Source organism: Gossypium raimondii, chromosome 12 (genome assembly GCF_025698545.1).
Source record: "Gossypium raimondii isolate GPD5lz chromosome 12, ASM2569854v1, whole genome shotgun sequence".
Taxonomy (NCBI): Eukaryota; Viridiplantae; Streptophyta; class Magnoliopsida; order Malvales; family Malvaceae; genus Gossypium; species Gossypium raimondii.
The window spans coordinates 51,040,157-51,110,409 of NC_068576.1; the positions used below are offsets into that span (position 1 = coordinate 51,040,157).

General features: G+C 34.7%; 8 protein-coding genes across 21 annotated transcripts in view; 4 read left to right on the top strand and 4 right to left on the bottom strand.

The window, feature by feature from the left end:
- Window positions 1-1,375: 1,375 nt before the first annotated feature.
- On the top strand, window positions 1,376-6,932 carry LOC105785092 (pentatricopeptide repeat-containing protein At4g19440, chloroplastic). Of its 5 annotated transcripts, none has more exons than XM_052625432.1 (5): window positions 1,376-4,170; window positions 4,278-4,354; window positions 4,562-4,711; window positions 4,824-4,895; window positions 5,552-6,932. In XM_052625432.1, the coding sequence occupies exon 1, from the start codon at window positions 1,606-1,608 to the stop codon at window positions 4,144-4,146; it is 2,541 nt and encodes an 846-aa protein (XP_052481392.1). In that variant the 5' UTR covers window positions 1,376-1,605; the 3' UTR covers window positions 4,147-4,170; window positions 4,278-4,354; window positions 4,562-4,711; window positions 4,824-4,895; window positions 5,552-6,932. The 5 variants fall into 5 exon arrangements, with proteins under 5 accessions (XP_052481392.1, XP_052481391.1, XP_052481389.1 ...); XM_052625431.1 differs by having other exon boundaries at window positions 5,602-6,932; XM_052625429.1 differs by lacking the exon at window positions 5,552-6,932 and having other exon boundaries at window positions 4,824-5,329.
- LOC105764918 (coniferyl alcohol acyltransferase) lies at window positions 5,380-6,922 on the bottom strand. The gene has a single exon (XM_012583727.2). It carries the CDS (start codon window positions 6,920-6,922, stop codon window positions 5,537-5,539), a length of 1,386 nt encoding a protein of 461 aa, XP_012439181.1. The 3' UTR covers window positions 5,380-5,536.
- A 1,067-nt stretch (window positions 6,933-7,999) lies between the features above and the next one.
- On the bottom strand, window positions 8,000-16,007 carry LOC105764920 (carbon catabolite repressor protein 4 homolog 4). The gene is made up of 12 exons (XM_052625435.1): window positions 15,843-16,007; window positions 15,547-15,718; window positions 15,419-15,468; window positions 15,105-15,174; window positions 14,818-14,939; window positions 14,538-14,671; window positions 13,395-13,566; window positions 13,147-13,294; window positions 10,494-12,427; window positions 9,504-9,643; window positions 9,235-9,380; window positions 8,000-8,517 (listed from the first exon to the last, which is right to left on the bottom strand). Exons 1-9 carry the CDS (start codon window positions 15,929-15,931, stop codon window positions 12,125-12,127), a joined length of 1,260 nt encoding a protein of 419 aa, XP_052481395.1. The 5' UTR covers window positions 15,932-16,007; the 3' UTR covers window positions 8,000-8,517; window positions 9,235-9,380; window positions 9,504-9,643; window positions 10,494-12,124.
- LOC128035525 (carbon catabolite repressor protein 4 homolog 4-like) lies at window positions 8,179-10,840 on the bottom strand. Its single transcript, XM_052625308.1, has 6 exons — window positions 10,756-10,840; window positions 10,494-10,596; window positions 9,504-9,623; window positions 9,235-9,380; window positions 8,496-8,517; window positions 8,179-8,344 (listed from the first exon to the last, which is right to left on the bottom strand). The coding sequence occupies exons 1-6, from the start codon at window positions 10,838-10,840 to the stop codon at window positions 8,179-8,181; spliced, it is 642 nt and encodes a 213-aa protein (XP_052481268.1).
- A 4,510-nt stretch (window positions 16,008-20,517) lies between the features above and the next one.
- LOC105764917 (beta-amylase 8) lies at window positions 20,518-27,094 on the top strand. 4 transcript variants are annotated; one of them, XM_012583726.2, is made up of 10 exons: window positions 20,518-21,122; window positions 21,808-22,032; window positions 22,346-22,426; window positions 22,555-22,758; window positions 23,218-23,412; window positions 23,736-23,900; window positions 24,646-24,873; window positions 25,331-25,543; window positions 26,218-26,437; window positions 26,751-27,094. In XM_012583726.2, the coding sequence occupies exons 1-10, from the start codon at window positions 20,748-20,750 to the stop codon at window positions 26,780-26,782; spliced, it is 1,938 nt and encodes a 645-aa protein (XP_012439180.1). In that variant the 5' UTR covers window positions 20,518-20,747; the 3' UTR covers window positions 26,783-27,094. The 4 variants fall into 4 exon arrangements, with proteins under 4 accessions (XP_012439180.1, XP_012439178.1, XP_012439179.1 ...); XM_012583724.2 differs by having other exon boundaries at window positions 20,519-21,122; window positions 24,613-24,873; XM_012583725.2 differs by having other exon boundaries at window positions 20,520-21,122; window positions 24,613-24,873; window positions 26,754-27,094.
- LOC105764921 (alkylated DNA repair protein ALKBH8 homolog) lies at window positions 27,034-30,674 on the bottom strand. Of its 6 annotated transcripts, none has more exons than XR_001124751.2 (8): window positions 30,273-30,674; window positions 30,094-30,189; window positions 29,905-29,991; window positions 29,024-29,143; window positions 28,551-28,841; window positions 27,714-27,922; window positions 27,434-27,499; window positions 27,034-27,311 (listed from the first exon to the last, which is right to left on the bottom strand). XR_001124751.2 is itself a non-coding variant. In XM_012583733.2 (7 exons), exons 1-7 carry the CDS (start codon window positions 30,576-30,578, stop codon window positions 27,249-27,251), a joined length of 1,029 nt encoding a protein of 342 aa, XP_012439187.1. In that variant the 5' UTR covers window positions 30,579-30,672; the 3' UTR covers window positions 27,034-27,248. The 6 variants fall into 6 exon arrangements, 1 of the variants encoding a protein (XP_012439187.1); XR_001124750.2 differs by having other exon boundaries at window positions 27,615-27,922; XR_001124753.2 differs by having other exon boundaries at window positions 27,714-27,836; window positions 30,273-30,673.
- Window positions 30,675-59,800: 29,126 nt separating this feature from the next.
- On the top strand, window positions 59,801-61,434 carry LOC105764923 (protein MODIFYING WALL LIGNIN-1). The gene is made up of 3 exons (XM_012583736.2): window positions 59,801-60,369; window positions 60,452-60,657; window positions 61,044-61,434. The coding sequence occupies exons 1-3, from the start codon at window positions 60,157-60,159 to the stop codon at window positions 61,273-61,275; spliced, it is 651 nt and encodes a 216-aa protein (XP_012439190.1). The 5' UTR covers window positions 59,801-60,156; the 3' UTR covers window positions 61,276-61,434.
- Window positions 61,435-66,541: 5,107 nt separating this feature from the next.
- Window positions 66,542-70,253, top strand: part of LOC105764925 (AP-4 complex subunit epsilon) — a 7,693-nt gene continuing 3,981 nt past the window's right edge. For both annotated transcript variants that reach the window (XR_001124755.2, XM_012583737.2), the window contains exons 1-7: window positions 66,542-67,394; window positions 68,076-68,261; window positions 68,353-68,568; window positions 68,668-68,778; window positions 69,117-69,314; window positions 69,393-69,524; window positions 70,225-70,253. The exon at window positions 70,225-70,253 is cut by the window's right edge and continues 28 nt beyond it. Coding sequence is in view for 1 of the 2 variants with exons in the window: in XM_012583737.2 (XP_012439191.1) it covers window positions 66,828-67,394; window positions 68,076-68,261; window positions 68,353-68,568; window positions 68,668-68,778; window positions 69,117-69,314; window positions 69,393-69,524; window positions 70,225-70,253 (1,439 nt within the window). In the remaining variant the exon portion in view is untranslated. The remainder of the gene's footprint in view (window positions 67,395-68,075; window positions 68,262-68,352; window positions 68,569-68,667; window positions 68,779-69,116; window positions 69,315-69,392; window positions 69,525-70,224) is intronic.

Below are 70,253 nucleotides of genomic sequence, written 5' to 3' on the forward strand. Positions count from 1 at the left end.
ATTATAATTGATAATTGTGATTTCAATAAATTTTCTTAAAGAATTATATGATTCTTTTATATGTATTTTAGGTATGCTATAGACTTACTAAGCTATAAAAGCTTACTTTGTTTGTTTTACCCATTTGTTTTTATAGATTTTAGAGACGCGTTACGAGAGCTCGGGATCATCAAGATAGTCTATCACACTATCGACTACTTTTGGTATTTTGTTAAATATTTGAACTCAATCTTATGGCATGTATAGGTTTGAGTACGATGTTGATTATATTTTGATTGTAAATTATAAATAGCTATGCAAAAGTAATTAAATTTTCATATTTGTGATCAGTTTGATTTTAAAAATGGTTGTGTTTGTTCAGTAATGCCTCGTAACCCTACTTCGGCGACGGATACGGGTTAGGGGTGTTATACTCAACATGCATTTTGACTTGAAATCGAGTTTAACTTCAAGGGATGAGTTGTATATCCTGATAATTAGGAAAAAAAGTGAATACCGATTGGAAATATTTTTAACATGAATACGTATCTCACGATTCCCTACCGAAAAGAGCACCGGCCTAAAGCTAAGAGGGAATTTAGTGAAGCATGAAATTATTCATGCTTTGTAGAATTGAAAGGTGATTTGATGATAGCGGTGAAGAATGAGAAAGAAAAATACTTGGAAAGCAATTAAACCAATTTGAAGAAATAAAGAAATGGAAAGAGAATGCTCACGCCAATTTGAATGAAAAAGAATAATGGCTATTCAATTTCAAATTGAAATCAAATGTAAAATTAGGTGTGTCTTTCCTAAGAACATTAAGTCCCTATTTATATACATAGAATTTACTAATTTTAGCCTTAATTAGTCATTGGTTTTTTTCACACTTTTGATTCGGCCTCATTTCATTTATTGTGTTTTAATTTGGTCCTTTTCTGCTTGTTTTTGTCTCTTAGTGTCTCAATTGCATCCCTGACAAGATTAAAACATAAAAACACTTATTTAACAGGGATCAATTCAGAAATAAGCCGAATTAAACACAAAATGTCATGCAAATTAACATGTTATCAATATTGTAGAAATAACATAACTTAACTCATTGAATTGAATAGTTATCATTTGGTGATGATAGGAATTTTAAAATTTAAAAAGTAAAAGGACTAAAAATGATCAAATTAAAGTATAGGAACTAAATTCATAACTTTTATAAAGTACAGGGACTATTTGTAAAATTAAACCTAGTTTAAAGAAAAGAAAAGAAAGAAAACTAGGTTAAGTCCAATCCAAAAGTAATGATAATGAGGAAGGTTTGAAGTGGGCTTAGTCCAGTTGGATTGAAAAGCCCGCATTTGTAATCTCCTCCTCTGATCTTCTGTCTAAATCTCTAAACCCTGATTTCATCATTGTTGTGTTGTACCCCATTACATTTTCATTGTTTGTTTAGCTTCTTCTTTGTGTTTAGCTGCCTGCATTCTGCAAGCAACTGGGTGACCTTTTAGTTATTGCAAGCCGAGTCAATGAATGGGTGCCCTAGTAGTGTGTATAGGTAATAATAATATGTTTGTTCGTCTAAAATTGGGATGAGCGTGGCTGCTTATTATCCTCTCAAACTCGAATGACTCTATGATCCCATTTCCATATTCAGTTTCACCATTATCATTCGCCAATCTTTATCCCCAAACGTTGTTAGCAATGGATGTGAGGAGACTGGCGGCTGTCATTAAACCCATCTATATCTACACCCCAATCACACGCCCCTTGACCTGCGCGACTTCCTCGTCTCCTATTCCTTCTCCAGCTGCCCCACAAATCGATCCTCAACGGCAGCCTCCTTCTCCGCTTCCCGTGAACCAGAGTTTGCTCGATACTCTATCTTCTATTCTCTCTAAGCCTTCCCTTGATTCTTCCAAATCCAAACAGCTCCTTCCTCTTTTATCCCCTTCCGATTTTGATCGATTTTTCATCGCTCTTTCGCCTCGTGCCGATCCCAAAACCACTCTTAACTTTTTTCACCTTGCTTCCCGTTCTTTTAACTTCCGTTTTACGCTTCGATCCTACTGTATTTTGATTCTTTTGCTTCTTCTTTCAAATAATTCTTCCGCTGCTAGGTTGCTTTTGATTCGTTTGATTGATGGGAAGCTGCCACTTTTCTCTCCTAACAATCCTCCTACCGTTAATCACATTCAGATTGCTATTGCATTGGCGGATTTGAATACCTCTTTTAAGGGGGTTGCGGGGGTTGATTTGTTGCTGCATCTCTATTGCACCCAGTTCAAGAATGTGGGTTTTACTTACGCTATTGATGTCTTTTTCACACTGGCCTACAAGGGTATATTTCCTTCTACCAAGACTTGCAATTTTTTCTTGAATTCTTTACTTAAGGCTAATGAAGTGCGAAAGACGTACCAAGTATTTGAAACTTTGTCTCGTTTTGTCTCCCTTGATGTCTACTTGTGTACTACAATGATTAATGGATTTTGCAAGGGTGGGAGAATTCAGGATGCCATGGCTCTGTTCTCTAGAATGGAAAACTTGGGTATCTCTCCAAATGTAGTTACTTATAATAATATTATCCACGGATTATGCAAGAGTGGCAGACTGGATGAAGCATTTCAGATTAAGCAAAACATGACAAAACAGGGTGTTGACCCCAGCCTCATTACATATAGTGTTCTTATCAATGGTTTGATTAAATTGGATAAATTTGAGGAAGCCAATTCAGTTTTGAAGGAAATGTCTGATAAGGGCTTTGCCCCAAATGAGTTTGTATATAATACATTAATTGCTGGCTACTGCAAAATGGAAAATATTGATGAGGCACTTAGGATAAAGCATCAAATGTTATCCAATGGGATGAAGCCCAACTCTGTCACATTCAATTTGCTTATGCATGGATTTTGCAGGGTTGGCCAAATGGAGCATGCTGAGCATCTTTTAGGGGAAATGTTGTCTAGAGGGTTATTTATAAACATTGGCACATTTAGTTCTGTAATTCGATGGTTATGCTTGCAGTCTAGGTTTGATTCTGCTCTACATTTTACGAAAGAAATGTTGTTGAGAAATTTAAGGCCCAATGACGGGTTGATGACAATGTTGGTTGGCGGACTTTGCAAGGAACGAAAGCATTATGAAGCCATTGAACTTTGGTATAGGCTATTCGAAAAAGGATTTCCTGCTAACATTATAACGTCCAATGCTTTAATTCATGGTTTATGTGAAGCAGGTAAGGTACAAGAGGTTATTAGGCTTCTAAAGGAGATGTTGCAGAGGGGTTTGATATTTGATAGGGTCTCATACAATACACTCATTTTGGGATGTTGCAAAGAGGGGAAAGTGGAAGAAGCTTTTAGATTAAAGGAAGAAATGTTTAAGCGTGGAATTCAGCCTGATATTTACACTTACAATTTGCTTATACTTGGCATTTCGAATATGGGGAAAATGGAAGATGCTGTCAAGGTTTGGGATGAAAGCAAAAGCCATGGTCTGATTTCCAATGTTTATACGTATGCCATCTTGATAGATGGATTCTGTAATGTTGATCAAATTGAAGAGGGTCAAAACTTGTTGGATGAAGTGGTTACTACCAAACTGGAGCTCAACGCTGTTATTTACAACACTCTGATTAGAGCTTACTGTAAAAAAGGGAATATGAAGATGGCCTTTCAACTTTGTGATGACATGAAAAGCAAGGGCATCCTACCAACTATTGGCACATATTCTTCTCTAATACATGGAATGTGCAACATAGGTCTTCCTGACGATGCAAAGCGACTTCTTGTGGAAATGAGAGGTCTGGGCTTGTTGCCAAATGTTGTCTGTTATACAGCACTAATTGGAGGTTATTCTAAGTTAGGCCAGATGGATACAGTTGCGAGTCTTATACAAGAAATGTCTTCGTATGATATACAACCAAATAAAGTTACCTATACCATTATGATCAATGGATACTGCAAATTGGGTAAACTGAATGAGGCAGCAAAACTTCTCACAGAGATGATTAAACGTGGAATTGCCCCTGATGCCGTTACTTATAATGCCTTCATGAACGGGATATGTAAAGAAGGGAGGGTGAATGATGCTTTTAGAGTATGTGATAATATGAATAGTGAAGGATTGGCATTAGATGATATTACCTATACGACTTTGATCCATGAGTGTCCCTGAGGGCTGGTTGCAAATTTTGGCATGGTATAATATCTCACTGGATCTATGCAATTATATTATATATATGTTGTACTTTGTAAGATTGATGTTTTACTATGTTTGATTATTTATTTTGCATTATTCTTTCGCAGGAAAGTTTATTGTTGACCATGGGACAACAATGATACTTCTCTTTCTCAAATACTGTACTGGTTGCTAAACATCAGAGGTTCGTTGCTTCATCTTGTTACTTGTAATTCTAGTATTTACCCTTGCACTGAAGCTTTTTTTTTTCCAAATGGCTTTGCTTGATGTATGTGCTTTTATTTGGAGTTTATGGTGAATCGTATTGGAAAATTATTTGAGTGACTAGGGCTTATGGTTCTGAACTTTTGATGTTAAGAAAGGAACTGATTTCTCCTAAATGTTCTCACAGTTGCATGCTTGCTTCTCACGCCTAGAATGTCAGGTGCATTTGAGCTTGAGATTCCTGACTGAGCTGTTAGCCGCAACAGGCTGATGCTGCAGGATGCACATGTGTGGGGGTTGTGATGACTTTCTTGCATCATGAAGATGAATTGGGAGAGTAAGGATCTATTTGGAGTTTTAAACTATGTAGATCTGTTTTTTGTTTTACTAGTTAGTTTCCTTCACATATATTCTGAAATGTTGGCCTAAATACATTTAAAACTTTTCAGGAACTTCTCCTGGATGAATAGAAGTGCCATGTATCACAATCAAGTTCCTCACTTTTCTCTGCTAAAAACTGAGTATGTTGATGGACAAATCTTGCACCATTCATCTGTTAATTGGTAGTTGGAGAAGATTTATCAGATAGATTACTGTTTTCATTATCTGGCCAACGAGGTGGTAGAACAACCCCCCTCGCCCTTTTTCTTGGTTGAGGGAATTGGGATTTTGAGGTAGGAATAAATAAGAAACTTCAAAGCAGGCAGTCGTTAGTTCTTCCAGAAATACTAAATTAGGTGTTTGTAAGATGATTCATTCATCATGTCATGTAATGTCAAAGAAGGAAATTAGATAGAAATAAATTAATAAAAAGTCAAGAATGAGACTGTCAGATTGCTGAGATTTTTGAGCTTCAACTCGGTTTTGAAACATAAATAAATTTGGTACTGTTTTGTTATCTCATTTGTTATTTAATGTATTTAATTTTATTGATATATATTTTCTTGTGGCTTTCTCTATATTTCTTTCTCTTAGTATTTAGGGAGAAACTTTATTTTGCATCACTTCACATAAACTATGAGCATTCAAATTTGTCATTGCTTTGCAAATAACTAGACAGGTTCTTATGACTTTTATAACAATCTGGCTTTGACTTGCATATATGCTATTCGTTTGCTAATGCCCCTCTTTAATTTGTTTGGAGATGAAATCATTGTTATTATTATGATTTTTGAAGATGTGAGGCACACAGTGGTTGTAAAACTGAATCATACTCCAATGCTGCAGCAAGTTGTGGCCATAAGATAGCGGAAATGACCCATGAGCCATCACCCCTAGCACTTGGCCTCTGGTTCATGTAACCAACTCCACTGTTTTCAATTGTGGAGGAGACTGTTCCGAGCACGGGACTACCAAACCCGAAGTCCAATTCAGCAACCGGAAATCTTCGTCCGGATGAAATAACAAGGGCAGGCCCTTCCCGACCTAGGACAAATCTTGGGAGCATCAATCCAGGTTTGTGGCACTCAATCCAATCAATCAAATCCTGGAAATGAGCTTCATTAGTTACCTTGGATATAGCCCTATGAACATTGTTGGCAATTGCCGATATGGAGCCCTGCTTTATTTCTACAATGCTTGCCTCTTCAATAGCCACAGATAATACGTTACCAATGTAATTTGACATGGAGCTATGACTTAGTCTACCACGTCCATCAACTAACCAACCCATCTTGCAGTTAGCGTGGCTTTCATCAATGCTTGTTGCCATAATCTTCCAAACATAGGCAGAGAAAGCCTCGATTTTCGTTCTCTTGTTACTGTCGGCAGATGCAAGAGTTTGCAGGTGATTGATGCTCGAGGCGTCAACAAAGTAAAGGCGCTTGAGCAAGATGCCGGTTTTAGGTATGTTTCTAATATCTTCAAGCGTGCACTTGACAAAAACATGATTGAAATAAGGGTGATACGTAGGAGGGAGGCGCGGTGGAAGGCTTCTCCCGAGATCAAGATCCGGTATGCAAGAGAGAGGCATGTCACGAGCTAGTTGGGACCACGAGGAGAGAAAGTTGCCAAAAGCAGTGGCATCACCTAGAGCATGGTCGAAGGTAAAAGTAATGGACACCCCGCCACAAGTGTAATATGTTACTTGAACCTGCACAGGAAAAGGAAACTCGTCGGGGTTCAGGCACGAGACCAGTATCCCTTCAAGGGTCTGGTTTAAATTGTAGAAATCCAGGTGGATCAAAGGGATATTGGCCACTGCCTCCACTAGCAGGGCACCGTTGTTGTCACATATGATTAGAGTCTGGCTTGTTTGCGGGTCTTCTACTATTCGACCAGCAAAAGGATAGTAGTAACTCAGAGTTTTGGCGAGTGAAGTCTTGAGTGACTCAAACACATTATTACTAATATTGATCGAACCTCTGTCTGATCTGCTGTGATAATATAAGTACAAGTATGTCACTGGGAAGCGGCCGGAAAGAAGATCAAGGTTTGAAAGTGTAAGCTTATGGTGACGCTCTGGTGAGAGATATTCATTCATAGCTTTAACAATGCACTTTTTCCTCAGTATTACTGACATTTTTCTTTCTTTTGGATTCTCCTCCATCTCTCAGTAATCAACATCTAATATATATATTCACACTACTTATACTAGAAAACTTCAAGTACATATATATGCACATGGAATATGGAATGCTAATGATGGTGATGATGATGATGATATAATAAAACATATATCATTTGTCATTGCTGACAAGAAAATTGAAAGAGTCAATTTGGAGTCACTGTTATATTTGTGGGGTGATGAAATCATACAAATATATGTAGTAGTCTCTTCTTTAGACGACAAAAAGTGTCTTTTCCATGATTTTTGGATGTCAAAGGAGTCTATATGCGTGTGTGACGTTTAAAGTGGCGCTTATGGGCATCCATTAGTTACATCAGAGTCAGAGTCCATTATATTTAGTCTACTTTCACCTCGCTTTTGAATGGTCAAGTATGGCATTGGCAGACAGCATCATATCGTACCAACCAAAATCAAGTTTCTGAGTTTCAATGTAATGCTCTAATTATTGCATCATTGGGCAAAAGAAAAATCTATGAGCCGTTGGTAAATGGGTGGTGGTACTGGTTTTGGTGCTTGTCTATCAATCCCATTCTCATTTGCTGCACAAACTTCTGCAATTTGCAAATGGAGGCAAGGCAAGTGCTACTAATTCTTTACCATATTTGTCTCTTTCTTTTGATCCGATCCTCTCCTATCTGTACAAAGTTGGTATGGTAGTGTAACGTGTTCCCTCCTATTTTTAAGCATTGATCGCTCAAATTGATTAAACCATAGATGAAACAATAAAGAATTCAATATCAAATTTTCAATTTAGACCCTAGACAACTTTACCCCCAACAAATAAAAAAAAAAAGCTCAGTGATTGCCAAACTTGTTCCATTTCATATGGTGGTTGTTCATCTCATCCTTTAACCATATAGTCGAGAATTTAATTCCGCTCATGAAAATGAAACACATTTCATGGTCAGTTAAGAAAAACTTCATTCCTCCCTTAAAAATTAAAACAGGCTTTCAACCCCAATTTCCTTACCGAAGTATCATACGTTAATACCAACTTAGTACGCATTACCAATTCCATCTCTCCTTTAACGAACTTCCAAAACCAAAACCAAAACCAAAACCAAAAAATGTCTGCTTTATTATTTGTATATTATTTTACAGGCTTTAAAAATACATACACAAATCACAAAACCAGTCCCATTTATCCAAAATAGTACAGGATATCCTAAATTCCAAAGAAATGAATATGGAAAATAAGGAAAAGTGAAGTAAAGAATACAAAAAACAAAGCAAATTCAGTTTTTCTGGTAAACAGATTTTCGTTCATTTCTCAGTATGAACATTTGGTCTTTGGTAATTTCAAATTTAGCACCTATTGGCAGATGATCACTTGGGTGGCTATAGTTTGACAATGCACCAGAATCCAACTCTGGAAGTTGGAGAATGCTGACAGGCATTAGGCTGTCAGATGGGGAAAAGAAAATATAGTCAAGTGTATTAGTAAAGGTGGGGGTGTAGGTCGTAAATAGTGGTTCTCCTCTTGTCGAAGCATAAACACTGCACAAGGGAAGGGGAAGTTCTTCCAAACATCTATCCGTTGATGTAGAGTTACCAGAAATAAGATACTGAAAAACCTGAAAACATAATTAACAACATTCAGAATGTTGCAAACTGTTGAGGCTACAGAAATAACAAAAAGAAAAAGAAAAAGCTACTGGCAACTACTTAAGGCGTCCACAAAACTCAACGAGATAAATATATAGATATACAGTATGTCATCCATAATAATAATAATAATAATAATAATAATAATAATAATAATAAAACACCTCAGCTTTTGTTCACAATCAAGCAATAAGGAACATGCTTGATTATGCTCTGAAACAGGCGATCATGCCATGGAGGGAGCAAGGTTTTGGAAAGAGGATGCTTAGGGCGAGTTAAGAAAGCAAAATGAAAGCCAAATTAGAGTATGGAATAATTCCCCATGGATCTCAAGCTCATCAAACATCACAATCAAGCTTTTCCATTGGGGACAAAACTACCATTTTCACGCGCTAGTATACAGAACAAACAAAGCTACGTAAGACAAGCTGCTACTGAGCACAAACTTAGTTCATTAGCACCTACACTATTTCCCTCCACAGGCATATTATTTTAGAGTTCCATGAAAATGTTAAATGGATAAAGGAGCAAAATTAAGTTAGGATACAAACAGACCCATCAAGAAACTCATGGAATCAGGATAATTTTCCAATATAAATTTGTAAGAAAGAATAGACAAGAAGCTTACGGATAAAAAATTTTGGTTATCCCATGGAAACTAGATAAGTTAAAATGTATGGACGAACCTTGTCCAGGAGTTGAGTTGAAGTCACCAGTCAAAATTAATGAAGGAGTACATTCAAATCTGTCTGTTACAAGTGTCTTAAACTGAGCTAAGCGTGCTAAAAGATACTCGGCTTGGGCAAGCTTAACATCAGCCAATCTTGGATCCCTGATATTATATATAAACAAATATACATATGCTTCAGCACAGCCAACTCATAAGACCTAAGATGTATAAACACATGACATAATAGCTATAAAAAATGGATCAACGAAAATTTGGGTAGTTTACCAATAAAGATGGGCAACGGCGTGATGAAAAGGTTGCTTGAGTTTAAAGGCAGCCATAATTCCTACACAATCTCTTTTCAATCTTCCACATGGATCATTGGGGTCCCCGCGATGCTCTGGACTACATTTTTCCCAGCAAATCTGAATACAGATCATCCGAACAGTGAACAACCAGCATACCATGTCATTACTAGTTTGTAGCAGGTAACAGTATGAGATTCCAAATTCCATCACAAAAGTGAATTTTAGCAAAAGACAGAAGAAAAGGAAAGGGCAGGTATCCATATCATTAAGATTTGCAAAATGATAAACGATTTAACTATATCAATTTTTTTCCTTCATCAAAACCTACTTGTGCTGTAATATAAGCAAATAAAACTTCAGCAGTAGACATCTAGTCCAAATAATATCTCTACTACATGTAATACGAAGACCATTAATGGTTAAAATGCCACCAGCAGCTCAGTGGAGGACGAAACGCTCTATACTTCTTTCTTGATCCTTTCCAGCAGGAGGAAAACCCATCTTAAGAAATTAAATTTCCATTCTTATCAACCTATGCTGCAAGCAATAATATCAACCAACAATAATATGATATATGAACCGATCACAGTTTAGCAACCTAAAATCCAATATGCTTTTACACCATTGCTTTTCCGCAAACAGATATTTCCGTTAACTAAGGAAACAAACTTTAAGAACTACTGAAACCCCAGAAAACAGGGTCTCTTAAACTTACCTATATGTTTGACGATTTACTACAGAACTTTTCGCTCAATAATAATGCCAAATAAGTCTTATTCCTAATCCATCTCAGACATAGAAACCTACCAAAGGCAATACTAAAAAAATGCATGTAATCGAGGAAAATAAAGGCAAGAAGCAGAGCATTCTTTAAAATCAGGGGCAGAAAGGCTAATAAAATTATATAACTTGGCCAATGCAGGTGTGACTGGATGCGAAAAGGATATATAACAATAGAAAAGGTTACCTTTCTAATTCTTTGGACCATCCCCATCTGTCGGTCAGTGGTGCATTCTGCTTGTCTAAGGGTACAAGATCATTGTATTCTATTGTTTCCTCTAAGAGCAATTCTGCACTGAAACAATTGTGCAATGGTAGCTTGGAAAATAAGATAGTATGCCAGCTTTACCTAAAAATGAGACAAAATTCTAGTATATATTCTAGAATAATTCTAGTATTATATGTTGAAGGAAATTGTTTCGAGAGAAAAATAGGTAGTTTAAGCATACCAGTTTTTCTTATAAAATATTCCACATCCATCAGGCTTCTGTCCACTTCTCTAAACATATTACTAGAATACCCAAGGTCCTCCATACTTGTTTTGTAAAAGGCAAATCAGAATAATACGCACAAATGCACTCAAATTACATGAGTGCATGCAGAGAGATTGAGTCAATGCATGGAAGAGCCCAAGCAGGAGAGTAGGAAAAAGAAGAAGGAGAATTTATGAATTTCATTGGGTGGAAGGGAATAGTAGTCTGCTCCAAGGATTTTAAGTAGGAGAATTTATGAATTTCCTGTGAACGAGACTCCCATATGAAACAAGGAGATCAATTTTTAAAGTGTGCTTGGTAAAAAAAGAAATAAAACAAAAGAGATGACTGTTTTTCCATTTTTTTCTTATTGAGCACATTTGTCAAAAAATACATTATATTTTCTATCTTTCTTTTCTTCTTCTTTTTTTTTTTTCAGTCTTTCAAATTTCTATCATCCCAATTTTTTCCAATCTACCAAACAATCACTTGTAGAGGCGAATTTGCTATTTAAACCCTTTGAAATTTTTTAAGTTTTATTGTCTCAATTGTTAGTTAATGTATCTAATTTTATGGATATATATTTGTTTGTTTATAACATTTTCTATATTTCTTTCTCTTAGTATTTAGGGAGAAACTTCACTTTGCATCACTTCACATAATCTATGAGCATTCAAGTTTATCATTGCTTTGGGAATATAACTAAAAAGGTTCTAGTGATCTTTATAACTGGCATTGACTTGCAATCTTACATATATGCTATTCCTTTGCTAATGCCCCCTCCTTTAATTTGTTTGGAGATGTAAATTACTGTTGCGATTATAATTTTTGAATGGGTGATGGTGTTGGTTTTGGTGCTTGTCTATCAAATCCCCTTCTCATTTGCTGCACAAACTTTTGAAATTTGAAAATAGAGAGGTAAGGCAAGTGCTACTATTCTTTACCTTATTTGTCTCTTGCTTTTGATCCTCTACTACCACTTTCCCTTATCCCCACAAAGAACAAAAAGAGATGCTCAGTGCTTACACAACTCGCACCATTTCTCCCTTGTATAAAAATTAAAACAGGCTTTCAACACCAATTTCCATACCAAAGTATCATACATCAAAGCCCAACTTATTACGCAATTCCATTTCCATTTCTCTCCATTAACGACCATCCAAATCCAAAACCACAAGAAGTCAGCTTTATTCTTTGTCAATTCTTTTACAGGCTTTAAGTGCCTTATCTCCAGAATAGTATAGGATGTCCTAAATTCCAAAAAATAAAGAAAAGAATACAACGAACGAAGCAAATTCAACTTATCTGGTAAACCGATTTTCGCTCGTTTCTCAGCTTGAACATTTTAGTCTTTGGCAATTTCAAATTCAGCACCTATTGGCAGATGATCACTTGGGTGGCTATAGTTTGGCAATGCACCAGCAACATCAGGTGAATCCAACTCTGGAAGTTGGAGAATGCTGACAGGCTTTAGGCAGTCAGATGGGGAAAAGAAAATATAGTCAAGTGTATCAGTAAAATCAGGGGTGCAATTCGTAAATGGTGGTTCTCCTCTTGTCGAAGCATAAACACTGCACAAGGGAAGAGGAAGTTCTTCCAAACATCTATCAGATGATGTAGAGTTACCAGAAATAAGATACTGATAAACCTGAAAACATAATTAATATTCAGAATGTTGCAAAATGTTGAGGCTGCAGAAATAACAACAAAAAAAAAAAAAGAAGCTGTTGGCAACTACTTAAGGCATCCACAAAACTCGGCAAGATTAATAGATATATAGATATACAGTATGTCATCCATTAAAAAAACCACCATAACTTTTGTTTCAATCTTTATCACTAAAAAGCCACAATCAAGCAAAAGAACATGCTTGATTATGCTCTGAAACAGGCGACCATGCCCCCAGAGGGAGAGCAAGGATTTTGAAAGAGGAAGCTTAGGGTGAGTTAAGAAAGCACAATGAAAGTCAAATTAAAGTATAGAACAAGTCCCCGTGGATCTCAAGCTCATCAAACATTACAATCAAGCTGTTTCACTGGGGGGCAAGACTACAATTTTCACGTGCAAGTATACAGAACAAACAAAAACTATGCAAGACAAGCTGCTACTGAGCACAAACTTAGTTCACTAGCACCAACAGTATTTTCCCTCCACGTGTTTATTATTTTAGAGTTCAATGGATAAAGGAGCAAAATAAACTTAGAATACAAACAGAGCCATCAAGAAACTCATGGAATTAGGATAATTTTCCAATATAAAATTGCAAGAAAGGATAGACAAGAAGCTACAGATAAAGAATTTGGGTTATCCCGTGGAAACTAGAAACATGTGAAAAACTAATAAATAAGTTAAATTTTATGGACAAACCTTGTCTCCAGGGGTTGAATTGAAGTCACCAGTCAAAATTAACGAAGGAGTACATTCAAATCTGTCTGTTACAAGTGTTTTAAACTGAGCTAAGCGCGCTAAAAGATACTTGGCTTGGACAAGCTTAACATCAGCCCATTCTGGATCCCTGATATTATATATATAACCAAACATAACTCATAAGATCTAAGATGTATAAACACATAATAGCTATATAAAATGAATCAACGAAAACTTGGATAGCTTACCAATAAAGATGAGTGTTTGCCAAAATAACAACATGATGAAAAGGATGCTTGAGTTTAAAGGCAGCCATAATTCCTACACAATCTCTCTTTAATCTTACACGTGGATCATTGGGATCTCCACGATTCTCTGGACTACTTTTTACTGACAAAATTGAGAACTTTTCTGAAAAATCTGAAAACAGATCATCCAAACAGTGAACAACCAGCATACCATGTCATCACTAGTTTGTAGCAGGTAATGATATGAGATTCCAAATTCCATCACAAAAAAGAACTTTAGCAAAAGACAGAGAAGAAAAGGAAAGGGCAGGTATACATATCATTAAGATTTGCAAAATGATAAACGATTAACTATATCAATTTTTTTCCTTCATGAAAATGTACTTGTGCTGTAATATAAGCTAATAAAACTTCAGCAGTAGACGCTTAGTCCAAATAATATCTCTACTATATGTAATAAGAAGACCTTAGTGGTTAAAATGCCACCAGCAGCTCAGTGGAGGACAAAGTGCTCCGTGCTCTATACTTCTTTCTTGATCACTTTCTAGCAGAAGGAAAACTCATATTAAGAAATTAAATTTTAGCTTTCTGGATAATAATATTTTATTCTTATCAACCTATGCTTCAAGCAATAACATCACCCAACAATAATATGATTTATTAACTAGTCACAGTTTAGCAACCTAAAATGCAATATGCTTTTACGCCATTGCTTGCTTTTCTGCAGACATATATTTAACCGAGAAACACACTTTAAGAATTTCTGGAAAGCCCAGAAAACAGGATCTCTAAAGCTTACCTATATGTTTGAAGATTTACTACAGCACTTTTCGCCATAATAATGCCAAATAAAGTTTATCCCTAATCCATCTCAACTTCTAAAAGACACACAAACCTACCAAAGGCAATACTAATGGAGCTAAGGGGAAAATAAAATGTTAAAACAAATTTGTGTACACTAAAACCAATTGCACATAGTAATAGAGGAAAACAAAGGCAAGAAGCAGAGAAGTCTTTAAAATCAGGGGAAGAAAGGCTAATAAAATTATATAACTTGGTTTTGAGATACCAAAGTATCAAGCAACAAGTATAATGCAGGTGTGACAGGATGCAAAAAGGATATATAACAATAGAAAAGGTTACCTTGCTTTGAACTATCCCCATTATTTCTGTTGGTCAGTGGTGCATTCTGCTTGTCTGGAGATAAGTAGGCTTCATCATGTAACGAGGGTACAAGATCATTGTATTCTATTGTTTCCTCTAAAAGCAATTCTGCACTGAAACAATTGTGCAATGGTAGCTTGGAACATAAGATAGAACGCCAGCATTATGTAAAAAATGAGACAAAATTCTAGTATATATTCTACTAATATATGTGGAAGGGAATTGTTTGAGGGAGAAATAGGGAGTACTTTAAGCATACCAGTTTTTCTTATAAAATATTCCACATCCATCACGCTTCTGTCCACTTCTCTGAACATATATACTGGAATACCCAAGGTCCTCCATACTTGTTTTGTAAAAGGAATCAAACTCATCTACTTCCTGGTATAAGTTTTGACCATATATAAGGAAAATCAGAATAATATACACTCAAAGTACATGAGTGCATGCAGAGAGATACAGTCAATGCAGGGAAGATTACAAGCAGGAGAGGAGTAGGAAAAAAATGAAATTTTATGAATTTCATTGGGAGGAAAGAAAACAAACCTGAAGGGAATAAAAGTCTGCTCCAAGGTCTTTAAGAAGAGTTAAAATTACCTGTGAGCGAGCCTTCCATCTGAAACAAGGGGGTTCGATTTTAGAGTACGAAACAATCACTTGGATATAATTAGCAGAAATAAAAACAGAGGGACATTCAGTTTTAGTTACTAGTTATGTATTAAACAATAATGAACTAAGAAGTATCGTCCATGAGTTTATGTACATCAAAGTTGAAATGATAAACATGTGAAAGATAAATAGAAATTGAAATTCCAATGACATAAAAAAAGAAAAGAAGTAATTGTTTGATTTGAGCTGACCGAAGACAGGGAGACGGAGAATGTGGAAACAGAGAGCTCTTGACGTATACCTACGGATACGAATACAAATTATTACATAATGATTCTTAATAAAGGGCGTAGATCCCCAAACCCAAAGAAAAACCTACCTGAGCTAAAATGTTGTATGATACAAGACGGAATCTGATAGCATCAGCTTCGTCTCTGGCATTGCCAACGCCGCCTTCTACACTAACAAATTCCCGAATTACAAGTGCTGACTTGCCGCTTCCTCCCGTGTTAGTGCTTGCGCTCGTACTCATTCTCAACTTGCTACTAACACTTTATTTAAATTGATAACATCAATATATATATAAGTGAGAGAATATGAAATGAAATTCGAACAAGCGGTTAATGTTTCCTAAAAGGAAATAGTATATGTAATCATTAAAAGTGGATGTGGCACCTGAGACGAGGACTGCAGGATATGGTACAAAGAAGGGGTAAGCGAGGGATGATTAAAGCTAGAGTTGTGGTCCTCCCGATGATCACCATCTAACTTCTATTATCTTCTTCTTCGCTCACTCACCGCCGCTCTCTTCTGACTTTGTGTTTCGTTCATCTCTTATCTCACCAGGTGGGCTGGCCTTGCCACTAAAATTTACTATAGTTAACCCAATGCCTAATTTTGAAGCCCATCTCCAACAGCTTTGATTTGAATTTTGAAGCCTGCTGCTGTAAATGGATATGCCTTTACATTTGTAATGTAGAGTATTTTTTTCTTGTACAAGGTAGAGGATTGGTTCACACGATTTGAATATGTATCAAATAATAGTTTAACAAGATATTTAATCACCCCTTTATATAAGTGATGAAATTTTATCATGAATTTTATCATAGTATTTTATTAGAAATTGACAATTTTTTACTACTTTTGAAAAGTATTTTAAAAATATTATGAAAAAAGTACTTTTAAATTTTTTATTTAAAATTTAAGTATTTAATATTATTGTTAAAAATACTTTGAGAAATAAAATGTGTACTTTAAACATGATGTTGTGAAATAAAACATACATTTAAATAATATTCAAATTTGTTAATATTATGATCTTTTAATTGTGATGTGTGGATTTTTAATTTCAACATTTGTATTATCGGTTGAGGTGGACACCTTTGGTCTTTGAACATTCATGTTCGAGTTTCGTCATGCAATTGTAATGTGTTAATGTTAATTTTGACATTTGTATATGCTATGTAAGGTTTTAATTCAATTTTTTGTCCATTGTATTTTATATTGATTTAATTTTATATTTTAATTTATCAATACTATTTTATTTATAACAATTGCGAAGTTAATTGAATTGTTTAAAAAATTAATAACATCTTAGAGTTTTAACATTTTGTAACACTCCTTACTCAGTCAGATCGTCGGACTTGAGCTACAGGGTGCTACTACAGTTACCAGAGCAATCATATACAGATCATATCAATTAATTCAATTTAAACACTAATTCATTTCATAATTCTGAGCATAATACAATATATAATTAAAATTGAGTCTTAACCGAGCTTACGAAAGCTCTTAAGTTGACCCGAGCATAAAAAATGACTAAATTGCAAAGATTTCAAAAGTCCGGAACGACGTCGTGATGTGAGGGAGTTCCTTGTCGTGACGTCGCCAAAATAGTTTGTCACATCACGACGTCGCAACGTCACTCACTGTTTTGGCATTGTTGAAACGACGGAGTTCCTCGTCTCAACGTGATATTACTTGCCTTTTCTCATTAGGATGACCACCACATGACGTCTTGACATGAATCCTATTTTTTGGTATTTTAAGGTCATTTGATACTCGTTTCAAACCAATCATCCAAATATATCAAAAAAGTTCTTATAGCATCATCCAAACATATTTAAAACATTCTCAAAACCATGCCAAAACATATCATTCATTATTTTTCCTAACGTCTAACTAATATGCCACATTTGGCACCAAAACACAACAAGATTGCATAAATCATTCCAAACGATTCCATCTACTTAAACCATTTCAAAACAATAAATTGATTCAAGAATACCAAACTCATTATACCTCCCTTAGATACCTAAACATGACATTAAAACTTATACATTCGTCAACCATTCAACTTATGATACTAATCAATTGCATCATTCAAATTAACCTTTCATTATCAATATGATCATCTATATGCTTCTATTATAGTTAAACATTTGCCAAGGTACACACATTCATCCATATCATATAACCATTCATGTCATTTACCATTTTAGGTCTCAAAATCAACATCATTCAAAGTAAGTACACATGAACATCACATTGCCTATTTACATGCCACATAACCAAGTGCAGTACGATAACAAGACTACCAAATCGAAGGCTTGATAGTGTGAGCTCTAAATTGATCTGATCACCTCATTTTGCAAAAGACAACTACAAATAGAGAAAACACAACAGAGTAAACATTACAAATGCTTAGTAAGTTCATACTCACCTCAATTTATACTAACATAACGAATTAGCTAACCACATGACATTTCTCGTCAGTAAGGTGAGTTTGTCAGTTATAAACTTATAACATGTCAATTTATACAAAACATTTTCATTTAGTGTCATTCTATCAGAATCATCGAACATATTTAAGACATTTCATCATTCCAGTCACATATATATACATTTCATATACAATACATATTATCAATAAGATATTTTCTTTTTACACTAACCGTTTAACCCAATGAAATATACTAAACAGATACGGATACGCAAGTAGCCATCAAAAACACACCAGATTGCTCGTTTGAGTGATAACTCCCAAACACACCTGTGCATTGAGGTGCTAAGCCCGTAGGCATCGTATGTCATAAAACAATACATCCCTCTAGAACACACCAGGGTCTCCATAGATACGATCAGTAACAGTGGTCTCCGTAGAGACAAGACTCGGTAATCCACAACAAATGTTGGATTCCGGGTTAAATAGTGAATTCTTTTTACATCAGTATCATCTCATATAATATCCCGTACAACGCACAGATAACCCTACTAGTATGCCAATTGTATCCTATCTTAAGTTCATAGGGCACATTTCACACACTAGATCATTTATTTACAATTCAGTCCACTCCTTACCTTTTGTACCATTTTATAATTAATTCAAAATACAATCACAATATACAATTTCATAATTTAAACACATCCAATATATTTACAAACATAATTACACCATGTGAACTTACCTACAAAAACTGTTAACGAGTTGAAGTGTAGAGACTAATCAGCAACATTCCCTTTTTCTTGATTATCTACTTATTGATTTAGATTTTGATCATGCAAGGGAGAAAGCTTGGCCGAAACTTCCTTGGTTCAAGGTGGATTTGGTGGAGAAAAGGGAAGAAAGATGAAAATGGCCACTTTTTCTTTTGTTTTAATATTTTAATATAATTAAAACAAAATTTAACATTAAAAAGATTGACAAACATTCACTAAATAATATACATTAACCGTCCACCATAATTTAAAATAGTTTAATTTTCATTTAAACCCCTAAATAATTATTGTTTAAACCTTTTAACTAATAAAATCAATAGCGATTAAATTTTATGATTTAGTCTTTATGCATTAATTACTAACCATTCAACAAAATTACTGGACCGAAAGTTAATATAATACTATATTATACCCGTAAATATTAATTAATAATATTTGCAGATTCGATCATCGAAAAACAGGGTTCTGAACCCACCTTTTCCGGCACCACTAAAAACAGGCTATTATACATTGCTTTTGAAAAGTGTTATAAAAGTGTGCATTTAAAAAGTTTTGTTTAAGATTTAGGTGTTTAGTATTAGGGGTGAGCATTCGATTGAATCGAATAAAAACAATTTTGAGTTAAAGTTGAGGAGTCCAATTTTATCATTCTAATTTGATCTAAAAAATCGAATCAAGTTGAATAAATTTGATTGAGTTAAATTTTAAAAATAAACTAGCCATATTTAAATATTATTGACAATATGACTAAATTTTAAGTTAAAACACATAAATTTAATACCATATTTATTTGAAAACTCCTTTAGAGTAAAGAAAGAGAGAGAGAAAATTTAATATAATAATCTTGATTTGTTAATTTCTATGGTTAAAGTCTTAAATTTATTATTTTAAAATATTAAAAATTTATAATTTAACATCTTATTTAATTTAAGTATATATATATATTTCTTATAAAATTTTGGGAAATTATAAATAATTCATTTGAATTTTTAAAATGGACCAATTTAATATTTTTTGAAACTATTAGAGATTTAAAGGGTATTTACACTAAATGGACCAATTTATTATTCGAATCGTAAAATTCAACTTGAACTAAATTCAAGAAAATCAAATATCTCGATTTGATTAACTCAAAATTTAAAAACATTTTATTTTCTCGAATCAAATTAAATTTTGTTCACTTTTATTTTTTTCCTTTTAAGAAAAGCTCACCCTTTTTTTCTAAAATAAAAAACATGCATTTGAATGATATTAAATTTCATTAATATTACAATTTTTATAAAACATAAAAATAATTTATTATAATTCATTATTAATATTTTGATATGTAAAATATATATTTTAAATACTTTTAAATAATTAATATAAATTATTTATTTATAAAATTTAGATTAAATATATAAACATTACAAATTCAAAATCATACATTTATTCATTTGAAATAAATTTTAATAAAAATAATGAAATATATAAATACATAAAATATGCATGATAAATGATCTCCAAAATTGTCATTTTATTTTATTTCATTTCGAAACTAATGGGTTTAGCATTGTCTATGATAAAAGTAGTATCTGATTTTTAAAAGTCAGATTAAATTACATTTTATTTTTATTAAAAATTAGTTAAATTAGTCCATATAAATTACATTAAAAATAGATTAATACAAATAAATAAATTTTTTAATAAAAATATAAAATTCCTCATTAATTTAACCTACAAAAATTAACTTTCTTTTTTTTTCTAATATTTCTTTTTCTTTATACTTCTACCATCATTTATGGTTTTAGTTAATAATTAAAAAAACGAGAAGGTTTTGAAGGCACTTAAAATGTAATGGCAAACTTTAGTACGGAAGAAAGTAAAAACTAAAAAGTAAAAACGCAGTCGTAGTGGGAGAGATCAGAAATGGGAAGAGTGTGTGTGGAAGACAGAGAGCGAGAAGGGAGTTGATTTGAAGTGTAAAGCTCGAGGATGACGATGATGACGGTGGCCACCACACTGACTGCCTGACTCCCAACCTAAAGAAACACAAATATAATTTATGCAAAATTCCTAAATCCTCCAAGCTAGATCCCATCCATGGAGTCCCAACCCCAGCCCCAGCCTCAGCCTCGGCGACCCCGCGGGTTCGCTGCAACCGCCGCTGCGGCTGCTGCCTCTGTGAGCCCCACCGGCACTCCCTCTGGATCTGCCGGCGCATCCACTGCCTCTTCCGGCAAGGGCAAACGTGAGAGAGAGAAAGAAAAAGAGAGGACGAAGCTTCGGGAACGGCACAGGCGAGCCATCACTAGCCGTATGCTGGCCGGCTTGAGACAATACGGTAATTTCCCTCTTCCCGCGCGTGCTGATATGAACGATGTGCTAGCCGCCTTGGCCCGTGAGGCTGGTTGGACCGTTGAGCCCGACGGCACTACTTACAGGCACTCTCCACCTCCCCAACATCAACAACATTTGGTTCGTTTTCTCTTGAACTACTAAATTACTCTTTCTCTCTCTCTCTCTCTCTATAAAGGTGCCTGCTAATGCTGATTGATTCCTTTATTATTTCGAATCTCTCCTCTTCTTCTCCAAGCATAAAGTTTACTGACAGCTTTGTTGGGAAGGGGGGGGGGCTTCGAATATTTGAATATCATGAGGCCAGTTATTTCACCCTTAGTTGGTTTCCTTTAGCTCTGTCCAGTCCAACAACTTACCGAACAAAAATTAATTTACTTGAAAATATGACTATAATGTCTAGGCAATTAGTAATAATTTGCTACAGTTCTCAATTTCTTAAGTGGGATGAATACATCGTTATCTAGGTCAGCTTCGATATGTCATTTAAGCTGTTTTCCCGAACCATAATGTTCATTCTACGCACTTGGTATATGCTAATCTTATGGAATCAAATAGTGTCAGTTTCAAGCATGGTTTGGATAGATATAAAAAAATCTAATTAGCCCTTGAGCCACTGGAGTGGCGCCTATGGTTGAAGTTTGCTTCTTGTGGCTTTTAATAGCTTTTCATTCTTTGCTCTAGTCAGTATCCTGATAATTTCTCTGGACATCCATATTGTAAATGCTTTACTGGGTGTTACTTTATGTGCACAGTGCTTGATTTATCTTTATGACGATTGTGTTTTGACATTGATAATGCTCAGGGAGCATTTCCGGTGAGGTCAGGTGAAAGTCCACTAACGGCTACTTCTTTGCAGAATTGCTCTGTTAAAGCAACGTTAGACTGTCAGCAACCTGTTGTCAGAATTGATGACAGTTTGTCTCCAGCATCTCTTGATTCCGTTGTTATAGCTGAGAGAGATACACGGAGTGAGAAATATCCGAGTACGAGTCCCATCAACTCAGTTGAGTGCCTGGAGGCAGATCAGGTAAATTTTGAGCTACATATTGATTGCTTCTTATTCTTCCTTTCTTTTTCTTCATCCCTCTGCTTTTTGAGTTGCAATCTGTCTGTGTTTTACAAATAATAATGTCACTATTATGATTTGTTAGAGTAATTTGTTCTAGGATTATAGCCATAATTTAAGATTAAAAATGAATGTGGTTACATCTTCATATTATTCAAATGATAGATACCAATTGTTGCTTTACCTGCCATCATCTATGTTTTTCAAATTTCCCTGTACTTTGAATCGTTTGACGTTATAAATATATATCTGATATGGTGATTCATTGAAGCAGCTTATACAAGATGTTCATTCAACGGAGCACGATAATGACTTTACAGGCACCCAATATGTCCCTGTTTATGTAAAGCTTTCGGTGAGGCTTGGTCTTTGATATTCTAATTGAGAGTTTGAGATGCACAGTTCTTGTCATGGCTTGTTAATTTTCACATTGACTTTCAAATTCTCTTTGTGGAAATTTAACTCTTTTCTATTCTTTGGCAGACAGGTGTCATCAACAACTTCTGTCAGTTGGCTGATCCTGATGGTGTTAGACAAGAGCTAAGTCATATGAACTCCTTAAATGTAGATGGAGTCATTGTAGATTGTTGGTGGGGAATTGTTGAGTGTTGGAATCCACAGAAGTATGTCTGGTCTGGCTACCGGGAATTATTTAACTATATCCGAGAGTTCAAGATGAAGATACAGGTGGCTTTCAACTAAATAAAGTTGCATTTTCTCTCTTCCTTTCTTTACTCTCTCGCTGTTGATGTTTAACATTATTTGAGAGTTGATGCAGTAGTGGGAAATGACTTTCAAGACTGTTTCTGTATGAATTACATCCTCTTAACATCTATATAATGAAACTTTTTAGGAATTCTGAAGGAACGTGTCTAATGACGTCTGCCTGTTTCAGTTTAAGTATCTTCATTTTTGAGTCCATTCTTTACTAAGCACTTTTTTACATGTGACGTAATGCTTTCTGTTTCAAAAGTTTCATTGGTTTTTATCCATGCATTTCTAATTTTTTTTACTTGTATTTTCTTCTCAAATCAGAAAGTGGTTGACATATCTAAACTTTTATTCTGCATTTGTTGGAGTATTCTATTGGTGGTCTTTAGCTTATATGGAAGCATCTGTCTTAAAGTTTCTTATTCACTTTTGAAGGTTGTAATGGCATTTCATGAGTATGGGAGAACTGATTCTGCTGATGTACTGATCTCCCTACCAAACTGGATTTTGGAGATAGGAAAAGAAAACCAGGATATCTTCTTTACTGATCGTGAAGGAAGGAGGACGACTGAATTTTTATCTTGGGGAATTGACAAAGAACGTGTTTTGAATGGAAGAACTGGTGTTGAGGTACTGAAAAACTGATAATTTTTTCTATGCAATTATATTTTTGTAGTTACGTCCAGCCTCATCATCTCAATGGGTTGGAAAAGGTAGTTTGTCTATCCATCAGTGTTTTAAGTTTTAACCAATTACAAGTGGAAACTATTCCTCTTCTACATCTTTCAACATAGTTTGATCTCTTTTCCCCTTTCTCTTTCATCCAAAGTAATGTGTATCACATTAATCTTTTGATGCATGTAACCAAAAACTTATTCAGGTAACTCTTGCTTATATTGATTGTCTTGCTTATACTGATTGTCTTTCCTAGTGTTATTGTCATTTATTTGCAGGTCTATTTTGATTTCATGAGAAGCTTCAGGACAGAGTTTGACGATTTGTTTGCAGAGGGTCTTATTTCTGCAGTGGAGATTGGACTTGGACCATCTGGAGAGTTGAGGTATCCCTCTTTCTCAGAAAGGATGGGATGGAGGTATCCTGGCATCGGTGAGTTTCAGGTATCTGTTAACTTTAACTCCTATGTGTTTCAATGTTTCTGTTTCTTTTCTGTATCTAACATATGCAGGTTTGGGTGTGAATTCTAAAACACAGTTGGATCAATCTCCTCTGTTATCCAAATGATATGCCATAAATAGGTTCAACCTGAAAATGCAGTCAAGCTACCTGATCTCAACAATGTTAGGTTCAATTATAATCAAGCTAACATTAAGATCAAGCTCAAGTTAGAATACTTGCTTACATGTATATTCGTATATTATATGCAAGTTATATGAATAAATTTAAAAAAGAAACTCAAAGAGTGTTAAATTTGTTAAATTTAGCTTTCTTAACTCATTAGTGTATGATGTACATACAAGTCTAAATATTCTTCAAGTCAAGCCCAGTTATCAAATAGATATGCTTCCCCAAGTTAAAAGAAGAATGAACTCATAAATTGTTAAACCAGCTTATTCTCTTCTGGACCTGGTACTATATTTTATGCTCATATAGTGTGTTAAAAGAAGAATGAACTCATAAATTGTTAAACCAGCTCATTCTCTTCTGGACCTGGTACTATATATTATGCTCATATAGCGTGTTTTATGGTTATTTATTGTACTGCATATGAAAATTTGGCATTCTCTCTATATGTGATCAATATCTTTAGTTGAGGATTTGCTTGCATATGCCTGTATGCAATATTTTCCTGATACCATCAAATCTGTCCAGTGTTACGATAAATATTTACAACAACATCTACAGAGAGCTGCTAAATTGCGTGGGCACTCTTTCTGGGCTAGGGGACCTGATAATGCTGGTCATTATAATTCTAGGCCACATGAAACGGGATTCTTTTGTGAACGGGGTGATTATGATAGCTACTATGGGCGTTTTTTCCTCCATTGGTATGCCCAGGCACTAATGGACCATGCGGATAATGTCTTGTCTCTAGCAAATCTTGCTTTTGAGGAGACCAAGATTATTGTTAAGGTATGCAAGTAGTGTACAAAAGATAAGCTAGCTTTACCTTTTATACTGTTCACTGCTTGACTTGTCATTCTTTGACTCCTTGTTAATAAATAGTATGTTGATCGTGTACTTTTAATTACTTTTCATGCAATTAAGTGTAATTTTCTGTCAACTCCCTTCTAACACTGAACCTAGATCCCATGCTTTATTGTATCCTGGTCATTTACTGGTTCCAAATCTAAATGGATTAGACAAATTAGGTGATTCGCAGTGCATTTTTAATTACTTCCTTGCAGATTGAATAATTTCATATGTTAAACTCTGGTTATGTATAAAAGTTCTGATGTATGGCCTGCTTAGTTTTTTGAACTGAATGAATGTCATTATTGTCCGTGGCTGGCTCTTGAAGGTGATATTTGATTAGAGCTTACAAGATATTAGAAAGTACGAAGGATTAATTTTTTATTCTAATATGCAGATACCTGCAGTTTATTGGTGGTACAAGACTTCCAGTCATGCGGCAGAGCTGACAGCAGGATATTATAACCCTACCAATCAGGATGGATATTCTCCAGTTTTTGAGGTTTTAAAGAAACACTCTGTGACAGTGAAGTTTGTATGCTATGGGTTGCAGATTTGTAGTTATGAAAATGATGAAGCATTTGCTGATCCAGAAGGTTTGAGTTGGCAAGTGAGTCTTTCTGGTGTCCTATGACTTCCTTGATTACTTTTAAGCTACAGACGTCTTTCCTCTGTCATCTATTGAAGAGTTTTTAATGCTAAAATTAGTTCTTTGCCTTTTAGTTGCATCCTGGCTAGCCTTCAATATTAAGGATAGGCAAGTTTGCATGAATACTTTTCACCCATAGTGTATCAAGTATCTAGCCTCAAACTAGTTGGTAGCATGTGAAAATGTTCAACTTGAATGTTAAGTTACTACACACAAATCTGGAAATAACATCACTTGAGACTCGCTAAGATAAATGGCCCTATGATGTGGATTAAAAGGGGGCAGTAAATAAACTGACGCTTATACCGTGATAGCCAACTGTTGGATTAAAAGAGTAAAGTATTATGTTGGAGTGAACTACCGTGATTTCCTGATACTTGCTTTTACCTGCTAGCTTATTGAACTAGACAAGTGATCAATCACTTGCCCTCAGTATATCATTTTCTGAAGTTAATTTCTAATATTGTGCTTTAGACTCTCAAGTCTTAACTGCTAGGTTAAGCAGTAATAGGTGTAGAGCCTCTTCTAATACTATATAAGGCCACAGCAGACGCCAGACTGATTTGATCTGATTAAATCCCTTAATCCATTATTATTGGCAATATAATTCTGAAGGTTCTAACTTACTGCCACAGGTTCTCAATTCAGTCTGGGATCGAGGATTGAAGGTTGCTGGTGAGAATACACTTTCATGTTATGACAAAGAAGGGTGCTTGAGAATAATTGAGACAGCCAAGCCGAGAAATGACCCTGATCGTCGCCACTTTTCATTCTTTGTCTATCAACAGCCATCCCCTTTGGTTCAAGGAGTAATATGTCTCCCAGATTTGGATTACTTCATTAAATGCATGCATGGTAAGAATAATGAAGTTTACTCTCTATCTTTTTAAGTGACTCAATGAAATGGGTTTCTTAGTTCTATTTTACTCCATTTTCTTACATATAATACGGTGTTCTCAAAAGCTAGAAATGAAATTTCCATATTTGACAGCTAGGTTATAATTTAAATGATTAGAAATGAACATTAAGATGCCAATTTGACTTTATCGTTGAATAGCCTTAGGATGTTCAGCTTAAACACTGTACATAAATGGTCATGGAATTATTGTTGTCTTTACTGTGTGCAAAGTTTTCTTTTCTAATTAAATTTTTTGGTAAATATGCATAGCAGGAGATATCACGGGTGATCTAGTGCCCTGATGATGACGGTGGATTTTGCTCTTTCTTTACACATACAAAGTAGTACCAGTTTGGACTGTAAGGTAACAATGTTAACATGAAAGGTGTAGGACTGTAGGTTGTTAGGCTTCTATCAGAGACTATACTGAATTTGGGCTGGTTGTATTTTCTGTGCTCTTTTCATCATGTAATTAGTGATTAGTCACCTCAAGGTATGGTATTATGGATAACATTGCCGGAATCCAGTAAATATTGTTAGGGGGATCTCATCGTGGGAGAGAAAAAAACATTGTATTTCATAACACTCATCAAGGTTTGATCATCCATTGACCATGCATGTGCCTTAAATCAGAAGTTTCTACTTTAATGGTACAATTCCTTGGTTTTGCAATGCAAAATTTTCCCTCCGAGCACAACACCCATTCAACATCAACTGTGCTCCCATTCAACATCAACATTGTTATGTAGCACAACAAAAGCCTCCTCCCTATGTTTGGGATTGAGAGTCACAGTATTGGGGAAATTCGCATTGGCAAGGTCCTCTTCTCACCTGCACCCAAGGAAGATGGTTTTCAAGTCTCCATCCTAAAAAATCTAGTGACCTCTTCATGAATTAAGGTAATGATATAAACAATGCCACAACTACTTCTCCAAAGCCTAAATCTTACAAACCTTACGAAATGTGAAAGATACTCTTCTCGAACCCCTTCTGATCATTGTTTCATTCACCTTGTCAATCTGCAAATTGTGCATTAATGGACCTTTTAACATTCACAGATGATGATAACAATACAAAAATGTTTGAATGCAATCCTTGGAAAGCTGATATGCCATCCAAAGATACCTTACTCACCAAGTTATAAAATATTTAACAGTCACAGAAATTACGGTACTTTCTTATGACCTGATCACCAAGGTATTATTTTCTTCAAAAGACGTAAAAGAATAAAACCTCATAATTGGCATGAAAATCTCAACTCAAGCAGCAGCAAGAAGGAATGTTAGTGATTTCAAGATTCCCCTTAAGTTTCTCTCCAAATCACACCACAAGCCTCTCAAAATTCTGCCTGTATATCTGTCAAAAGGATAATGATGTGCTTCCCTTCATAAGGTTCATGCCTTTGCAATGCAGCCATATACATTTAAAACCTGAACATAGAGCTAACAAACCCTAGGTGGTAAGTCTAAATGCTCAAACATTATCCATCACCAAATGAAATATCATGGAATCACTTTACCTAGGGATTTAAGTTGCAGTCATGGACACGTTTTTGATTGCGACATGTTTATTACAGTTGTGGACATAACTAATGCTATCCAGTCAACTACAGCTAATACTGGCAGTGGAGAGAACTGAAACAGCAAAATAGTGGTCATAGTGTCACACTGTGCCACTATCTACATCCCACTTTTACCCTCAACGTATATCTAGTCACTCTTTAAAATTTTCATCATAGTCCAAGCATCAGAATATTAGGAGTGATCTACTATTAAGTTCCACAAGCGTGAAGCATTGATAAACTCTGAAGACTTCTCAATCCAAAAGGCCAAACACATATATGCAAGAGATTTGAAGCTTAACCTTGGTTAACACTACTTGGAAGATTTGGTTTTCCACTCCACTCAACTCTCTGTCTCTTTTTCCTATTTTTAGTTTTCACGACAATTCATTTCATAGCCGTAATCATTGGGTTTATGATGGCAACAGTAAAACTAAGATTTCATAACCTCTAAAAGAGAAACTTGCACAGACGAAAGTATTCAGTAATCATCTAATCATAAAGCTTACCTTATGATGTGGAATATAATGATGCCAAGCGCATCGTGCCTCCCCAGATAGAAGAAGCATTGACCGAGGAGGAAGATAGATAGCCTTCCTAGAAACCTCCGAGCAACTATTAGGATTTTCAACTTCCGTGTCACTTATAGAGGCAGTTTTAGGAGCCCATGAACCTGCTGTGTATCTTCTGAACTCCATAATGCAAGGCCCTGCTAGTGAAAGGCTGAAAATTAACCCTTCAAATGCTGAGTGAGTGTCTATGTGCGGGGACAAGCCCACCCCAGGTGGGTATTCATTAACCTGTAAGGTCATTACTGATCTTCAGTCTTGCTAACATCATCCCCCTAGGCCCAAGCTGTATGTCTATAACCATGACATAGGGCTCAAGTTTTTTTCCCCCTTTCAAATCAAAACATGAAACCTTTGGTCTATTTACAGGACAGTAAATAGAAAGAAGTGGGAAGGAACTTGCTACTACATACCGTCAATTGGTCCAAATCCAGTTTTTCAGGAATGTCTGGAGATAATGAAATCCGCTCGAGTATAAAGGAAACAAATGATGGAAGTGCACCCAAATGCTGCTTTGTATCAACATTCCTAGTCTGTAACATAGAATGGATATATAGGGGGTTAGAGAGGGCTTTAGGAGTTCCATAATTCTTAGATTATAACCAGCAGATTACCAGATCATAAAGCAATTTATGTTTTATACTGGTATCAGGAGTTAGCAAACAGCATTTACTGAGAAACACATTCATAAATGTATATTTCTTCTAGACCAATCATTCGAAGCTCAATAACACTAGTGCTTTGCTTGGTGGAGTGGAAAGATGGAAAACTGAAGGGTAGAAAAAGAAGACGGAAAATATAATTTTTCTTTCCATAGGTGTGCTTGGTAGGAAAGATGGAAAAAGGGAAAGAAAAAATTATTTTCTTTATCAATTGCTTGGTGGAGTTGAAAATGAAAGGAAAGAAAATAAAACATTTGAAAAAAAAATAATTTTGAACTAACATACACTTCTCTCTCATTTTCTCTCCTCTCATCATTCCAATTTAGAAGGACTGGTTTCTATGCATTAGGATGGAAAATGATAATCTTCTATTTTTTTTCCTCACTTTTCTTCCCTACCAAGCACACTCCAAATTCGTTTACTGTGCTTGGTTGCGTGGAAAAGTGGAAAGAAAATGAATTTGGAGTGTGCTTGGTAGAGTAGAAGAGAATATCCTCGTAACCTCAGGCAACAAACTTCTTTTCCCAGGAGCCCAATATGAAACCTTCTAAAGTTCTTCTAAAAACTACATTTGGACTAATGGTACAGAGTGAAAATTAGAAGAAGAGAGAGCAACAATAGTGAGCACTTACATCATAACAAAATTTATATCCATAGTGCTGAACCCTCCGTTTGGAAAGACTAATCCAAGATCCAGTATCAACTGCTTGAAGCAATTGCTGAAAAGAAACAAAGGACATTAGGCAGTTCATACATCATGGAATAAATAAAAAATAAAAGAACAAATCAGTAAAAAAAGCCAAGGACACCTAAGTTCTAACCTCCTCTTCCACAGCACTGATGAAGTCATGGAACAAATAGAGTCCTGGAATATTTAAATCCGAAGCGTTTAGCGAGACTGGAACAGACGCCATTCCCTAAGTGTAAATAATGGGCACATATATTAGTATCAGCAGAAATTACAAAGGGAAAAAAAACGACAGAGGAGAGAGTGGCAGACCCTGGAAGACGGTGGTTGCAAAATGGAATGACGGATGTGTAAAGAGCGGCCTCCAAGGTGAGGGCAAGGGCGGTCATTCAAGGCAATGAAAGCAGAGTGAGCAGAGGCTGGTTCAAGAAAAGAGACAATAACACGAGCACCACTTTCATCAGCTGCGTACACACCTTTGACCTCCCCAAAGGAGCTAAACGCAGATGCGATGGTGTCAAATTGAAGTCCCACCGCAGGGCCACAGTTTGCCACATAAAGGTCTGGGCTTGACTCGCTATCTCCTTCTTTGGGACGAACAAATCTGGGCATGACCATATCAAAACCTATAACAAAATCGAAATAGAGATAACGAGTAGCCTATCAACGTTGGTTTGTGATTTGAAGATATAAATTAATTTTAATGGAGAAAGAGGGCGGCAGCTGCAGAACCAAAAAGAGAGAGAAATTAAACAATAGGGTTAATTCGCGATACATCTTGAAATTATAGCCCAAATTTTAATTTGGTTCTCAAAGTTTAAAATATTCTAATTGAATCCTTAAAATATTAATATAAAAATTCAAACATAAAGATAAAATTCAACTTTATCATTATTAAGTGGATGATAGCTTCATCCGACGGTTGTAAAAATACATTGAATCCTAGAAATCGATCTTAAGTACCGGATACTAATGCATGCGCTACACGATTTTCTTATCGATAGACATGGGTAAGCTGCACTATCCAATTCCATTTCATCATTGCCCGTATTCCTCGTACCAAGGCATTGGTGGCCCCGGCTCCATAAGGTTCCTGTATTAATCGAATGACTTGAAGGCTGTCCAACTCCAGCACTACATGAGAAGCTTTTAGCTGCCAAGCTTGCACCAACCCATCATTTGCGCCCCATAGCTCAGCATCCATTACCGAACAGACCCCAATATTCCGACTAGATCCAATAACCCATCTTCCCCTATGATCCCTTATACAACCATCAGCAGTTGTCTGTCCGGATATAGTATTTCTCTCCCCATCTGCGTTTATCTTCAGCCACCCCATGCTCAGGCTTTTCCCAGGTTATGCCACGACATTCTTTGCTGCGTCCTAGTGATTGTTGTGCTCTCATACTAGCGCTAGCACCAATGAACTCTTTGCACAAACAGCGGCCCTTCTCAATGGTGCTTTCTTGTTCATAATCCACCAAATTAAATAAAATTGAGTTTCGTTTGAGTGATAAACACTAACATAATATACCGAATAATGTGTCCCAATCATCCGACTTCATTGGAAAGTATGATGGCTGTTGGATATTTACTTGTAACCATTCCTGAAAGTCCATATTCTTTCCAGTATAATAAGAGAGGACCATACCGACATAGCTGGGAAACATTTTCGCAAGACATGACTAATATCCCTGTTTTGCTACTAAAGAAAACCCCACTGCCACACAAGGCTTTTTCCCACCATAGTGTTGTCATCAAAATTGACTAAAAGTTAGTTTCCTTTTCCTATTGGAGGGATTTACCAAAAAAAGCCAATTTTTTTATAAAATTACCTAAATAGGCCGGTTTTTTAATTATTTACCGGACTGGGCCATTTCCCCTAAAATCGCGCCACGTCGGAGCGATGTCAGGGGACGGGGCAGAAGGTCGCGTCCACGTCAGCGCGACCTTCTGACGTGGAAGGAAATCGCGCCCTCAAGGGAGCGATTTCCTTCCACGTCGGCAGTCGCTACCGACGTGGACGCGATGTGGACGCTGCAGCGTGAATAAAGGCTCAACGGTCAAAAATTGACCGTTGCCCCCCAACGGTCAAAATTTTTTTACTATATAAACCCCCACCCTTTTATTTTCACAAACAAATTCAATATCAATTTCTTTCAAAAATTCTTTCAATTCCTTTCAAAATTTCTCTCAATTCCTTCAAAATTTCTATCAATTTCCTTCCAAAATTCTCTCAAACTCTCAAATTCCTTCCAAAATCCTCTCAATTTCCTTCAAAAATCTCCAAATCCATATTAAATTTCTTTTCCATTAAATTTCATTTTTAAGAAAATTTTAAAATTTTTATTTTTTTAAATAATTTTAAAATTTTTAATATTTTCAACAATGGCGGATCATTGATTCGTCTTGATAGGAATCACATATCGGTGGAGCAAATGAACATGGTAAGTATTAAATTTAAATTTTAAATTTTTAAAGATATTTTTATTTATGTATTTTAGATATTTATTAATATATTTTTTGTTATAAAAGGTCAAGATCGGGTATTGGAATGCAATATTCGAATATGCATGCTCCATCACTTTAGTAGAGAACTACTGCGGAAGCGGGATTTTGGCACGTGGCGACAGTAGGCGGGATGCAAGTTGGAGCCGAAACTGATCAGTGCGTTGATCGAGAGGTGGAGACCTGAGACGCACACATTTCATCTTCCATGTGGAGAGTGCACTATCACTCTAGAAGATGTCCATCTGCATTTGAGATTGCCGGTGGATGGGTACCTAGTGACCGGGTCTGCCCAATCTAGCAATTGGGAGGCGGTGTGCTACGAGCTTTTGGGCACCGTTCCGGATAAAATGGATGGAGGTAAGGTGGAGATAGGCTGGTTACGTGCCACCTTCCCCAGTCTGAATGAAAATTCAACCGAGATTGAAAGAATCCGATATGCTCGATCATACATTCTTCAAATAATTGGAGGCTATCTCATGGCCGACACATCACGGAGCCGTGTACATCTAAGGTGGCTGCTAAAACTCGTTGATTTTAGAGCAGCCGGTGAATTTAGTTGGGGGTCTGCCGTCTTGGCAACATTATATCGGGAGATGTGCGGGGCGACCAAACCGAGGAGAGCAAAAATCGGAGGTTGCATGTCACTACTGCAATCATGGGCACGGTTTCGCTTTCCATTTCTACGTCATCGAGTGAACCACCCATATACATTCCCACTCGTAACGAGGTAAATTTTATATTACATTTTGAAATTGATATGTAGATTTTGTGAGAATAAAAGAATGCTAAAAAATTATTTAATTAGGTGGAACCATCCGGCAAGTTATCGTGGAATATCGACTGAACTTGAAGATATACGGCTTCTATTGGAGCAACGCCGAAGGTAGTAAGTATTATTGCAAATAGATATTTCCATACATTCGCTAGTGGATTGATATTTAGTATTTAGTATTATGTATATATGTAATATTTCTATCATGTTCATGTAGTTTCAATGGACACCATACGAGGATCCGGCATCCGGCAAGAATCCGGAAGAGTTTTTACAAAATCCGAACGCAGCACGTGAAAGTGGTGTTGATCAACTATGTAACCGTGGAGCCCCACCAGACAGACAGAGTCCTACGACAGTTTGGATGTAGACAACCGATCCCTACGGGCCCTGAGGAGTTTGACGAGCACCACAAAATCGACCTTCGGCTATTAGGTACGGATTGGTCGTTGTACTGTCAGTGTACACAGAAATGTGGGAAAATCGGAATGAATATCTACCTACTTGGGAACCAATCATCGTTCCTGAGTTAGCGTGCGTTCCAGAATACATGCCATGGTTTAGGGCCCATGGGAAGCCGTATTTACTTACGTCGGAGGAGAGGCGGCAGCAAATACGTGTCGGAAGGGAAAGGCGCGGGCCTCAAAATCCAATGGGACAAAACTACGAGGGCAGCCCCTCAACGAGGCCCAGACATTCACCCGGTTCATCATCAGCGACCATGCAATCACCGTCCCCAACGAGAGCACCAACGCAGTCACCTGGCGCAGCAATTCAACAGATGATACCCACGCATTCACCTTTCCCTATGATGCCAGGTATGTGCATTCGACACCGCTACCGAACATGGGCTGTTCTGTATTTTGTAACACGCTAACTGAGTGTCGGCCAGGGGTCGTGTATACATCTCGAACACCGGACGGAAGTACATCATTTGGTGACGTAAATTGTACATATAACTCAATATAAGTTGCTCCGCTAGCAAGATGAGTCTGCACCATTGCCTCCAAGCTACGAGCACCTTTTATGTCGAACGAGTCATATGTCACCGGATCAACGAAGAACAAAATCGATCGTCATTGATGAACTTTCATTGGCGTGGTTCAAGATTTTACGCCTAATTCTTTTACGGAGTTCATCAAATCTATGTTTTGGCTAAATGACAATGCACCGTATTCTCCGACAAAAAAACAACACCATTCTCGGTGTGGCAAACCTCACCATCGTAGTAAATAACAGCACTAATACGTTCACTCATTTTGAAACTCTAAATTCCCTAACCCTAACCTAAAATGTTTCTGCTCTGAGTTATGCATTCTAAGAAAATTCTCTGCCTAATTTATAGCCTCATTAAACTTGCTCTTCATGGCGAAATCGCGTCCACGAGGGCGTGATTTGACACTATTTGCTCAGAAACGTCAAAAAAAAATTATTTCCTACATGACCAACTGTAGCGAAATCGCGTCCACGAGGGCGCTATTTCACAATTTCTTCTCATATAGCATCCTGGTATCAGCGATTTTATACTATTTCCTCAGAAAACGTCAAAAAAAAATTATTTCTCACATGACCACTGTAGCGAAATCGCGTCCACGAGGCCACTATTTCACAATTTCTTCTTAAATAGCATCCTAGTAGAAGCGATTTCCCACTATTTAACCAGAAACGTCAACTCGGAAAAAAATTTTCCTGGACCCCTAACTCCTAAAAAGCCTACACCCTAAACCTTAAAAGCCATAAAACCCAGGCGTAAAAATCAGGGTCAAAATCGCGTTCCCGATACCGCGCTAAGTGACAGGAGGTTGCGTCCCACGTCGGTAGCGACCTTCCGCCTCGATCCCGACATCGCTCCGACGTGGCGCGATTTTGGGGGAAATGGCCCAGTTCGGTAAATAATTAAAAAACCGGCCTATTTCGGTAATTTTATAAAAAAATTGGCTTTTTTTGGTAAATCCCTCTTGCTATTGCGATTGAAAATTATTTTTAAAAATTTTAGTTTGGAAAAAATGTTTTTTTGTTTAAATGTTGTGAGAAAATGTGATTTATAAATTTTAGGTGTTTGGCATTGATAAAAAATTGTAATGGAAAGTTAAAATCCATATGATATTGGAAATTAAAAAAAAATAATTTAGATCATATTTAATAATTTAACATAATTGTACATAAAAAATAAAATTTAAATACTTTTTAATTAGTAATATCCTTCATGCTTATAGCTATATTCTTAATCTGATTAACCGAAATATTTCTCTCTACACGAGCCAATATGTTTGTCTCATCGTTTCCATCTTCGTCAACAACCATAACAGCTTTATGCTTGTCCCCATCTAAAGTAGTCTGCTGCACAATGACCTGTTGTGATCCCTGGGCCGTACTTCCTGACCCAACTTCCATGCTTCTACTTTCTTTCATGTGGCTTTCTGTTGATGGACTCCCAAGATCATTGCTAGCCCTTTTTATTAACAATCGGTGGCGTAGGCCCATGCGGCCTTCTTACCTTTATTATTCCAAGCAGCTGTATGTGATTCCTGCATGGTGCCAGTTGTCCCTCCCCTAGAATTAGCATCCTGGACGTTATTCTCCTAAATATGTGCCGAGATATCAGCATCCTCCCCCTCATCCAAAAGTGCAAATCGCGAGTTCTCCGTCCTTGCCTTATTCCTCCTCCGGCTAAGCGCCACCTGCATCAAGGACCACAGAGAGAGTTCTCAGTTTGTTCCTCATCCGGTACCACAGGAATGGGATCTGGGCGATTCCTTATTTCATCTCGATTACCAGTCTGATCGATTTGGCAATTATCTTTAAAATGGCCAAAACGACCACATTCGTAGCAAATAGTTGGGAGACCTTCATACTCAACCCGCTGCTTGAACCCGTCAATGCCCAGAAAGGAGATCAACGACTTGTTCAAGTCAATGACAGACGCTATTCTCGCTGCTTGAACCAAAGCACGTTCACTTCAAATGAAAAAACAAATTGAAATCATGGAGGTGTAAGCCGATTTGCTCCATGGATTGGAACATCCAGGCTTGCCAATTCCATCGGAGATGGAAAGAGCGACCGAAAAAGTAAAGAATAAAGAATTTGCTGATGTCGATAGTGATGCTATGGAAGGGGTGGAGGGTACCTCGCACAGAATGTCGTTTAAAGATATGCTGATGTCCAAACAGACGGACGAAGAAGTGGACAGCGATGAGGAAGGATCGGATCTAGGGTTGGGTGATGATATATCTTCATGGTGATGATGTTGAGATTAATATGGATGGAACGTATCCTGACATTTGCTTTTCAGAGCGGGTTCATGATTTAATTAATCAGAGTATGAAACAAACTGTGGTTGTTAAACTGCTGATTGGTTATAGAGGGCTTCATGGAAGGCTTAAGAGCTTGTGGGATCGAGAACCAAGAGGATTATAACAGGACATTATCTGGATGATCTTGGATGGTGTACGGGCACTATCTACTAGTGCAGCCTTGGAGTTGTGAGTTTTCTACGGCTGAATCTCATCCCTCAAAAATCATTGCTTGGATCCGCCTCCCGAGTTTGCCGTATAGGTATTGCAGAGATAATTGGGATTATAACACCACCCTTGGCAATTACAATATACATCAAAGTTATTCTATTATTGATGAACACTGAATTAATTAAAAATAAAGCATAAAGCCAAGACAATTACAATATGCATCAAATTTATTCTATTATTTATGAATACTGAATTAATTAAAAACAAAGCATAAATGCCTATATTTATAGGCTTACAAAGAAATTACCTTTTAACACAAAAATAGCTAACAACTTATTCAATTAAACTGAAAATCTGGAACTAACAAAGTTTCTATCAAGATACTTGGTCAACTAAACAACCTATTACTTTGAATTAATTCTCAACACTCTCCCTTAATTCAAAGTTGCAGACACCAAGTTGACTTCTAAAATAGCTGAACTTCTCATTTGATAAAGCCTTTGTTAACACATCTGCTAGCTGCTCTTGGGTGCTGCAATACTCCAAAGATATCTCCTCTTTTGCTACCAAATCACGAATGAAATGATAACGAATATCGATGTGCTTTGTTCTACTATGAAATGTTGGATTCTTTGTCATGGAGATAGTTGATTTGTTGTCACAAAATATCTCTGTTGCATATTTCTGCTCTTGTTGAAGATTAGCTAACACTCTCCTTAGCCAAATAGCTTGACAAGCTGCCACAGTTGCTACTACATACTCAGCCTCTAAGGTTGACAATGCTATTGTAGCTTGCTTCTTAGAACTCGAAGTGATCACCCCTGAACTTAGAGTGAAAACATTTGCTAATACACTTCTTTTATCATCTAAAGAACTTACCCAATCACTGTCTGTGAACCCACACAATCTGAAATTTGAAGTTTTTGAGTACCAAATGCCATACTCCAAAGTTCCAGCAATGTACCGCAAGACCCGTTTTGCTGCTCCATAATGAACCTTTGAAGGTTGCTGCATAAACCTAGAAATAACACCAATAGGAAATCCAATATCGGGCCTAGTGTGAATCAAATAAATTAAACCTCCAACCAAGCTTTTGAACCTCATTGCATCTGCCATTTCTTCTCCATCTTCTAGTTGTAATTTCTCATTGATATTCATGGGTGTAGCTGTAGGCTTGGAATTAAGCATGCCAAAATTATTAAGAAGATCCTTGGCATATTTTCTTTGTGAGATAAAAATTCCATCTTCAGCTTGATGAACTTCAAGACCAAGGAAATAATGCAATAAACCCATATCCGAGATCTCGAATTCATTCATCATTTGAGACTTAAACTCATCAATAAAAAAGTTAGAGGAACTAGTATAAATGATATCATCAACGTAAAGACAAACAATGATGAAATCATTTTTACCTTCCTTTTTCACATACAATGTGGGCTCATTCTCACTTCTAATGTACCCTTTCTTCTGAAGATACCTAATGATCTTGCTGTACCATGCTCGAGGGGCATGCTTCAATCCGTACAACGCCTTTTTCAACTTGTACACCTTTGTTTCGTTGCCCTTCTCTATGAAACCTTTTGGTTGTGCTACATAAACCTTATCTTGTAGATCTCCATTGAGGAATGCTGATTTGACATCAAATTGAAACATGCCATTGCAATTGTGCAGCCAATGCTAGAACAAGCCTCACCGTTTCGAACTGAGCTACCGGAGAGAAGGTTTCTTCGAAATCAACACCATATTACTATGCATAACCTTTCGCCACAAGACGAGCTTTGTGCTTTTGGATGTTCCATCTGCACCAAATTTTGTCTTGAACACCCACTTCAAACTAATTGCATTTTTGTCTTCCGGCAAGTCGACCATCTCCCAAGTTCCATTCTTTTCGATGGATTTCATCTCCTCCATCATCGTCTTTTGCTATTATTCCTTATCAGCAGCTTTTTCATAATACAGAGGATCCGCAACAGCTAGAGCAAATTGACAAGATGCATAAGTGTCATCAGTATATTTCAGATTCAGCTTTCTGACCCTTGTTGATCTCCTTAGTTGAATTGGTTCTTCAGAAGACTCTTCAAGTGTTGTAGATGTTGGTGGTGCCAACTCTTGCTTTTCATCTGGAGAATCTTCAATGGGAAAAGAAATCTCTTGTTGTACTTGTTCTATAGTCATATCCCAGCTTGCATTTTCATCAAACACTACATCTCTTCTACTTGAAATGTAACAGCCAGATTTCGACTCTAATCGGACATAGTGGTTTCGGGACCACAAGTCTGAGTAAAAAAAAATTTAATATTATTTTGTGTGTTTATTTTGTGTGCATTTGATTGTGTGAAATTTTCGGGTTTTAATTTCGTCGTTTAAGCGTCCGATTTAATAAAAGGGCTTAATCGTGTAAAATGAAAATTTAGGGGTTAATTATAAAAGCACCTAATTGTTGATGTCTTTTTAAATGGGAGGATTTATGATGCAATAAGACCCTCAAGTAGATAGTGGGTGGCATATGACATAATTGACCTTAATATATATGTTATATATATATATTTATTATAATAAAGTTAATTTAGTCAATTGTTAAATTAAACATTATAATCAAAATAAATGATGAAAAGATGAATGTTTTCATCTTTTCTTAGCCGAATTCATGCAAAAGAAAAAAGAAAAGAAGCCAAGCAATATTCGGCCATTTTGAAGCTTGATTTAGGTTAGTTCTTTGTTCGGTTTTTGATAATTTTTACGTTTTTGAGATCGTTGCTTCGAATACTATCTGACCCATGTTTGAATTTTTGATTTTGATGAATATTTTGAGTTGTTCCATTGATGAATATTTGTGTTATGTGATGTTTGATGATGAATATATTTAGATCGAGAACCAAAGAAATCGGAGTTAGATCGGGGAAAAGCCAAATTAGTCGAATAATCGTCCGACTTCGATTTTCCATCATCCGAGGTAAGTCTATTAGCAAATTCACGTTATCAAATCAATATATATATATATATATATAAGTACATTTATTTTATAATTAATGAGCTATAACTAAAAGTATAAAATTGATGTTAGTTTATGTGTGAATCTTATACATATATATATGATGTTCGAATAGGTATGTATATAAAAGTATAAATTTTGGATTCAATTAAAAGTTCAGATGTTATGGTTGTGTTTATATAATGTACGAATATATATATGTGTATAATATATATATATATATTTAAATTCTTGATCTTAATTGAAGTATGAATGTTATATAAGTTCATAAAAGATTCGAATATATTAAGGTATATACATGTATAAATTTTTTGGTTTTAATCAAAGGTATATATATATATAATATATTTATATATATATGTGGATCGAACAAGCACGCATATACATGTATGATACCTTATATGGAGTTGAGTATGAAATTAGGGATGTATATATTAGATTCGAATATGTATGAGTATACAAGTATAAATTCATGTTTTGATTATAAGTATGTAATTATGTATGTATATGATAGACTCAAATATATATAAATGTATTCGGTTGAATCATTGAATTATCAAGTTTGAAATTGGTGATTTGAATCAGGTTATAAACCTAGCAGGCTAAGTGCCGGTGATCTGAATCAGGCTATAAGCCTAGCAGGCTAAGTGCCGGTGATCTGAATCAAAGGAACGAAGTTATTAGCTTAGATTATTTTAATATGTTCGAATGCGAAATGTATATTATTTAAGTATAATGGAAGTTAAATATTATGATGGTAGTAGTTGAATCTATAATATAAAGATATATATATATATATATATATAAATGTATTCGGTTGAATCATTGAATTATCAAGTTTGGAATTGGTGATTTGAATCAGGTTATAAACCTAGCAGGCTAAGTGCCGGTGATCTGAATCAGGCTATAAGCCTAGCAGGCTAAGTGCCGGTGATCTGAATCAAGCTATAAGCCTAGTAGGCTAAGTGCCGGTGATATGAATCAGGTTATAAACCTAGCAGGCTAAGTGCCGGTGATCTGAATATGTTAAATTAAGTGATTATATGCATTTGATATATATATATATATAAATATATAAATATATAAATATATAAATGATTTTAGTTTATTTTAACTTAATGATGGAATAAGTATAAGTATATATATATGAATTTTTGCTTATAACATACTAAGCTTTAATAGCTTAATGTGTGTTTGTATTTGTTTACCTCTGTTTTATAGATTTTGGAGTCGCGTTCAGAGCTCGGGGATCGTCAAAGATAGTCTATCACACTATCGACCGTCTTTGGTATTTTATATATTTTGAATTGAACCTATGGCATGTATAGTCCAGTTAATATGTTTAATTTTGGGATATGTGAATATGAGCCATGCGAAAATGGCTTACTCATTTTGATTAAGCTTGGTTTTATATTTTGATCTATTTGGTATATATATAATGTTTAAGCTTATGCAAATTTGGTTATTTATATGGAAGTGTGATGTGTTTAGTATATTTGTTAATAGTTGTATAAAATAGTTATATTTAAGCCTATTTCAAAAATAATATGTGTATTATATGTATATGATGTATTGTGTATATCTTGCCCAATTTTTGTGTATAAGAGTCATGTCCAAGCAGGGTAGATTACTTAATTTTGTAATATGTAGTATAATTAGTAAATTGAAATGAAATACATGCTTGGATAAATGTTTGGTTTATGATATCAAATTTTGATTAGGTAAATGATAATGATATGGATGAATTGTTGAAACGTGGTTAGTATATGAAATTTGATTAAAGGTGCATGTTTGATTTTAATTGGTTATGTGATAATATATATATGGAATGGAATTTTGTGGTTGAGTTAAAAAAATATATAAAAATACTAATAATAATAATTTTGGGTCAGATTTTGATCGGTAATGCTTCGTAACTCTAATCCGGCGACGGACACGGGTCGAGGTGTTACATTTGATTGGTATCAGAGCTACGGTTTAGTCGATTCTAGGACTAACGTAGCATGTATGAGTCTAGCTATACATGCCATATTTTATACTGAGATAGTGTGATGACTTCTGACATCTAAAAATGTGTTTTCGTATAGTAATGGATCCTGATCGAGCCGTAGCTGATGATGTTGAGAGTATAGCGCTTGCTCCCGCGCAAGGGACAGAGCCGGTTGATTCTCGACTGACCTCGAGTAACCAGGAGAGAGAGGCTAAACAAGCCTTTTACCAAATGATGAATGACTGGTTTACTCAATATGTCCGAACTAATCTGGTTGCACAACAACCTCCTCCCCCGACTAATCCATCTTCGGTTCCTGTTATACCTCAAGTAAGTAATCCGATGATATTACTTAAGCCTCCTGTTGATAAAATTTGAAAACACGGGGCCGAAGAGTTCAGAGCTACTTATGATGATGATGCTGAGCGAGCTGAATTCTGGCTCGATAACACTATTCGAGTATTTGATGAGTTATCTTGCACCCCTGATGAGTGCTTGAAATGTGCCATATCTTTGCTACGGGACACTGCATATCACTGGTGAAATACACTAGTATCGGTGGTTCCGAAAGAGCGAGTGACCTTGGAATTTTTTCAGACTGAATTTCGTAAGAAATACATCAGTCAGAGGTTCATTGATCAGAAACGCAAGGAATTTCTTGAATTGAAACAGGGTCAGATGACAGTGACAGAATATGAGCGGAAATTTGTGAGACTCAGTAGATATGCTCGAGAATGTGTTTCAACTGAAGCTATTATGTGTAAAAGATTTGAAGATGGGCTGAATGAAGATATTAAACTGTTAGTTGGCATACTTGGGATAAAAGAGTTCGTAGTACTTGTGGAACGAGCTTGTAAAGCTGAGGAGCTCGGGAAAGAGAAGAGAAAAGCTGATTATGAAGCTCGAGATTCCCATAAAAGATCATTTAGTAAATCATTCCAGTCGGCCTCAAGGAAATCCAGAGAGGATCATAGTCGATCTAAAGCTACTGCAGGGTTTTCTAAACATGATCGAGATCGACCCCCTGTGAGTTCACGAGCTACTTCAGTTGCTAGCGTTGGTAGTGTTCGACAAAATAGATCAGAGTGCAAGCATTGTGGGAAATGGCATCCTGGAGATTGTAGATTACATGATCGGTCTTGCTTTAAGTGTGGTTCAAAGGATCATTTCATTCGAGAGTGTCTGATGATAGCTGAGCAAAATACTGTACAGGGTACCAGATCGAGTAATGTGTCAGTACGAGGTAGACCACCCAGGCATACGGGTAATGTAAGTGGTAGTCAGAGAGAGACAAATGACACGGCAGTTCGATCTGAGGCTCATGCACCTGCCAGAGCATATGCCATCCGTGCTCGAAAGGAGGCTTCTTCTCCAGATGTTATTATTGGTACTTTCACTCTTTATGATACTAATGTTATTGCATTAATTGATCCTGGTTCGACTCATTCTTATGTGTGTGAGACTTTAGTATTCAGTAAGACTTTACCTGTTGAGTCTACTGAGTTTGTAATTAAAGTATCGAACCCCATGGGCCGGTGTGTTTTGGTTGACAAAGTGTGCAAGAATTGTCCGTTGATGATTCGAGATTTATGTTTTCCAGCTGATTTGATGTTGTTGCCATTCGACGAGTTTGATATAATTCTGGGTATGGATTGGTTAACTCTGCATGATGCTATAGTAAACTGCAAACGGAAAACTATTTATCTACGGTGTCAAAATGATGGGATTATTCGGATTGAATCTAATGATCTGAATGGTTTACCAGCAATAATATCCTTGATGTTGGCTCAGAAGTATGTGAGAAAAGGTTGTGAAGCTTACCTTGCATTTGTTCTTGATAGTAAAGTAATCGAAAATAAGATTGAATCCGTGCCAGTAGTGTGTGAGTATTCAGACGTGTTTCCTAAAGAATTACCGGGTTTGCCACCTATTCGAGAGGTAGAGTTTGGTATTGAGTTAGTACCAGGGACGACTCCAATTTCGATAGCTCCGTACAGTATGGCACTGATCGAATTAAAAGAATTGAAAGTACAGTTGCAAGAGTTGACTGATAAAGGTTTTACACGACCGAGTTTCTCTCCTTGGGGTGCACCAGTTCTATTTGTGAAAAAAAAAGACGGAATGATGAGAATGTGTATTGATTACCGACAACTCAATAAGGTGACTATAAAGAATAAATATCCGTTGCCACGTATTGATGATTTGTTCGATCAGCTAAAAGAGGCTTCAGTGTTTTCGAAGATAGATTTGAGATCGGGTTACTATCAGTTGCGAGTTAAAGACTCTGATGTGCCAAAAACATCTTTCCGAACAAGGTACGGACATTACGGGTTCCTGGTTATGCCTTTCGGACTTACTAATGCACCTGCTGTTTTCATGGATTTGATGAATCGGATCTTTAGATAGTATCTGGATCGGTTTGTGGTAGTATTTATAGATGACATTTTGATCTACTCTCGTGACAAAACTGAGCATGTCGAACATCTGAGACTTGTGTTACAAACTTTGCGAGATAAACAGTTGTATGCAAAGTTTAGTAAATGTGAGTTCTGGTTACGTGAAGTTAGTTTTTTGGGCCATGTTGTATCAGCATCGGGTATTCGGGTTGATCTGAATAAAATTTCAGCTATACTTGATTGGAATCCTCCGAAAAATGTCTCAGAAGTTCGAAGCTTTCTGGGGCTCGCTGGTTATTATAGACGGTTCGTCAAAGGGTTCTCTATGATTGCGACCTCGATGACAAAGTTACTACAAAAAGACGTTAAGTTCGAGTGGTCAGAAAAGTGTCAGAAAAGTTTTGATCAGTTGAAAGTTCTTTTGACCGAAGCTCCAGTCTTAGTTCAGCCAGAATCGAGTAAAGAGTTTGTTATCTATAGTGATGCATCTTTAAATGATTTGGCCTGTGTTTTAATGCAGGAAGGCAATGTTGTAGCCTATGCCTCGAGACAGTTAAAGCCGCACGAAAAGAACTATCCGACTCACGATCTGGAATTGGCCGCTATTGTATTTGCGTTGAAAATATGGCGCCACTATCTGTTTGGCGAGAAATGTCATGTTTATTCAGATCACAAAAGCCTGAAGTATTTGATGACCCAGAAATATTTGAATTTGAGACAGCGTCGATGGTTAGAATTGCTAAAAGATTACGAGCTTGTGATTGACTATCATCCGGGAAAGGCTAATGTTGTTGCTGATGCCCTAAGTCGAAAAACATTATTTACTTTGCGCGCAATGAACGTACATATGGCTATGTCTGATGATGGAGCGATAGTAGCTGAGTTGAAAGTAAAACCGTTATTTGTTCAATAGATTTGTGAAGCTTAGAAAGCCGATGATGATTTAATTGCAAAACGAACTCAGTGTGACTTAAATGTTGATTCAGAGTTTCTAGTTGATGCTGAGGATTGTTTGAGATTCAGAAACCGATTATGTGTTCCGAAAAATCCAGAGTTAATTCAGATGATTTTGAATGAAGCCCATAATAGTCGATTTTCTGTTCATCCGGGTAGCACGAAAATGTATAATGATCTGAAACAACACTATTGGTGGCATGGTATGAAACGAAACATTTCTGACTTTGTTTCGAAATGTTTAATATGTCAGTAGGTAAAAACCGAGCATTAGGTACCTTCTGGATTGCTTCAGCTGATCATGATACCTGAATGGAAATGGGATAGAGTTACGATGGATTTTGTATCCAGTTTACCGTTGACACCGAGCAAGAAAGATGCAATCTGGGTTATTGTTGATAGGTTGACAAAATCGGCACACTTTATGCCAATTCGCACAGATTTTTCGCTCGATAAACTTGCTGAATTGTATGTTTCTCAAATTGTGAGATTGCATGGTGTGCCTATTTCTATTGTTTTAGATAGAGACCCGAGATTCACATCGCGATTTTGGAAGAAACTATAAGATGCTTTAGGTATGAAACTACATTTTAGCACAGCTTTTCATCCACAAACAGATGGTCAATCTGAGTGAATCATTCAAATACTTGAGGATATGTTGAGATGTTGCATTCTCGATTTTGAAGGTACGTGGGAGCGATACTTACCTTTGATTGAATTTGCTTATAATAATAGCTTTCAATCTAGTATCAAAATGGCACCTTATGAGGCTTTGTACGGTCGTAAATGTCGTACACCATTGTATTGGACCGAGCTCAGTGAAAATAAGATACACGGGGTTGATTTGATTAAAGAGACCGAACAGAAAGTGAAAGTGATTCGGGACAGTCTGAAATCAGCATCGGATCGTCAAAAATCTTATGCGGATTTGAAAAGAAATGATATAGAGTTTCAGATCGGGGACAAAGTGTTTTTGAAAGTATCACCATGGAAGAAAGTACTCAGATTCGGTCGTAAAGGCAAATTGAGTCCGAGATTCATTGGACCGTATGAGATTATAGAGCGTGTCAGACCGGTTGCTTATAGATTGATGTTACCACCTGAGCTAGAAAAGATTCACAATGTATTTCATGTTTCGATGCTCCGTAGATACCGATCTGATCCTTCACATGTGATTAGTCCGATGGAGATTGAAATTAACTCTGATATGTCATATGAAGAAGAACCGATTAGCATTCTAGCTCGTGAGATCAAAGAATTACGAAATAAGAAAATTTCGTTAGTTAAAGTATTGTGGCATAAACACGGAGTTGAAGAAGCAACTTGGGAGTCAGAAGATACAATGAAAGAGCGTTATCCAAACCTATTCACCGGTAAGATTTTCGGGGACGAAAATCCCTAAAGGGGTGGAGAGTTGTAACAGCCCGATTTCGACTCTAATCGGACATAGTGGTTTCGGGACCACAAGTTTGAGTCAAAAAAAATTAATATTATTTTGTGTGTTTATTTTGTGTGCATTTGATTGTGTGAAATTTTCGGGTTTTAATTTCGTCGTTTAAGCGTCCGATTTAATAAAAGGGCTTAATCGCGTAAAATGAAAATTTAGGGGTTAATTATAAAAGCACCTAATTGTTGATGTCTTTTTAAATGGGAGGATTTATGATGCAATAAGACCATAAAGTAGATAGTGGGTGGCATATGACATAATTGACCTTAATATATATGTTATATATATTTATTATAATAAGGTTAATTTAGTCAATTGTTAAATTAAACATTATAATCAAAATAAATGATGAAAAGATGAATGTTTTCATCTTTTCAATCTTTTCTTAGCCGAATTCATGCAAAAGAAAAAAGAAAAGAAGCCAAGCAATATTCAGCCATTTTGAAGCTTGATTTAGGTTAGTTCTTTGTTCGGTTTTTGATAATTTTTACGTTTTTGAGATCGTTGCTTCGAATACTATCCGACCCATGTTTGAATTTTTGATTTTGATGAATATTTTGAGTTGTTCCATTGATGAGTATTTGTGTTATGTGATGTTTGATGATGAATATATTTAGATCGAGAACCAAAGAAATCGGAGTTAGATTAGGGAAAAGCCAAATTAGTCGAATAATCGTCCGACTTCGATTTTCCATCATCCGAGGTAAGCCTATTAGCAAATTCATGTTATCAAATCAATATATATATATATATATATATATATATATATATATATATAAGTACATTTATTTAATAATTAATGAGCTATGACTAAAAGTATAAATTTTATGTTAGTTTATGTGTGAATCTTATACATATATATATGATGTTGAATAGGTATGTATATAAAAGTATAAATTTTGGATTCAATTAAAAGTTCAGATGTTATGGTTGTGTTTATATAATGTACGAATATATATATGTGTGTAATATATATATATATATATATATATATTTAAATTCTTGATCTTAATTGAAGTATGAATGTTATATAAGTTCATAAAAGATTGAATATATTAAGGTATATACATGTATAATTTTTTGGTTTTTAATCAAAGGTATATATATATATATATAAAATATATTTATATATATATATGTGGATCGAACAAGCACGCATATACATGTATGATACCTTATATGGAGTTGAGTATGAAATTAGGGATGTATCTATTAGATTCGAATATGTATGAGTATACAAGTATAAATTCATGTTTTGATTATAAGTATGTAATTATATATGTATATGATAGACTCAAATATATATAAATGTATTCGGTTGAATCATTGAATTATCAAGTTTGAAATTGGTGATTTGAATCAGGTTATAAACCTAGCAGGCTAAGTGCCGGTGATCTGAATCAGGCTATAAGCCTAGCAGGCTAAGTGCCGGTGATCTGAATCAAAGGAACGAAGTTATTAGCTTAGATTATTTTAATATGTTCGAATGTGAAATGTATATTATTTAAGTATAATGGAAGTTAAATATTATGATGGTAGTAGTTGAATCTATAATATAAAGATATATATATATATATATAAATGCATTCGGTTGAATCATTGAATTATCAAGTTTGGAATTGGTGATTTGAATCAGGTTATAAACCTAGCAGGCTAAGTGCCGGTGATCTGAATCAGGCTATAAGCCTAGCAGGCTAAGTGCCGGTGATCTGAATCAGGCTATAAGCCTAGTAGGCTAAGTGCCGGTGATATGAATCAGGTTATAAACCTAGCAGGCTAAGTGCCGGTGATCTGAATATGTTAAATTAAGTGATTATAAGCATTTGATATATATATAAATATATAAATATATAAATTTATAAATGATTTTGGTTTATTTTAACTTAATGATGGAATAAGTATAAGTATATATATATGAATTTTTGCTTATGACTTACTAAGCTTTAATAGCTTAATGTGTGTTTGTATTTGTTTACCTCTGTTTTATAGATTTTGGAGTCGCGTTACGAGCTCGGGGATCGTCAGCATAGTCTATCACACTATCGACCGTCTTTGGTATTTTATATATTTTGAATTCGAACCTATGGCATGTATAGTCCAGTTAATATGTTTAATTTTGGGATATGTGAATATGAGCCATGCGAAAATGGCTTACTCATTTTGATTAAGCTTGGTTTTATATTTTTGATCTATTTGGTATATATATATAATGTTTAAGCTTATGCAAATTTCGGTTATTTATATGGAAGTGTGATGTGTTTAGTATATTTGTTAATAGTTGTATAAAATAGTTATATTTAAGCCTATTTCGAAAATAATATGTGTATTATATGTATATGATGTATTGTGTATATACTGCCCAATTTTTGTGTATAAGAGTTGTCCAAACAGGGTAGATTACTTAATTTTGTAATATGTAGTATAATTAGTAAATTGAAATGAAATAAATGCTTGGATAAATGTTTGATTTATGATATCAAATTTTGATTAGGTAAATGATAATGATATGGATGAATTGTTGAAACGTGGTTAGTATATGAAATTTGATTAAAGGTGCATGTTTGATTTTAATTGGTTATGTGATAATATATATATGGAATGGAATTTTGTGGTTGAGTTAAAAATATATATATAAAAATACTAATAATAATAATTTTGGGTCGGATTTTGATCGGTAATGCCTCGTAACTCTAATCCGGCGACGGACACGGGTCGGGGTGTTACATGAAAATTTTCCACTATGAGGGTTATACAATCTATATGCTTTGGATTGAGTACAATAACCAATAAAAATATATTTTTCAGATTTTTCATCAAGTTTTTTACGAGCATGAGAATTTACCAAAGCATAAGCAACACACCAAAAATTCTTCAATGACTTACATTGGGTTTCCTACCACAGCAAGCTTTATATGGAATTTTGTTCATGATAGCCCTTGTTGGTGAGAGATTCAGTAGATAGACTGATGTTGCCACAACTTCTGCCCAAAACTGATTTGAGAGTCCCTTTGCTTGTAACATGCTTTTTGCCATCTCCACAACAGTTCGGTTCTTCCGCTCAGTGACACCGTTCTACTTTGGAGTGTAAGGAATTGTTAACTCCCTACGGATGCCATTGTCTTCACAAAACAGATTTGTAACATCCCGATTTTGGGCCTAGTCAGAACAGTGGTTTTGAGACCACAAATTCGATGAGGGAAAGTATTATTTTTATTATATTTTTATGGTCTAAAATTTCACAGAAAGATTTCGTAAAAATTTCGTTCGAAAATTTCGACGTTTGGGCACTCAATTTGGTCAAAAGGACTAAATTGTAAATAATACAAAAGTTGAATTTTATGTGTTAAAGGTGTTAATCAGTTATGAAATTATAAATTGGGGGTTCTTATGTGGTAATTAGACAATTAGTTAATTGATGGACAAAAATAGATATAAGAAATGGGTGAAATAGATTTTTTTAAATAGGGGCATTTTAGTCATTTAGAAATTAAATGAATTAAAAAGTGAAAATAAGGCCAAAATTGTGTCCATCTTCTCCATGCTTGGCCGAATGTCTCTAAGACTCCATAGCTAGGGTTTTGGCCACTTTCAAGCTTGATTATCAAGAAAGACGAGAAGTCAACCTAAATCGGGGAAAGGAAAAGATCGTGGAGTAAATTGCAAAAATTACAATATTTTACACCGAGGTAAGTATGCATGTGAATTAATGTGTTATTTTAATTTTATTCAATATATTGTTGAGATTTGATTGAATATAGAATAAATATTTGATGTAGATCATAAAAAAGTGGTTAAGTTTGAGAAATGTGGTAAAATGTTGAAAAACAAGGTTTCCGATTGAACACTCGGAATAGACCGGAATACATTGAATAAAAAGGGGTCGCTAAGTGCAAATTCCCCGAAGGGTTGCTAAGTGCTGATTCCCCGAATTATTGACTCTAAAGGTGGTTGCTAAGTGCTGACTCCACCATATCTTTGATTGTGAAAGGGGTTGCTATGTGTTGATTCCCCGTATCACTGAATTTAAGGTGGTTGCTAAGTGCTGAATCCACCGAGTAATGAATAATATTCCGAGTGTTCAACAGGGAAATTGGAAAAGTGAATGTACATATGAAATGGACAAGATTATGTGAGGAATATTGGGTTTGATATTTAATTGACCCATATGTAAGATGGTATGAAATATCAAAACTATAAGAGAGTAAATTTAGAAATAAGACAGTTTAGAACAACAGCAATTGAGCAACTTTGAAAATTCACCATAAATGGTGGAAATTGAATTATAGGCTGAATAATATATGAAATTGAAGCTAAATGAGTCTATTTTCATATGAAAGAAACAAGCAAGCAAAAGAGTCATATATTTTGAAATATTTGAATTTTAGTGAGACAGGGTTGAATTGATTTCGAAAGCCCCTGTTCCAACTTTGGAAAATTACCAAAAATTGTAAAAAAATAATTATGGTTTGTAATTTACATGTTGAATTTCTAAATGAGTCTATTTTCAAGAGAAACAAGCAAGAACATCGTTTGAATTCTGTACAAAGAGTTATGTAAATTTTAGTAAAGAGAGGTCAGAGCTGTCGAGCAGTGAAACAGGGGAATATTTAAAGAATAAACTGTACTAATTGGCTAAACAAAAAATTCTAAAAATTTTATGGTAGAAAGGTATACAAGTCTAGTTTCAAGGAAAATTTATGGAACTTAATTTGGAGCCCTGTAGCTACAGATAAAAATAAATTAGTGACCGTGATGCAGAAAAACAACTTGCTGGAAATTGAACAAACAATGAAATTTATGTGTGAATCAAATTATATTTCTATGAAGTCGTGTTAGAAATTTGTTTATTTGTCATATGCTTACTTACTTAGCTATATGCTTATCCCTCTTTCTTTTCTTTGTTTTATAGTGTTGCCAGTTCAGCTCGGAATTCGAAAATAGTCGTTAACTCATCTACACTATCCACAACTTTTGGTATTTTGTAATTATTACTTCTAAACTATGGCATGTATAGAAGACTTGATTTTGATGCTTTATGTTACAAAGTATTTAGTATAGATGTAATATATGTTATTTGATAAATCTTTTTATGCAATCTATATAATAGTAGTTAAAATGTTAAGTATGATTTTAATTATGCTTGAGGATATAAATGTTGGTTGAAACATTGGAATTGGTCGGGTTATAATATTGAAATTTGCAGGGGGTTTTATGTAAAAATAAGTAGAAATACTGCTTAAATTTATAAAAAAAAAAGTAAAATGAATGAAGTCAACTAGTAAAATTTATAAGAATTTATGTTTTATTTTAATATGTTAGTTATTTATCTAAGAATTAATTGTAAATTATTTGATATGTCCGGTAGTGCCTCGTAACCCTGTTCTGGTGATGGTTTGGGGTTAAGGGGTGTTACAAGATTGAACTCTTTAGACACGAACTCTCTTCCTCAATCCGTGCAAAGAACTTTGATATGGCAGCCCCTTTGGTTTTCCACCATAACCTTGAATTTCTAGAACTTTTCATAAGTTTCTGACTTATTTTCCAGAAAATACACCCAACTCATGCGACTATAATCATTAGTGAACAACAAGAAGTAACGGGGCTCCCACCTAAGGACTCAATTTGCATAGGACTACATAGATCAGCATGAATTAATTCTAAACATTCAGTAATTCTCCATGTTTTTCCAACAGTAAATGGCTTTCTAGTTTGCTTTTCATAAATGCACCCCTCACATAAATCAAGAGAACCAATTTTTGGTAGTCCAAGAATCATACCTTTATCACTTAGCAATTTCAGGCCTTTAATATTGAGATGTCCATACCTCAAATGCCATAGCTTCGAGTCATCCTTTGCACTTGTAGCAAAAACAAAGTTCTCCATGTTTGAAACATCCAACAGAAACATCTTGTTTGGAGTCATGTGCATCATCATCAAATATGACAGAATATCCACTAGCCATTAGTTGTCCAACACTCAATAAATTGTATCCTAAATCAGGAACAAATTGAACATTATCTAAAATTTTTCCTTCTACATGGCTAGTAAAAAATTTCACCGTGCCTTTTCCTTCAACTTGCATCTCCTTTTGTTCCCAAGCTGCACCTTTATCTTTTGTGACTCATCAAGCACCTTGAACAAGGATTTGGTGCTTGTCATATGATTCGAACAGCCGCTGCCCACAAACCACAAATCACTTGGCTTATGGTTAGCATCAATACAAGCCATACAAAGCTTGTTTTCCTCATCACTTTTTGCTGCAAAGTTAATTTTTTGATCCTTATACCAGCAATCAGCTTTTATATGCCCATATCTGTTGCAATGATAACATTTTATGCCATATTTTATGTTACCTTGCTTATTGTATTGCCTCTGTAACAACCCGGTTTTAACCCTAATCGGAATAGTAGTTTCGGGACCACAAATCTGAATTAGAAAAATATTTTAATATTATTTTTAGTGTCTATTATATGTTAAGTTATAGGTGTGAAAAATTTGTGTGGAAATTTAATTGTTTGAATGTTCAATTCGATAAAAAGGGTTTAATTGCGTAAAATGAAAATTTAGGGGTTAAATCTAAAAATACCTAATTGTTGTTGTCTTTTAAAAATGGGGGTCTTAAATGGCAATTGAACCATTTAAATGTTAGTGGGTGGCTATGGACAACTATGTCCTTATGTTATATGAAATATAAATTATTTATTAAAGGTTAATAAGGTAAATAAATAAAATACTAATATATACTAATTAAAACAAAGAAAAATGGAATTGTTATCATCTTGTTTAGCCAAAACTAGAGAAAAGAAAGAAGAGAAAAACACAAGCATAGGTTCGACCATACTTGAGCTTGATTTAAGGTTCGTTTTAGCTCGGTTTTTGATAATTTTTACGTTTTTGAGATCGTTGCTTTGAATACTTCAAAACCCATGTCTTAATTTTGTGAATTGTTGATGATTTTGAAATGTGCCATTGATGAATGCTTGAACATTGTGATAGTTGATGATGAAAAATGAAAGAAATGTGATAGATTAACATGTTTTGTTTTTGAATTTTTAGTGAATTTGAGAAATTAGAGCTAAATTGTGAAAATGAATTTTTTTAGGGATTAAAATGTGAAATAAATGAAATGTGTGGATTTGTATGAAGACAAGGAATATTCGGCCCTAGCTTAGTGTGGGCAAATTTTGTGTATTTTGTGTTTTGTGCAAAAAGGACTAAATTGCAAAAAGTGTAAAATGTTAGGGGCAAAATGGTAATTTTCCCATTTATGTATTTTTGGACTTAATTGAATGTTTTGATGAATAAAAAGGTTAAATTTGATTATGTTTAGATCAAGAAACGAAGAAAAAGGATTTGGATCGGGGGAAAACGAAAGTAATTGAATAGTTGATCGTGTCCGCTAATATCCGAGGTAAGTCGACTAGTTATTTAATGTTAATAATTCAATATATATATATATATATATATATATATATATATATATTTGTGTATGAATATCTACTGTATTTTTATGTTAAGGTATAAAAAAATAAATATAATATACTTTGATTAATTAAGTTGATATATGGATGGCTTATATGTGTACACTTATATTCGGCTATATGAATATAAGTCTAATTAAGCTTTGGGAATTAAATGTAGTTAAGAATGGTGCATAGATGGATATAATTATATATAAGTATAGCTATATGTTTGAAACTTCATTTGGAAATATTTGATGATATGAGGGCTATAATTGCAAAAACAATTTTCGAATATGTATATGTATAATTAAGTAAAATCTTTGAGTTTGATTAAGGGTATATATTGTATATACTTTAATAATTTTGAATGAATGTCTCTGTGTGAATTGAAGAATATATATGTATATTTTGAATAAGTTCGAACATATTTCAAGGTTTAAATGTTAAGTATATTTATATATATGGAAATATTGAATAGGTAATAATATACATATATAGTTATTTCAGATAAGTGTAAGTATATGAGTTAAAATAAAATGTATGAATTGTATATATATGTGTTAGTTAATGTATATTTGAGTTTTATAAGTTAAAATAAATTGCATAAATTCTCTCTATATATATTTAGCGAATATATATATGCTGAATTTTGTAAGTTGGATGAAATTTAATGGATTACATATATGTTAGCGAATATATGTATTGACTTTGACAGTTGAAATTAATCACATGAATTATATGTATGTTAGCCAATGTTTGCTTTAAGTTTTATAATTTGAAGCTTATAATATAAAAGAATATATATATATAATAACCGAATGCAAGTATTGAGTTCTATGAGCTGAATCTAATGATATGACCTATAGAGATGTTATCCGAATGTATGTTTGCTACGAAGATTGGAATATAATTCAATTCTTGCTGAGATACGATTATTGAAAAGATTTATGTGTGATATAAAGAATATCTAGATTTTCTTATAAAGATTTTTGTGAAAGACCAATTTCATATCTGTGGTATTCAGGCTCGATGCCTATCAGATGTAATGCCGGGGAATTATTTCAAACTTTATGTCTAGCAGGCTAAGTGCCGGTGATCTGAATCAGGTTATAAACCTAGCAGGCGAAGTGCCGGTGATCTAAATCATGTTATAAACCTAGTAGGCTAGTGCCGGTGATCTGAATCAGGTTATAAACCTAGCAGGCTAAGTGCCGGTGATCTGAATCAGTCCATAAGCCTAGCAGGCTAAGTGCCGGTGAATATGTTAAATTAAGTGATTATATACATTTGATATATATAAATATATAAATTATTTTGGGTTATATATAATGGATAAGTATGTGAATATTCATTTATATATGTTCGATGAGCATATAATTGTTTGGATCTATGTGTTTAGTGAATAGGCACAGATATTGGTTGATATGAAAATTGTTGAATATACATGTATGCAATCGACACATGTGGATTAGAAGTATAAATGTGCATTTGGTTCATGTAGTTGATAAGTAAAAATATAAGCTTTTGACCTATGTATTTGAAAGATCATAGATATGCTTTCGATGAAATGCAAATGATAAGTATATTTGGAATTAGTATATGCAATTAATGATTACGTATGTAACTTGATTATAAGCACATAATGTTTATACATATGTTCGTTTATATGTATTTTAGATATGCTATAAACTTACTAAGCTATAAAAGCTTACTTTGATTGTTTTTGTCCATTTGTTTTATAGATTTTGGAGACGCTTTACGAGCTCGGGGATCATCAGTATAGTCTATCACACTATCGACTTCTTTTGGTATTGTGTTAAAATTTGAACCCGATCTTATGGCATGTATAGGCCTGAGTATGTTTTTGGTTAGTTTTGGATCATAAAATATAAATAGCCATGCAAAAATGGTTTAATTTCCATGTTTGTGATTAGTTTGGTTTAAAAATGGTTTGTTCATGATAATTTTGTTTAAATTGGGTTTTATGTATTTTTGAATGTGTGTTTTTTTTAGTAATGCCTCGTAACTCAAATCCGGTGACGGACGCGGGTCGGGGTGTTACAGCCTCTGTCCATCATTCATTCCTCTGCCTCTGCCGCTACCATAACCACGACCACGACCACCACGAAATCCTCCTCTTCCTCGATCATTGTTTGTTGAACGGTCATTGTCGCCTTGATTTGTGAATGTTTCATTCACTTGAAATGCCTGCTTTTCGCTCTTTTCTGCTAATCTGTTGATTCTTGCCTCATGAGATTGAAGAGACCCTATCAGTTCATCAACGGAGAGAACTGACATATCTTTAGATTCTTCTATAGCAGCCACAACTTGATCAAATTTTGTCAAGCTTCGCAAAACTTTCACTACAATTATCTCGTCTGAAATTTGTTTGTCGTAAGAGCGCAATTGGCCGACTATTGTCCTTGTTCATGAAAAAAAATCAGCAATTGATTCACCATTCTTCATCATCAAGGTTTCAAAATCACATCGTAGTGATTGTAATTTCACCACTATAACCTTTGAATCACCTTAATACTCTTTCTGCAAAATTGACCATGCTTCATTCGATGTGGATGCTGCAGCAATTCGTGAGAAAATAGAGTCATGAACCGCTTGCTGGATAATGAACAATGCCTTAGCATCGTTTTTCTTGGTTTCTTTCAATCTCTTTTCTTCTTCTTCATCAGGTTCAAGTATGTCAGCGAACCCGTACTCGACCAAGTCCCATAGCTCTTGTGATCTAAGCAATATCTTCACCTTGATGCTCCATCACTCATATTTCTCACCACTGAAAATGGGTATGAGTGGTTGAGAGGAAGAAAAACCAGCTGATGCCATTCCAAGAACACACACTCTCTTCTCTCGTGTTTCCCAAAGACCCAAAAAGGTGTTTCTCTCAAATACCCAGTGGAGCCAAACCTAACTTTCACTCAATTGCCTAAAAGATCAAGCCTTGCTCCGATGCCAAATTTGTTGAAGATGGAAACGTGAAAAAGACAGTTACAATATGCATCAAAGTTATTCTATTATTGATGAACACTGAATTAATTAAAAACAAAGCATAAATGCCTATATTTATAGGCTTACAAAGAAACTATCTTAACACAAAAATAACTAACAATTTATTCAATTAAACTGAAAATCTGGAACTAACAAAGATTCTACCAAGATACTTGGTCAACTAAACAACCCACTACTACTTTGAATTAATTCTCAACATAATTGACTCCCCAATTCCACCTAAAATAAATCAAATAAGCCAAATTCATTTCTCCATTATATTGATGAACACAGATGTGGAGTGGGCTAGCAATGAGGGCATTCATTAACATCACCTGCCAGCTTTTTTCCAAAGCATGGATGAATTTTAATGGGCTCAGTTAAGCTCAATTTTTCTAACTCTCTCAGCTATGCGTTTGGACACTTTTAGGTTCAGTTTTTTTAACTCTCACAATTATATAATAAGGAAGTAGAAATGATTTGCAAAACATATCAAATCTTAAATTTTAGTATATCAATCTATACAAATTTATTATTGAACCAATAAGGTGATCAGCCTTAGAACAGAGTTAGGGACATTTCCACTTTCCCTTGCCCATGATGTTGAAATTTTAAGTGACATTAACTTTGTTCCCCAATTAAGTTTGGAATTCAATATATACTTAATATTTTAATATTTTTTAGAATAAGACAAATAAAATTAAATAGAATTGTTTTTTTAACAACTATAAAGTGGAATCATTGTAGTTATAAATACATTTTCAAATAAAAATTGAATTAATAGAAAGCACAAACAACCTTAAAGAATTTGTGATATATAATAAAGTTAATTATAATAGTTTCAATAACCTTCAAATAACATTTTGTGAAATTAGTTTTAAGGAAAAGGAAGCCTCGTTTCGTGTTTCATGAACACCAACTGATGAAGCATAATGATGGAAGGAATAGAGGTAACTGAACTGAGTTAGGGCCGGGAGAGGCTGAGCTGCTGCTGCCTTCTATTGATGCAAATGCATTTACAGAGTACAGCCATACAGCATACAAATTACCCACCCAAAAAAAAAATATGGAGAAATCATTTGGCCTTGGAAGTACAGCTTGAAGGAACGTAGGATAGATTGGAGGCATGGAAATGCAACCGACAATCGAGATGACACGAGAACTCCAGCGGCCCAAGCCGCCCAACTTTCCATCTCACCCGGGCGCCTCCCTTCAAGACGAACGTAATCAAATCTTTATTAAAACCGGCCTCCACTTGGTCTGCTTGTTCTGGACCCAAGGGTATGGGTGATGACTGCACTTCATAGTTAAAATCAACCGAACTGTTCTTATTTACCTCAAAAGCTGGTGCTACCAACTGGGCTATGTCTTCTCCTTCGAAGCTAAGCGTGTAATTAGAATGTAGGAAGGTGGCATGTGCCAATCGGTTCCCATTCCGAGCTCTAATTATTATAGTAACCTGTATTTCAAGAAAACCGTTAAAGTGATCGATCTGAATCCGGTCGAGCTGAGCGTTTATGACGCTAACGTAAGGCACCCTGGGATGCATAACCAAATAGCCTACGAATATAACTATGCCGGCGATGATGACTGCTAAGGTGAGGAGTGTGCAGATGATGACACCACACCACACCAATGCATTCCTCCGTCCATCCCTAGCCGATCGCGATGATGGTAGCTTTGAGTTTGAGGGCATTGGGTTGGGATCGATAACAACATTCGGATTGGAGGATTTAACAGTTTGCTGGTTTTGGTTTTTATGGGAGACTTCTTATCTAGGGCTCCAAGGAGGTTCATGTGATTCATCTTTAGGTTTTTAGGCTTCTCAAGATTGGTAAGGTATAGAATTGTTAATTATCTCTAAGTGGTGGGGAAGGTTTTGGTATCTTCTTTTCCTACTTTCAAAGCCTTTTTCTCCTCTGTTTTTCAATATACATGTATTTATAAGACTAAACCCACTCTATCACGTTATAAGACTTCTTATCTAGGGAAATTGTTAATCAAGGAATGGTAGACGGTCACTTTATCACGTTAAACCCAAATAAAAAAAGTTCTAAAAATAAAATGATACATAGTTTAGCTTAGCTTGCCGTGCCATTTGCCAACACTTAAGGCTTCTCCATTTCCCACGCAAAACCTAATAGGTGCATATATGCGTTCGCAATATTTGCCCACCCAATGTTTCCTGTCTATCTATATAGTAAATTAATGAAACAAATTATTAACATAGGATATATATATACTTAACTTAAATCATCTTGTTTAATTAATTAAAGAAGGGTAGTTGAAAGAGAGAGTCCTGGGTGGTGGACTTGGTAATTTTCTACTTAAGAATACTGGTAGCAGCTGAAGCTGAAGAGACTGGAACTCATTGCTGTAAAGGGAAGGGCATTAAATGCAAAGCAAGGAATCTCAAGGAGCCGGGTCATTATGAAACTTCAATACACAAATATGTTCACTTCAGTTCAGCTCCATTAGATGGGTACCTGCGGAATGGGGATTCATCCAAACCTATCGGTGGTGGACCAAAGGGGGGAAAGGGAAACAGGGGAAGTAGAACTGTAGGACCTTTTGTCGCAGATTCCAAGTATTACTAAAGTTTTTAATTACATAAGCTAGTTAAAAGGTGGTTCATATGTACATATTTTAAATAATTAAGAATATTTGTTGATTTTTTAATCCCTTTGTGAAGTTAACTGTCTATATATTAAATAATTATCTAAAATAAAATAAGATTTTCTCTTATAGAATTATTATGTGCTTCCTTTGATTTCTAAATTTTTAATATTAATAAAAAATAGAAAGATAATACGTTTCAGCGCGGTCAAACTCACGTTTTATTGCATTAATAACAATATTTATGTCAATCGAATTAAAACTCAATCGACTAATTAAAATTTATATTAAAATAGAAATTAAGATTTATTATTTTGATTTGCTAATATTTTCTCAGCACATGAAAGTGGATTTTTTTTTGTTGATTATCATAATAGTTCTGCTCTAGTAATACAAGAAAATAGAGTAGACCGGAAACTTACCCCTCACCTTCAGTTCACTTCAGCGGTTGTTGACCACGTCGAAAAAGAAGAAGGTCAAATGCAAGCGATGGCTCCCTGTTTAAATTGTAATAATCTAAAACTAACTACACAATAAAAAAACAATTGGGTTGGAAAGGAAACATGGTATCTCTCTCCTTCCAAGCAATGAATGAATTGTTTGGAAGAAAAGCAAGGCATGCATGAACATAGGCCGCCCAACACCTCTTCTTCTTCTTACCTCCAACAAAAAAATATCAAGTGGCCACCAGCTGCCATGGCAAAAATAGCTCCAGTTGGTTGCGTCTTAATCTTCTTTGTCATTGCCTCCCTTGGCCTTGTCTCCTTTGCTTTGTGTCTTGTTGCAGAGGCTAAGAGAACCAAGGTAGTTTATATACATATATTCATTGCAATTAACTAATTATTTAGTTTGTGAGTCTAAAACGATTTTGTTGGTTTTGTACAAGGCGAAAGATGTCAAGTTGGATGGAAACCTATGTCATTTACCTACAAGTCATGTCTTTGGAATAGTAGTTGCCGCACTAATCTGTCTCTCAATTGCTCAAATCATAGGGAGCGTAGTAGTGTGTGCAAATTACTGGTGGAGCTCCAGAGGGAAGGTCAGAAACAGAAAGGCCAAGAAACCGGTTCTATTTCTTACAGCATTTTCCTGGTAGGTCATCATCCATCTCTTGCATTGCATGTCTATTGCTGGCTGCTAGAATTACAACTATTTTATTGTCTGGACCCAACCAACCGTACTATCATTTACCTTCATGATTCAACTTTATCAAACGGTACAATTAATCCCAAAGCTAAAAACACTGGTTTTCTAGAATTTCTGGGCTAATGAGTGTAATTTGGATTTGGTTTTTTAAAGAGAGAGATTGAGGATGAAGAGACCTACTAGTTGGGAAAGCGCATAACTGAATATATATGGACAGCTGGAAATGTCTCGGTTTCATAATCTACCCTCAAATTCAACACCTAAATAGGAAGAAAAGTATATATTAAAAACATAGTGGTATTCACTTGGTCTAAAAATAATAAAAGTTGCAGGGTGAGCTTTGGAGGTGCAGTGATTCTAATGAGTGCAGCCATGAGTATGAATAGAAGGCAGCCCTACGGAGAAGGATGGTTGGACGGGGAATGCTACGTTGTTAGAGGCGCAGTGTACATAAGCGCTGGACTTTTAAGCCTGGTTGCAATCTTCGCCTTGCTTGGAGCAGCCGCCGTCATGAAAACCACCAATCCAGTTGATCAAGGCCTCAAGGCATATGCACACAATTAATTAATGCCTCACATGATAAACAATATATACAAGATAGAATTGCAATTTTTGGAGGGTCTAATTTTGTCCTCAGGAATTTTAGTAATTGAAATTTAATTCCCAATTGAAATTTTATTAAATCTACTTATTTACTATCAATTAAATTTTGTTAATTCATTAGCAATGTTGTTAATTTGCTTCTATTTTTAAATTAGGTAATAGAGAACAAAATTTTCAAAAATAAAAGTTAATAGATTAAATTTTAAAATCTCAAAGAATATAAGTACTTGAGAGTATAATTAAACTTTTTGAAGTCTCAATTCAGAGTGACGGTATGTATTTTGAGTTGAGGTAGCTTTTTTTAGTTATTTTTCATATCTGCTTTACAATTCATATTTAAGATTTGTGGTTAACACTTTTAACAATATCATCTTCAAAGTTCAAACATATATTTACACTCAACACTTACTCATAAGAGTTAACTTTGATTTTAAACAAAACAAATCAATCAATCAATCATGTATATATTGTATAAGCAATCCGGTGAGAACTAATAACAAGAAGCCAACTGCAGCAGAAGCCAGGTGTGCTTTTGAATTCTTATTGTTTCATGATTTTTTTTCTTCATATTTGGGTTAATTTTACAAAGAAATAATTCAACAGAATTTGATTGACACATACAATTAATTTGTTTTATGTGAAAATTTTATCAATTTAAAATAAAATTTATCAGGTTGATTGAGTCTTAGTTCGATTGGTATGAATTTTGTTACCAATGCAGGAAGATGTATGTTCGAGTGCATTGAAGCGCATTATCCTTCTATTTATAGATTGAGAGGGGTTATAGGTAGTTCTAGATATTGTATCAAAATAAAAGTTTTTATTTCAACGAATCGCATGTAGGGATCTTAATAAAACACATAGAGTTAATGGTAGTCCAATACTAAATAAACGAGCACCACCTCTAGATGGAAGAATATTCTATTTGAAAAGTAGTTTTGTTCCATCTGCTAGCGCTTGAAGAATTCCCAAAGGACCGACGTATTCAAGCCCAATATGTTGTTGTATTCCTACAGATATTTCTCTTTCTAACCATACAATTACCAGTACCCCTATTGTGATTCCCATTACAAGAGTCAAAATAGGGACCAACATACATATGTATAATGGTGAATTCAGAAATACGACTTAATGGGGACAAACTTATATTAGCATTGCCGACTACATATTTTTTTACTATTATTTTTCATGTATAATTATTCAATAATTAAAGTATATATATATATATATATTTATGATTTGAAATATGAATAAAATTAAAGTTTAACCTTTTAACATTGATAATTGCATTGTGCTTCCAATTTCTAACAAGTAATACCAACATATCAAAATCCAAAAACTAGTAAGATCTTTTACCATATGTGAAAAAAGAAACCAAAATTAAAATATAATTTTGCATATAAAAATCATATGATCTAAAATACAAAAATAAAAAATAAAAAATAGAGAAATTACTCACCTATTTGAACAAATTGGACGTTTTAAATTGTAATCCCTTTCTTTCGTGTCAGAAGTCATCAATAATATAGAAGTATAGAATTATAAAAGAAATAAAGAAAGCAAGTCAAAATATTTAAAGAATACCTTGAAATTTTTTCTTGTTCTTCTTCTTCTTCGGTCATAATATCTTCTTCTTTCTCCTATAATTTGTTAATTACTTTCTTCCACTATTTTTTTTAATTTGTTCTAAGCTGGGTTTTTTTCCAGTTTGATGGGTAAAAGTTTTTTCTTTAGTTGTTAAATATATATATATATATATATATATATTAAAATGATATATTTTTTATTGTAGCTTCCTTTGAAAACTTTAAAATTTAAAACTTTTAAAAGAAGTTATTTTATAAGAGATAAATATATACATTAAACTTTAAAAGGGGTTGGAGTTTTTTTTTTTCCAGATGAGGGCGGAATTTAAATTTTTATAGGGTTTAATATAATAAAGTTCATCTTAAAAGGGGTGCTATGTAAATTTCTAAAAAACTAGCAGGTAGTGACCCCCACCTCACCCTCTGTATCCGCCAATGCATATGTGCATCCTATAAGCTAAATGAGGATCGACATACAAGAACTGTCTTCATTTAAAAAATTGTATCGAGGGTTTATTCCTAAACTATAGTTTATCCAACTAAACAAACCATTGTATGATTTATCATATTCTTTGCATTGCCTTTTTTTTTCCTCCTTCCATGCTTTCATATATGATATGAAAAATTGATATGTATTTGAATATCGACCATCAAATTAAAATGGATATAATAAAATTTGCTTTAACCAACCTAATAATAGAATCATATATTAAATTTAAGTCCTACTTTGAATAAACTTGTAATTCCCTTGCAATAGTATATGCATACGAGTTGGTATATCTACAAATTTCTTACCTATGTTTTTCATGTATATAAGCTGCTCAGATCTTTTAACTACAACTGTTGCCAAATTTAATACATTAGCAATATAAATGGTCTCATTACATTCCAAGACTTTTGTAATCCATTGACTCTCTAATGTTGCATTCTTCGATTCTTCCAATTGTAACCATTTTCGATGAAAAAAGTTCATTGATTCGGAGCTTATCATTGTCTCCAATTAAAGAAAAATTCAAATCAAACATTTCATAAACATATTTGTAAAGTTCGTTCTCACTAATGTTGAGAGATTCAGGTTTAGTAATAATTTATCGATTGATGTATAAGAAGATTGCGACTCATTAGGACAATAACTGTTTGATTGCCTTTCAGCTCAATATCATTGTCATATTTGACTTTAATATTGACTTCAAATTGAGCTTGGGCTTCGATTTCAACTTTAGTGAAATTAATGGTGATGTTATGGTGCTAAGATCACCTCAAATGAAAACAGTTTGGTTTATCTTTTTATACAAAAGATACACACATTGCCAAATGATAAGCTCTAATTGGTCAACTTCTCCCAATTATGATATAGCCATTTTCTTTTTATGCAACTCATGAATATTATGCATAGTAGACTTCTGGTATTAAACTCGAAAAATGTACTGATTGAGAGAATCTTCAGATGATATGTTGACACTGAGATAATCAATGCATTTGCATAATTCGATATTCTATAACCACTATTAGGAATATCTTTGAGTTACATTATAATATTGCCAATTTCTTATGGTCCAAACATAATCATCTCAACATCTTCATTATCATTGAGATTCAATGCATAATACTTACATCTTTTTTGCTAGACTTTGAAATTCTACATTTTAAGTTGGATATCCACTTAGTACCTCCAACTTAGATTTTTTAAGAATCTTTCTTTTCATATTTTCTAATGTAACATCATTCATTAACATCATGTTACAAAGAGTTTCGATTGAAATATGGCTCATCCTAAGTCGAAATAATATATCCTTTCAAATATATTTGTGTTATATATTAATCCGTTATTTTTCAATTGAGACAGTCAAATATTAAATTTATAATATTATAAATAATGCTAACAATTTCAACAAATCTTAATAACGACAATTTTCAATAAAATTAACACTACTTTACTACAATGGCAAGCAAAAGCAATACAATAACTTCTTTATAACATGTGTTTAACATATTCAACTGTTGGTTACAATAATAATAACAACATAACGTTATGAATAAACACTTACAAATTTAATATCTACAATGGTAAATACAATAATAACTTCATATTAGATAAAATACTCATGACAACTTTCATAACACTAATAACAAAAAAATGTTAGAAAAATGTACATGATAAATGACTTTTAGTAAAATTTGAAATTAATCGTGATGATTTAGGTTTGTAGATTTTAAGAGTATTTTTGTTTTTTGAGTTTTGCAAAACTAATTTTTAAGGGAAAGTAAACAGTCAAGTTTAAATAGTATGACTTTGACAACACTCGTAAGTATTGATGTTAGTTTTTTAAAAAAAAGTCTAATCTCGACATATGGGTGACAAGGTCACACTATGTCAAACCAAATTCTGAACAACTAAGTATAAGATTTTGAGAGAATCTTGAAAAATATTCACACTAACTTTAATATCCAAGGGTGTTAAGGTCAGAGTATGATCATTTCATCATCACTTCACCCCAATAAGTTATTGTAAAACAGATTGTGCAATAACTCTTGAAAACAATAAAATAACTCGATAATTTGATAAAAAAGGGTAGAATAAACCGTTGGTAACTCAACTTTCATAAATTTTTATTTTGAGCACTGGAAATAAAAAATTGCAAATTGGGCACTGCGATTAACAACCATTTTCATTTTAGTCACCAAATTTTAATAAGTTTTCATTTTGGTCATCCCTGTTAATTCAATGTTATTATACACTCATTTTAGTCACTCAACTTTAATAATTTTTCATTTTGATGACTCATTTACTTTTTAAAATTAATTTTAATTTTCTTAAAAAATTACAGGAATTGAGTTATTCAATTATGGAGATAAAACTCAAGTTTTTCAGTGTAACTCAATTTTTTTACACAAACCCATATTTCCTTTTTGACTGGAAAAAACTAAAGTTAATTCTAAAAAATAAAAAAGATAAAATAATTTTCTCAATAAAACCCAAGTAATTTAATGTAGAATATGAAGTTTTTCCTTTTATTGGAAAAAAACTAAAATTAATTCTAAAAAGATTTAAAAGATAAATTGGTTTTCCTTATAAAAATCTAGATAATTTATTCTAAAATCTCATGTTTTTCTCTTTACTAGAAGAAAAACTAAAATTAAATCTAGAAAAAGAAGTGCAGGAAGAAATAAAGATAAAATGATTTTCCGCGTAAAATTCTAAGTTTTTCTTGTAAAACTCAGATAATCCCCTTAAAACTTTAGGTTTTTCCTTTTACAAGAAAAATAAATTAAATTCTAAAAAGTAATTTTTAAAAGATAAAATGAGTGAGCAAAATAAGAATTTACTAAAGCTGAATGATTGAAACAAGTGTAAAATAACATTGAATAAACAACAGATAACTAAAATGAAAGTTTATTAAAGATGTCTAATTTATAAATATTTATTTTGATGTTCAAAATAAAATGTATGAAAATTGGATCACCAACTGTGTGTAGTTTAACTGATAAAAAGAATTCCAAAAATAAAAAATCAAACAAGCTCGTTATTTTTATTCCATCATTCAAAATAACTAACTGTATTTTTTTCTTTTGGGAGAGACTGTAATTCCAATTCAAAAGTTGTATGGAAATTATTATAGCAGTATTTAAAAAAAAAAAATCCAAAATCGCCAGTGAAGCTCTCGACCGTGGATTAGCCCGGGCGGTCACTTATTGCACTGCCCTGTGCTTAGCCCTCGTTTCACCCACTTTTTGTTTTTTCTCTATTTCTCTCTCTCTGCCTGATAAAAAAACCTTTCTATTTTCCTTCTAAAACACACAGATAAAACATCAATCGATCTAATTTTTCAGATCGAGATCTCAATCTCAACACCGAATGAAAAAGTGATTGTTGGCAGATAGTAAAGAAAGCTGGAGCAATTAAGGACGTTCGGTAGGGAGCTCGCTATGGGCTCCCAAGGCGGATTCTACCAGTCCAAGGAATTTCTGGATCTGGTCAAGTCCATCGGCGAGGCTCGATCCAAGGCTGAAGAAGACCGGATTGTTCTCAACGAGATCGAGACTCTCAAACGCCGTATCTCCGAGCCCGACATCCCCAAACGCAAGATGAAAGAGTACATCATCCGATTGGTTTACATCGAGATGCTCGGTCATGATGCTTCCTTCGGTTACATTCATGCCGTTAAGATGACTCACGATGACAGTCTCCTCGTCAAACGAACTGGTTACTTGGCCGTTACGCTCTTCTTGAACGAAGATCATGATTTGATCATTTTGATTGTCAATACCATTCAAAAAGATTTGAAGTCTGACAATTACTTGGTGGTCTGCGCCGCCTTGAATGCCGTTTGTAAGTTGATCAATGAGGAGACCATTCCTGCCGTGTTGCCGCAGGTTATGGAGTTGCTCGCACATCCCAAGGAGGCCGTACGGAAGAAGGCCATCATGGCTCTCCATCGCTTTTATCAGAAATCCCCCTCTTCCGTCTCGCATCTTGTCTCCAATTTTCGCAAGGTAGGTCTTTCCATTTTCCATATTCTACTTCTAGGTTTAATCTAGTTTTATCATTCCTAATGAATATGTTTATGCATTTTAATTTAACCACCAGGCAGCTATTTCTATGTGTATTTACCTATTTGAATTCGGAAAAGTGTCTTGTTTGATTTGCTGATACCGTGGGTACTATAGAGGTCAAAATTTACTGATTTTTCTCTTCATTTTTGGAGTAGTTTCACAAATCATCATTTTGCTTAAGTTTTATTGAAACTAGATGAATAGTTGTGTCTTATGTGTTGATTTCAAATTTATCATTAAGAGTAACTCCAAGCTCATGCTAACCGATCTGCTGTCCAACAGAATTACCTTATACATGATACTCAACTAAAACCATAAATTCTCGAATACCTGCTTTTGTAGAATGACCTTTTTATTAAGGAAGGGAAAAGGGGAGTAGAGAAACCATATATTTTAAAGAAAATGCCATTGTGCAAGTTCTCAGTGTGTTGTGATTAGTACTTCCATTTTTAGGAAGGTCCATTTTAAGATCTATACCTTGAGAAGTTGAAAAGCTCATCCTAAAAGGGAAAAAAAAAATAGTCTTGATATATTTGTTTGTTACAGTTTCTCAATATATTTTTTCTGGAGGACCATAGACTGTCTCATTTATAGGCCTAAAAGTGGCTTCCTTTCTTTCAGAGGCTTTGTGATAATGATCCTGGAGTTATGGGAGCAACCCTTTGTCCGCTTTTTGAACTTATAGCAAGAGATGTTAATTCTTACAAAGATTTGGTCATCAGCTTTGTAAGCATTCTTAAACAAGTAGCTGAACGCAGACTATCAAAGGCTTATGACTACCATCAAATGCCAGCTCCATTTATTCAGGTGATGAGTCTTTTAGGTTTTACTTGAGTTTTTAGGTGATGCATCTTTTCAATTGACAAAATAGATCATATGACATAGTTGTATTTTGCAGATCAAGTTGCTTAAAATTCTGGCGTTGCTTGGAAGTGGTGACAAGCAAGCAAGTGAAAACATGTATACTGTAGTGGGAGACATATTCCGAAAATGTGATTCATCAAGTAATATAGGAAATGCTGTACTTTATGAGTGCATATGCTGTGTTTCTTCTATATATCCCAATCCCAAGTTATTAGAGTCTGCAGCCGATGTTATATCAAGATTTTTAAAGGTAGCCAATGCTTCTTCTGTCGATATGCTCTATTACTAGTATTTATTTTTTTATTTATTCTATGTGTTGAATTATGCCATCTTTTGTTTTTGTTTGCAGAGTGACAGTCACAACCTAAAATACATGGGCATTGATGCTCTTGGCCGATTGATAAAGATAAGTCCAGAGATTGCTGAGCAACATCAGCTGGCTGTGATTGATTGCTTAGAGGTTCAGAAGCTTCTTATTTTGAATTCTGTCCTTGGTATTTAGTCTTTGTTTCAGTACTTTATTATGATTTAACTAGTGCAGACTGGGATTATTTATATAGCTTGCTCTATATGGTCAGATTTACCAGTTACTTGGTTCCAATGAATGAGAAATGAGATTAAGAGGAAATAGGGGGGGTGCTCTTAGAAAATTTAATCTGTCTGGTGTAGATTTTTTTCCCCTTGTGTTTTGGCTTGGCTACAAAATTTTGAGTGAATGCTTTTGCTTTTTTGTTATGCTATTTTCCATGCAGTTGTCATTCTTCATCGCAATTATTTAACATGAGTGCTTTGACACAGGACCCCGATGACACTCTGAAGAGGAAAACTTTTGAACTACTTTACAAAATGACCAAGTCTACAAATGTGGAGGTTATTGTTGATCGCATGATTGATTACATGATTAGCATTAATGATAATCATTATAAAACTGAAATAGCATCTCGATGTGTTGAACTTGCGGAGCAATTTGCACCAAGCAATCAGTGGTTCATCCAGGTATTATTTTGACTTCCTGTGGCCAATCTAGTTTCTTAGCTTAGAGTACTGACCGTTCCTGATAATTTTACTCTGCAGACCATGAATAGAGTTTTTGAGCATGCGGGAGATCTGGTCAATATTAAGGTAGCACATAATTTGATGCGGTTGATTGCTGAGGGATTCGGAGAGGATGATGATAATGCAGATACTAAACTGAGATCATCTGCTGTAAGTTCATTTGACGATTGCCTTTGCAGGCCCATGCAAAACACAATGTCAACCCTTGCATCATATCTTATTTCCTATAAATTTAACATCTTGCATCTTGTTTGATCTGTTTTTCTTCCATATTTTTAATTAATTTGATTCTATTTTGAGTCTGAGAGAAAGAAAAAGATCCCCGAAAGCTTGAAACCTTTGGATTTGTAATAGCTTGTGCTTTGTCCATTTTTGTATTACTGTGAATGGAACTAAACCCAGGGCTTAGCGTAGTTGGTTCATACAGCCATCCTTAAGAGGTGGCATTCAGCAGGTTTACACTTGAAATTCCAGCACCTGCAACCTATTTTCCTGTTCAAGCATAGCCAAAGTTGAGGATGTCTGGTTTTACTAGGAAGTCGCCAACTTATAATATACAGGATAGGCTTGTGTAACATTTCTGGTTTCAGTGGAAAGCCAGAGATATAATACTCCTTATAATACATAGCATCCATTATTCTTTATCTGAATAATAATTTGAGGATCACCTATGTTTTAACTTGAATTTGTCTGGGTTTTGCATATGTTATGTTACCTATTAGCCCAGAGGGACATTTATAGTGCAATCTTCACCCTTTTTAATTCATATGTAGCGTCTATATCAAGTTTTACTCTTTTCTTTCTTGGTCCTTTTGTTTTCTTAAGTTTGAATGATTATTTTTTTGGGCAGGTGGAGTCTTATTTGCGCATTCTTGGTGA

Excerpts from the sequence above, each read along its gene's own strand:
- LOC105785092 (XM_052625432.1), top strand. The coding sequence starts at position 1,606 with ATGATCCCATTTCCATATTCAGTTTCACCATTATCATTCGCCAATCTT.
- LOC105764918 (XM_012583727.2), bottom strand. The coding sequence starts at position 6,922 with ATGGAGGAGAATCCAAAAGAAAGAAAAATGTCAGTAATACTGAGGAAA.
- LOC128035525 (XM_052625308.1), bottom strand. The coding sequence starts at position 10,840 with ATGGAGGACCTTGGGTATTCTAGTAATATGTTTAGAGAAGTGGACAGA. Across the intron at positions 10,597-10,755 it reads ATATTTTATAAGAAAAACTG|AATTGCTCTTAGAGGAAACA; the intron begins GTATGCTTAAAC and ends GTTTCAGTGCAG. Across the intron at positions 8,518-9,234 it reads CAACTCAACTCCTGGACAAG|GTTTTTCAGTATCTTATTTC; the intron begins GTTCGTCCATAC and ends TTATGTTTTCAG.
- LOC105764920 (XM_052625435.1), bottom strand. The coding sequence starts at position 15,931 with ATGGTGATCATCGGGAGGACCACAACTCTAGCTTTAATCATCCCTCGC. Across the intron at positions 15,719-15,842 it reads TCCTGCAGTCCTCGTCTCAG|TGTTAGTAGCAAGTTGAGAA; the intron begins GTGCCACATCCA and ends ATTTAAATAAAG. Across the intron at positions 15,175-15,418 it reads TCTCCGTCTCCCTGTCTTCG|ATGGAAGGCTCGCTCACAGG; the intron begins GTCAGCTCAAAT and ends CCCTTGTTTCAG.
- LOC105764917 (XM_012583724.2), top strand. The coding sequence starts at position 20,748 with ATGGAGTCCCAACCCCAGCCCCAGCCTCAGCCTCGGCGACCCCGCGGG. Across the intron at positions 21,123-21,807 it reads CCCAACATCAACAACATTTG|GGAGCATTTCCGGTGAGGTC; the intron begins GTTCGTTTTCTC and ends GATAATGCTCAG. Across the intron at positions 22,427-22,554 it reads CTGTTTATGTAAAGCTTTCG|ACAGGTGTCATCAACAACTT; the intron begins GTGAGGCTTGGT and ends ATTCTTTGGCAG.
- LOC105764921 (XM_012583733.2), bottom strand. The coding sequence starts at position 30,578 with ATGGTCATGCCCAGATTTGTTCGTCCCAAAGAAGGAGATAGCGAGTCA. Across the intron at positions 30,190-30,272 it reads TGCAACCACCGTCTTCCAGG|GGAATGGCGTCTGTTCCAGT; the intron begins GTCTGCCACTCT and ends ATTTACACTTAG. Across the intron at positions 29,144-29,904 it reads GATATAAATTTTGTTATGAT|ACTAGGAATGTTGATACAAA; the intron begins GTAAGTGCTCAC and ends TCTATGTTACAG.
- LOC105764923 (XM_012583736.2), top strand. The coding sequence starts at position 60,157 with ATGAATTGTTTGGAAGAAAAGCAAGGCATGCATGAACATAGGCCGCCC. Across the intron at positions 60,370-60,451 it reads CAGAGGCTAAGAGAACCAAG|GCGAAAGATGTCAAGTTGGA; the intron begins GTAGTTTATATA and ends GTTTTGTACAAG. Across the intron at positions 60,658-61,043 it reads TTTCTTACAGCATTTTCCTG|GGTGAGCTTTGGAGGTGCAG; the intron begins GTAGGTCATCAT and ends TAAAAGTTGCAG.